We start from the raw sequence: 72,089 nt of genomic DNA on the forward strand, positions 1-72,089 counted from the left end.
CGCCGAAACTCACCCGAAACTAAAATAAACTACTCCGGCAAATCACATGTAACAACCCGACTGGTCGTTTTGAGTACTTGTACTTTTTTCGGTAGTTTGAGGGCACGCGTATCCCCACATGATGTATTATGTGATGAACCGATAGGTCATCTTATGTTTTAGAATCTAATTTTGTTTTTTGAAGCCTCAAATACCTCATTTTAGCCCTTCTCGATTTGCGTGCATAATCCGAGTATTTTTCTGGAAAGCTTTTATGTTAAACATTTAAAATAATGTAAAATCTTTGCCTTAAAACCCATTTGAGTTGACTTTGGTCAACGTTTTGAGAAAACAGAATCAGATCCATATTTTGACGATCCCGATGGGTCCGTATCGTGATTTGGGACTTGAGTTTATGCCCGAAATTAAATTCGGAAGTCCCTAGCTCGAGTTATCGCATTTTGTTAAAATTTGAAAGTTTAAAGGCTTAATGAATCTAAAAGTTTGATCGATGTTTGAAATTGTTGATACTGAATCCGTATTTTAGTTTTGGAACCCGGTATAGGTTCATTTCTATATTTATGACTTTTCTGTCAAATTTGATGAGAAACATAGTTGGTTTGACGTGATCCAGACGTCCGATTGTTGAAATAGAAGTTTTAAAGTTTTCTTGAAAATTTATTTTGATTTGGTGCTCAATTCGTAGTTTTAGGTGTTATCTTGGCGATTTGGTCGGGCGAGCAAGTTCGTATAATATTTTTAGACTTGTGTGCATATTCGGTTTAGAGCCACGAGGGCACGGGTGAGTTTCAGATTGGATCCGGAATGATTTTTTCATGATTTTGAGTGCTGGTATTGGTGTCATCGCATTTGCGATGTTTTTGTCGCAAATGCGACTATCGAAATTGCGAAGCAGCCTCACATTTGCGAACCTGGGCTACTGGGGACTGGATCGCATTTGCGATGAAGTTGTCGCTTTTGCGAAGCCTGAAGAGTTTTGCATTTGCGATGAAGGCCTGGTCTGTCAGGGGTCACATTTGCGATGTTTTATCTGCATTTGCGGAGGTAGCATCTGCGAACCCCCTGTCACAAATACGACATCTGCAGCCTGCTAAATGATGAGAATTTCGAGTCTTAGCTTTATTTTATCATATTTTGAACCCTAGCTTCGACGGGAGGCAATTTTGTAAAGGGATTTTCATACCAAATTATTGGATAAGTAACTCTAATCATTCTCAACTACATTTAATAATTTTACATAAGATTTAACATCAAATTCATGAGAATCTATGGAAAAATTTAGGGATTTTGTCAAAACTTTGAAAAATAAAAATTTGGGATTTGAGAGTCGAATAGGATTCGGATTTGGAAACAAAATATGTATTTGGACTCGTGAGGCTATGGGTAGTCAAGACCTACCCTTGGACCCAGGTTTTGACCGGGCGGGCCCGAGGGTTGACTTTTGTTGACTTTTTAGAAATTGTATAAAAATCACAGCTTTATTAATTGAAATTGTTTTCCCTTGCATTGTGTAATATATTTAAGTCGTCTTTGGCTAGATTGAGCTGAGCGGAGGTGAATTTGTAAAGGAAAAAGCTAAATTGAGTATTGAGTTAGCCGAATTGAGGTAAGTGTCTTGCCTAACTTTGTTGAGGGAATTGTTTCTACTATTTGACATTATTTGCTACATGCAGGGTGATACATATATGAGGTGACGAGCATATATGCATGTGCCATGGTTAACCATACTCGGGGGGTAAATTATGTTATAAATTGTATCTTGTAGAATCATGTGACCTTCTTGCCTCATGCCTTACTTGACTCCTAGATACTAAGAACATAGTATTAAATGTTAGAAACTAAGACTTAGCTTATTATAACTTGATAAAAGTTGATGGAATTCTGAGAATACATTGATGCGTTTAATTCGGTCATCAATATGCATAATCATTAATACATTACTACGGCCGATATCCTTGAGATACTAGATTCTATACTTATGTAGCAGATCAATTGTAAGATTTGTTGGAATACTTGAATAATAAGGTTCTTGTGGGGTCACTGAACTATTGTTGGCTTGGAAAGTTGTGATTGATATTCATTTGGAATATTCGTTTAAACACTCTCCTTGATGTTATTTATGCTTCCTACCTTGTTTGTCATTGATATACATATGCTTAGTAAGGAAGAGTGTAAAGCACGAAGGGTGATGCCGTGCCTTTGTTTATACATTATCATGCTAGGGAGAGTGTAAAGCAAGAAGGGTGATGCCGTGCCATATTATTGAGAGTAAAAGCACGAAGGGTGATGCTGCGCCATATTATTGAGAGTAAAAGCACGAAGGGTGATGCTGTGCCATATTATTGAGAGTAAAAGTACGAAGGGTGATGCCGTGCCATATTATTGAGAGTAAAAGCACTAAGGGTGATGCCGTGCCATGTTATATGAGTGTAAAGCATGAAGGGTGATGCCCAACAATCGGATTTGAGTTACACGAAGGGTGATGCTAGGCAATTGAAGTTACATTCCTTTTCCTGATTGTTGTCATCACCTCTATACCTTCCGCCTAGTCTGTTACTGATGCCCTTATGTACATTCTCGTTCATTTTTGCTATTTGCGTATTTCCTACTTTGCCATTACTGTTATTGGCGTTTTTGCCGTCCGGATGGTACTGTTGTATGCATTTTTGGTGAGGATGAGATAAATGCACGAAGGGTGTTGCCGTGCAATTGACTTAATATCAGAATATATTCCTCACGTTATGAAAGTTATGGGGTGACTATTGTGGTTTATTGGTTTCGCTCTAAGGAAAAGATTGGTTGAGATATTGGAAACTATTGAATTATGATCTCTTCTAGTATTCTATTATTGTTTTGTACATTCGTTTCTTGTACTCTATCCTGTTATACTATAGTATAGTTCTATTGCTAGATTTTGGTACAGATTTTTATTAGTGAGCATCTTTTTACTAAAAAGCCTCGTTACTACTTCGACGAGGTTAGACAAAATACTTACTGGGTACATGAGGTCGGTTGCACTCATACTACACATCTGCACCCTGCATGCAGACTTTTGGAGCGGAGCTGTTGGTGATGTCGGGAGCTAACCTTGAAGATGTTCGTGCATTCCGGATATGGCTGCCACTTGTCGTTGGTGGCTTTAGATTTTGTTAATCTATTTATGTAGCTTTCAAACACATCGCGTAATTATTTGTATCTGCTTTGTAAATTTTAAAGTCTTAGAAGCTCATGATTTGTATTACTAGTTCTTGGGTTAATTTGTAAATGTCCAGATAAATCTTCAATATTTTCCTATAATTTCATTTGGATTGTATTGTCTGTTAGTTGGCTTACCTAGCGAGACGAGTTAGTGTAACGACCTGGCCGGTCGTTTTTACTATTGCAATCCCTTTTCCCCATTTACTACTCAAATTGTGAATTACAGTTGTTATTTAGCTTGCCGTGGTAATTGATTTGGGTCCGGTGAGGTTTTGAAATGATTTGGAGCACTTAGTTCCAATATTTAAAATTTAAGTTGAAAAGGTTGACCGTATGTTGCCTTATGTGTAACGACCCCGACGATTTTTGAGTTAATTTTGGATTTTATTGGAAAATTAGTATTTTCTTATGGAATTAATTATAATAATTGGTATTGACTGAATCGAATTAATTGTGGCTAGATACGAGGCTTTCGGAGACAAATTCTCGTGGCAAGGGCATAACGAAATAAAGAATTACACGGTTCGAGGTAAGTAATAGTTCTAAATTTGGTCCTGAGGGTATGAAACCCCGGATTATGTGTTATATGATTGGTTTTGAGGTGACACACATGCTAGGTGACAGGCGTGTGGGCGTGTACCGTAGGAATTGTGACTTGGTCAAATTCCATGGGACTATATAGTTGAAAAATCTGTTGATATCCGTACATCCTCTACGTGTTAGAGAAAATTGAGCTGAGACTCGTATTAGAAATCATGCTTAGGCATATGTTGTTATTGTTGGTACCCACTGGGGTCATTTTTGTGGTTGAATAATATGGTCAAATTGTAATTTTTCACTCAGTCATGTTTATTCATTTTATATCATACCTTAGTCTCTCTTATTTATTATTGATGCGTCGTATCACTTTTTTTGGGCTTCTTATTATGATTTTTGAGAGCCCGAGAGACTGGAGAGGTTGATGACTGAGTGAGGCCGAGGGCATAATTCTGAGGATATTTATGGATCGGACTGCACGTCGCAACATGTTAACTCATTTATGCCATGATTGGCTTGATATAGCGCTTGGGCTGAAGGAGCCCCTCCAGAGTCTATACACACCCCCAATGAGCGCAGGTACCTACTGAGTGCGAGTGCCGAGTGCGAGTGTCGAGCACAAGTGCCGAGTGATGAGTGACTGTGAGGAAAGAGTGACTGTGAGGAAAGAGTGATTGAGAGGAAAGAGTGACTGTGAGGTTGGAGTGAATGAGAGGACTTAGTGACTGGTACTCTGAGAGGATGCATTGATTTCATTATTTGCTGCATTTCAGCTGCCATATATCGTTATTTTTGGAAATTTCGGAAAAACATTATTGTATGTTTCAGTCAAATTTGATATGAAATTACTACGGATTTCTAAATGTTGAACTTGAGAGCATGCCTACCCTTTTATGTGGAAAAGTATTGTATTTGGACTTAGCTGTGAAGCTCGTCACTACCTTCAGTTCTTATTTATTATTGTTACTTACTGAGTTGGTTGTACTCATACTACGCCCTGCACTTCGTGTGCAGATCCAGGTGATCCCGGATACACTGGTGTTGATTCTTTTGCACAGTCGATTTTTCGGAGATTCAAAGGTAGATGCCATGTTTCGCAGACCTTGTCTCTCCTTCCTTATTCTTTTGTTATTGTATTTGATCTCAGATTATTATTAAAGACCAGATTTTTCCTAGACTTATAATGTATAGATGCTCATGTACTCAGTGACACCAAGTTTTTGGAGTGTTGTATCGGAATTTGCTAGATATTTGGTATTGTATTAAACATTATGTTTTCAAACTTAAAGGAAATCATAGGTTATTGATGTTGTCGGCTTGCCTAGTACTGAGATAGGCGCCATTATGACATGTTAGGATTTTGGGTCGTGATAAGTTGGTATCAGAGCCTAGGTTACATAGGTCTCACGAGTCATGAGCAGGTTTAGTAGAGTCTTGCAGATCGGTACAGAGACGTCTGTACTTATCTACGAGAGGCTGCCGAACCTTTTGGAAAATTTCACTTTCTTGTAATCCATCGTGCGAACTTGTTGATTCCGAAAAACAAATATTCTATTATTCTATTTTCTCACAGATGGTGAGAACATGTACTACCGGATCAGACGGTTAGCCACCAGTGCCTCCAATTAGGGTTGCGAGAGGCCGGGGCTGTGGTAGAGGACGTGGCCGAGGTAGAGGTCGAGGTGTCGCTCGTACAAAAGTTGGAGAAGCACTTGTAGCACCACTAGTTGCTCCAGCTTAGGAGCAAATTCCAAAAATAGTTGAGCCGGCGGGACCCACTCAGGCACCAACTGTGCCCATTGAGATTCCAGGCCTACGGGAGGCTTTGACTCAGATATTGACAGTTTGCACTGGCCTTGCTCAGGTGGTTTCGGCTCAGGCGGTACCAGCCACTTCTCAGGCCGGGAGAGGTACTCATACCCCTGTTGCCCGCGCTCCAGAGCAGGTAGTGCATGGACTTCAGATACCAGGGGCACTACCAGCCCAGCCGGTTGCAGCTGCTCAGGCCCCGGTAGTCCCTGTTATGACAGATGATGAGCAGAGGAGACTTGAGAGGTTTAGGAGGCTTCGACCTTCATCATTTAGCGGTGCTGAGTCAGAGGGTGCTAAGGGTTTTCTGGATAAGTGCCAGCGGATACTTCGGACATCGGGTATTTTGGAGACCAGCGGGGTCTCGTTCACTACTTTTCAGTTTTCTGGAGCTGCCTTCAGATGGTGGGAGACTTATGAGAGGCGCATGCCAGTTGGTGCAGTACCACTTACATGGCAGGAATTCTCCGTTCTCTTTTTGGAGAATTTCGTGCCGCAGTCTCGTAGAGAGGAGCTGCGCAGACAGTTTGAGCAGTTACGTCAGGATGGCATATCTGTGATGCAGTACGAGATGAGATTTTCTGAGTTGTCACGCAGTTTAGTTGGTTCCCACTGATAGGGAGAGGATTAGGAGGTTCATTGATGGCCTCACATATCAACTACGGTTACTTATGACTCGGGATAGAGTATCGGGTGCTACTTTTGATGAGGTAGTTGACATTGCCCGGCAGATAGAGGTGGTCCGTAGTCAGGAACGTGGAGAGAGGGATGCCAAGAGGCCTCGTGGTCCAGGTGATTTCAGCGATGTTCCTTTAGGGGGACAATTTTACCGCTGTAGGGGTCGTCCTTATAGACACGCTCAAACGGGTCATCCAGTTCACCGTGGTGTATCATCCAGCCATGGTTCATACATTTCTCATCAGGTTCAGCCATCCCTTGGCGCCCTTCCAGCCCAGAGTTCATCCCATGCCCCTTCAGGTTAGGGTTCATTTGCACCGGGTGCTTCTAGCAGTTATTCTAGTTCTCAGGGCCCGATTCAGTTAGCACCACCACCAGTACCGGGGAGATGCTTTGAGTGCGGGGAATTTGGGCATATGTGGAGACAATGTACTCATCGCTCGAGAGTTCCAGTGCATCAGAGAAGTCAGACTATGACTTCAGCACCAGTTACTTCACCACCCGCCCAGCCAGCTTGGGGTGGGGGTCAGGTAGCTAGGGTTCGCCCAAGAGGGGGAGGCCGATCGGGGGGCGGTCAGGCCCGATTCTATGCTTTTCCTTCCAAACCAGATGCTATTGCTTCAGATGCAGTGATCACAGGTATTGTCTCAATGTGCCATAGTGAGGCTTCTATATTATTTGACTCTGGTTCTACTTATTCATATGTGTCATCGTACTTTACTCATTATCTGGATATGTCCCGTGAGCCCTTAGTTTCTCCTGTTCGTGTATCTACGCAGGTAGGCGATACTATTATTGTGGACCATGTGTATCAGTCATGTGTGGTCTCCGTGTCATGCTATTCTAGAGACTCGAGTTGATCTTCTATTGCTCAATATGGTTGAGTTCGATGTAATTCTGGGTATGGATTGGTTGTCTCCATGTCATGCTATTCTGGACTGTCACACAAAAACCGTGACGTTGACCATGCCAGGGTTGCCAGGGGTTGAGTGGAGAGGTTCTCTAGATTATGTTCCTAGCAAGGTAATTTCTTATTTGAAAGTCCAACATATGGTTGGGAAGGGGTGTTTGTCATATTTGGCTTTTGTGAGAGATGTTGATGTAGATACTCCTACTATTGATTCAGTACCGATAGTGAGAGACTTTCCTGATGTATTTCCTACAGACCTGCCGGGTATGCCCCCCGATAGGGATATTGATTTCGGTATTGACTTAGTGCAGGGAACTCAGCCCGTTTCTATTCCTCCGTATCGTATGGCACCAACTGAGTTAAAATAATTGAAAGAGCAAGTTCAGGAACTTCTTGATAAGGGATTTATTAGGCCTAGTGTGTCGCCTTGGGGTACACCAGTTCTGCTTGTGAAAAAGAAAGATGGTACTATGCGGATGTGTATCGATTACAGGCAGTTGAACAAAGTTACAATCAAGAATAAGTATCCTTTGCCGCATATTGATGATTTATTTGACCAACTTCAGGGAGCGAGGGTATTCTCCAAAATTGATTTGAGATCTGGGTACCACCAGTTGAAAATTCGAGATTTAGATATTCTAAAGACGACATTCAGGACTCGTTATGGTCACTATGAATTCCTTGTGATGTCGTTTGGGCTAACAAATGCCCCAACAATATTCGTGCACTTGATGAACATTGTATTCCAATCATATCTTAACTCATTTGTCGTAGTATTTATTGATGATATCCTGGTGTACTCACGTAGCCAGGAGGAGCATGCACTACACTTGAGTATTGTACTACAGAGGTTGAGAGAGGAGAAACGTTATGCCAAATTCTCTAAGTGTGAGTTCTGGCTTAGTTCGGTAGCATTCTTGGGACATATAGTGTCCAGTGAAGGGATTAAGGTGGATCTAAAGAAAACAGAGGCAGTTAAGAGTTGGCCCAGGCCATCTTCAGTTACTGAGATTCGGAGTTTTCTTGGCTTGGCTGGTTATTATCGTCTCTTCGTGGAGAGTTTCTCGTCTATTGCATCGCCTATGACTAAATTGACCTAGAAAGGTGCTCCGTTTAGGTGGTCGGATGAATGTGAAGAGAGCTTTCAGAAGCTCAAGACAGATTTGACTACAGCTCCAGTATTGTTGTTGCCTACAGGTTCAGGGTCTTATACTGTGTATTGTGACGCGTCGCATATTGGTCTCGGTGCAGTACTGATGCAAGATGGTAGGGTGATTGCCTATGCGTCCAGACAGTTAAAGGTAAATGAGAAGAATTATCCAGTCCATGACCTTGAGTTAGCAACTATTGTTCATGCCTTGAAAATTTGGCGGCATTACTTGTACGGTGTCCATTGTGAGGTTTATACCGATCACCGGAGTCTACAACATCTGTTTAAACAGAAGGATCTTAATTTGTGACAGTGAAGGTGGTTGGAGTTACTTAAGGATTATGATATCACCATTATTTATCATCCCGGAAAGGGTAATGTGGTGGCTGATGCCTTGAGTCGTAAGGCAGAGAGTTTGGGCAGCTTAGCATACTTACCGATAACAGAGAGGCCTTTAGCCTTGGATTTTCAGGCCTTGGCCAACCAGTTTGTTAGATTGGATATTTCCGAGCCGAATCAAGTTTTGGTTTGTGTGGTTTCTCGGTCTTCTTTATATGATCGCATCAGAGAGCACCAATATGATGATCCCCATCTGCTTGTCCTTAAGGACACGGTTTAGCACGGTGATGCCAAGGAAGTCACTATTGCAGATGACAAAGTATTATGGATGCAGGGTAGGCTATGTGTGCCTAATGTAGATGGTTTGCGTGAACTGATTCTCCAGAAAGCTCACAGTTCACGGTACTCCATTCATCCAGGTGCCGCGAAGATGTATCATGATTTGAGGTAGCATTATTGGTGGAGGCGAATGAAGAAATATATAGTTGGGTTTGTAGCTTGGTGTTTAAATTGTCAACATGTAAAGTACAAGCATCAGAGACCGGGAGGATTACTTCAGAGACTTGAAATTCCGGAGTGGAAATGGGAACGCATTACCATGGACTTCGTAGTTGGGCTTTCACGAACATTGAGGAAGTTTGATGTGGTTTGGGTGATTGTGGATTGGTTGACCAAATCCGCGCATTTTATTCCAGTTGGTACTAATTATTGTTCAGAGCGGTTCGCTGAGATTTATATCCGCGAGATTATTCGCCTACACGGTGTGCCAGTGTCCATCATTTCAGATCGGGGCACGCAGTTTACATCACAATTTTGAAGAGCAGTGCAGCGAGAATTGGGCACACAGGTTTAGTTGAGTATAACATTTCACCCTCAGACAGACGGACAATCCGAGCGCATTATTCAGATATTGGAGGATATGCTACGCGCTTGTGTCATTGATTTTGGAGGTTCTTGGGATGAATTTCTGCCACTTGCGGAGTTTGCTTACAATAACAGCTACCAGTCGAGTATACAGATGGCTCCGTATGAGGCATTATATGGGATACGGTGTCGATCTCCGGTTGGTTGGTTTGAGCTAGGTGAGGCTAGGCTATTGGGTACTAACTTGGTTCAGGATGCTTTGGAGAAGGTTAAAGTGATTCAAGAGCGGCTTCACACGGCGCAATCTAGACAGAAGAGTTATACCGACAGGAAGGTCCGTGACATTGCTTACATGGTTGGGGAGAAGGTTCTGCTCAAAATTTCACCAATGAAAGGTGTGTTGAGGTTCGGAAAGAAGGGCAAGTTGAGCCCTCGGTATATTGGGCCTTGTTCATCCAGTGTTCCATGTATTCATGCTCCGAAAGTATGTCGGAGATCCATCTCATATTTTGAATTTCAGTACAGTGCAGCTGGACGGTAATTTGACTTATGATGTGGAGCCGTTGGCCATTTTAGACCGACAAGTTCGAAAGTTGAGATCAAAGAACATAACTTCGGTGAAGGTGCAGTGGAGAGGCCAGCCAGTCGGAGAAACTACTTGGGAGATTGAGCAGGAGATGCGAAGCAAATATCCACATCTATTTGAGACTCCAGGTATGATTCTAAGCCCGTTCGAGGACGAACATTTGTTTAAGAGGGGGAGTATGTAACGACCCGACCGGTCGTTTTGACTATTGCAATCCCGTTTCCCCATTTACTAATCAAATTGTGAATTACTGTTGTTATTTGGCTTGCCGTGGTAATTGGTTTGGGTCCGGTGAGATTTTGAAGTGATTTGGAGCACTTAGTTCCAATATTTAAAATTTAAGTTGAAAAAGTTGACCGGATGTTGACTTATGTGAAACGACTTAAACTTTTTTCGGTAGTTTGAGGGCACGCGTATCCCCACATGATGTATTATGTGATGAACCGATAGGTCATCTTATGTTTTAGGATCTAATTTTATTTTTTGAAGCCTCAAATATCTCATTTTAGCCCTCCTTGATTTGCGTGCACAATTCGGGTATTTTTTCGAAAAGTTTTTATGTTAAAAACTAAAAATAATATGAAATCTTTGTCTTAAAACTCATTTGAGTTGACTTTGGTCAATGTTTTGAGAAAACAGAATCGGATCCGTATTTTGACGATCCCGATAGGTTCGTATCGTGATTTGGAACTTGGGTTTATGCCCGGAATTGAATTCGGAAGTCCCTAGCTCGAGTTATCACATTTTGTTAAAATTTGAAAGTTTAAAGGCTTAATGAATCTAAAAGTTTGATCGATGTTTGAAATTGTTGATACCGGGTCCATATTTTGGTTCCGGAACCCGGTATAGGTTCATTTCTATATTTATGACTTGTATGTCAAATTTAGTGAAAAACATAGTTGGTTTGACGTGATCCAGACGTCCGGTTGTTGAAATAGAAGTTTTAAAGTTTTCTTGAAAATTTATTTTTGATTTGGTGCTCAATTCATAGTTTTAGGTGTTATCTTGGCGATTGGATCCGGAATGAGTTTTTCATTATTTTGGGCGCTGGTACTGGTGTCATCGCATTTGCGATGTTTTTGTCGCAAATGCTACTATCGCAATTGCGAAGCAGCCTCATATTTGCGAACCTGGGCTGCTGGGGACTGGATCGCATTTGCGATGAAGTTGTCTCTTTTGCGAAGCCTGAAGAGTTTCGCATTTGCGAACTCCGTATCACATTTGCGATGAAGGCCTAGTCTATCAGGGGTCGCATTTGCGATGTTTTATCCGCATTTGCGGAGGTCGCATTTGCGAACCCCTTATCGCAAATGCGACATCTGGAGCCTTCTAAATGTTGAGAATTCCGAGACTTAGCTTCATTTTGTCATATTTTGAACTCTAGCTTCGATGGGAGGCAATTTTGTGAAGGGATTTTCATACCAAATCATTGGGTAAGTAACTCTAATCAATTCTCAACTACACTTCATAATTTTACATAAGATTTAACATCAATTTCATGAGAATCTAGGAATAAATTTGGGGATTTTGTCAAAACTTTGAAAAAAAAAATTTGGGATTTGAGAGTCGAATAGGAATCCGATTTGGAAACAAAATACGTATTTGGACTCGTGAGGCTATGGGTAGTCAAGACCTACCCTTGGACCCGGGTTTTGCCCGGGCGGGCCCAGGGGTTGACTTTTGTTGACTTTGTAGAAATTGTATAAAAATCACCGCTTTATTAATTGAAATTGTTTTCCCTTGCATTGTATAATGTATTTAAGTCGTCTTTGGCTAGATTGAGCCGAGCGAAGGTGAATTTGTAAAGGAAAAAGCTAAATTGAGTATTGAGTTAGCCGAATTGAGATAAGTGTCTTGCCTAATTTTGTTGAGGGAAGTTTTCCTACTATTAGACATTGTTTGCTACAGGCGGGGGTGATACATATATGAGGTGACGAGCATATATGCATGTGCCAGGGTTAAACCATGCTCGGGAGAAAATTATGTTATAAATTGTGTCTTGTAGAATCACGTGACCTTCTTGCCTCATGCCTTACTTGACTCCTAGATACTAAGAACATAGTATTAAATGTTAGAAACTAAGACTTAGCTTATTATAACTTGATAAAAGTTGATGGAATTCTGAGAATACATTGGTGTGTTTAATTCGGTCATCAATATGCATAATCATTAATACATTGCTACAACCGAAATCCTTGAGATACTAGATTCTATACTTGTGTTGTAGATCATTTGTGAGATTTGTTGGAATACTGAATAATAAGGTTCTTGCGGGTTTATTGAACTATTGTTGGCTTGGAAAGTTGTGATTGGGATTCATTTGGAATATTCGTTTAAATACTTTCCTTGATGTTATTTATGCTTCCTACCTTGTTTGTCATTGATATACATATGCTTGGTAAAGAAGAGTGTAAAGCACGAAGGGTGATGCCGTGCCTTTGTTTATACATTATCATGTGAGGGAGAATGTAAATCACGAAGGGTGATGCCGTGCCATATTATTGAGAGTAAAAGCACGAAGGGTGATGTCGTGCCATATTATTGAGAGTAAAAGCACTAAGGGTGATGTCGTGCCATGTTATATGAGTGTAAAGCACGAAGGGTGATGTCATGCCGTTTCATTTATATTATCATGTTTTAAATTATCATGAGTTCATGGCACGATGGGTGTTTCCGTGCAGGTGAGGACGAGGGACATGCATTATGTTGTGATATCTTTCCTTCGTGTATACGTTCATGCCGCACATTGAGCTGTTAATGTTGTATTTATGATTCCTATGTGACTTGTCGTTAATGCCCTATTCTTGTTCTTTATCTTATTTGTTATTGCGTCACTCATGCCTTCTACTTGCTAAACTTGCAAATACCATGCCTACTTCCTGTTGTCATAATTATATATTTGTTGTATCTATTTTGGTTGCACTTAGTACATGCCTTCTACCGTGTTAATCATTCATGCTTCTACTTGTTAACGCATAAAGATCATGTGTTCTCCTCTTATTCGTTATATTTGTATTTATGCCTCCACCATGCTAGTTAGTTGAAGTTACATTCCTTTTCCTGATTGTTGTCATCACCTCTATACCTTCCGCCTAGTCTGTTACTGATGCCCTTATGTACATTCTCGTTTATTTTTGCTATTTGCGTATTTCCTACTTTGCCATTACTGTTATCGGCATTTCTGCCGTCCGATTGGTACTGTTGTATGCATTTTTGGTAAGGATGAGATAAACGCACGAAGGGTGTTGCCGTGCAATTGACTTAATATCAGAGTATATTCCTCACGTTATGAAAGTTATGGGGTGACTATTGTGGTTTATTGGTTTCGCTCTAAGGAAAAGATTGGTTGAGATATTGGAAACTATTGAATTGTGATCTCTTCTAGTATTCTGTTATTGTTTTGTACATTCGTTTCGTGTACTCTATCCCATTATACTGTAATATAGTTCTATTGCTAGATTTTGGTACATATTTTTATTAGTGAGCATCGTTTTACTAAAAAGCCTCATCACTACTTCGACGAGGTTAGACAAAATACTTACTGGGTACATGGGGTCGGTTGTACTCATGCTACACTTCTACACTTTGCGTGCAGACTTTTGGAGCGGAACTGCTGGTGATATCGGGAGCTGACCCTGAAGATGTTCGTGCATTCCGGATATGGCTGCCACTTGTCCTTGGTGGCTTTAGATTTTGTTAATCTATTTATGTAGCTTTCAAACAGATCGCGTAATTATTTGTCTTAGCTTTGTAAATTCTAAGTCTTAGAAGCTCATGATTTGTACCACCAGCTCTTGGGTTAATTTGTAAATGTCCAGATAATTCTTCACTATTTTCCTATAATTTGATTTGGATTGTACTGTCTGTTAGTTGGCTTACCTAGCGAGTCGAGTTTGGTGCCATCACGACTATTAATTTTTGGGTCGTGACATCACATAACCACAATATAATATAAAGGAGGAAATAAATAGGGAAACAAGCTAAAATACTCAAAACGATCGGCGGGTCATTACAAAAGAAAAACATAAAAACACTCAAATTGCTGCTTGCGTTGAGATTTTTTAACAAGTGCCGAAATAACTAGCAAGATGGCAATTTTATTTGGGTATTTTACCTTCCTATACTGCATATGAAACTTTATTACCCCCCTTAATTAAGTTTTAACATAATTATATGGGCATATACAATTTATTAATTATATACAATTAGTATTAATGAGTATCCCTTTATATTAGAAATTGAATAGGAAATATTTATTTCCCATCCTTGTTCTCTCTCTCTCTCTCTCTCTCTCTCTCTCTCTCTCTCTCTCTCTCTCTCTCTCTCTCTCTCTCTCTCTCTCTCTCTCGTGCTCTCTCTCTTCGTCTCTTTCTCTCTCTCTCTATCTCTCTATCTCTCTGTCTCTCTATATCTCTCTATCTCTCATTCTCTGTTCTTTCCCCAATTTTCTTCTCTGATGTTCTCTACTTTTTATCTTTTCATGTTGTATATATTTTTAATGGAATTTATCAATAGATTTTAATCGTTTTACTATAGAGTTTTAACTTAGCAATTTCCTTTCATGTTGCACAATTGGTGTTCAAATTAAAATTGTTAATCAATAAATTTTGAAAGTGTTTGACTCTCCATCGTTGACAACCACTAAAAAGCTTTGAAGCTTTGAATTCGAATTTGGGTTTTTAAAAACCATTATTTGTTTAGATTGGGTATTGTTGCAAACAATTAGGAATATTGTTTGGAGTTTATATCTCAATTTTGAGGGTGTTTGGTGAAGAATAGACTTGATTTTGGCTGAATTTCATATTGAAACTCGAAGAAGAAGAAGAATACATGACATACAATATACTTACGAAATTGTAGTAAAGTTGTATTATAATTGTATGTAAATTGTATTCTGTTGTAGTTATATATATATTTTTATTTGAATATTGTATGAAAGTTGAAAAATAGTTGTATATATATATATATATTTATTTGAATGTTGTATGAAAGTTGAAAAATAGTTGTATAATGTATAAATCGTTGTATAAAATTTGTATTTAAGTTATCTAAACTATCTTTTTACATAACGTTGTTGATATGTATCAAAATTATATTAAGAGAGAAAGTTTTGATTGAAATTTTAGAGAGGAAGAAACACACATCATATACAAAACATATACAAAATACATACAAAAGACATATTGTATAAAATTTATATGAAAATTATAATTAAGTTGTATGATATTGTAATTATATTTAACTGGATAGAAATGATGTATCAAAGTTATAAATAAGTTATATACTATAAAATTAGTTGTATAAAATTTACTTTTAGAATGTATGTTGTTGCAGATATTCAAATTTGCATTAAATTTGTACGAAATCAATAACCTCTCCATGATGTGATGGAATCGGAAACATGTACTTCGAAGATAATGTTAGTGTAATTGTGAACCCCAAGGGCGATATGAAAGGATCTGCAATTATAGGGCCAATTGGGAAAGAGTGCTGATTTGTGGCCTAGGACTGCAGGTGTTGTTAATGCTATCGTGTAGGAGAGCCTTTGAGTAGTTTGAGATTCTTGTTTAATGGTTGATTTACGTTTTTGGATATCAGATTGCCGTCTTATTAAGATTTACCGAGTATTACCTTTGAAAGAAAAAAAAATAGCTAGAGATAGAAATGGAAGAGCACTCAGTTTGTTGGATAAGCAGGGTTCTATATTCATTTATTTTTATTTTTTATTTTTGGAAAAAGAAACCAGTCATAGATAGGGGATGGGAAGAAATATAATCACACCATTTAATTTTCATAGGAACACGTGGCATCATTCAAGTTGTGTATTGAAACCTTGAAACCTACTGGAGCATTAGGTAATGGAGGTAATCTCAACCCAAAAACTAGAGAGGAGCCGTGTCCTTCTTATTGAAAGAGGAGGGGAGAGAAAATAGGAAAACGATATAACTAAATCCCCTAGTTTAAGGCACTAATAATGGATTGTATATAATTTATAAGTAATCCTTGTTTAGGACGGGTAATATACAAAATTAGGACAATTTTGGTAAATAAGTTTCAAATATTGTATAGGAAGGAAAATATTTTCAAACGAAGATTAATAGGTAAAAATCATTACACTTCTAACTTTGCTTCAAAAATCAAATTTTCCCCACAACTTTGAAAAATAGATATTCTTTCTCTCAACATTGTTCAAAATTGAGGGAAACTTTTGATTTCTAAAGAAAAAATAGGGTATAAATGATTTTCAACTGAGATTAATACTCTCATCATTTCTTTTTAATTGATTTTTTTAGCTTTTTACACACATATCAAGAAAGTTACTTTAAACATTAACTAAAAAGATTGTTGACTGTACTAACCATTATCTATTCTTAAATTTATCCATGGAAAATTGTAAAGAATATAAAGTTCTTTAGATCATTTATTAGCAATGGTAACTTAAAAAAGAAATTAACTCCTTCTTGATTTTTGAAAAATTCAATTGGTGCCAAGGAAGATGGGATTTTCTAAAAAATTCATTGACATGATAGGGAGATTGATGATAATCAATTGGTATTCGGTGTCGTTGAATGGGCAAGCTCAAAAGTTTTTTCACTCTACTAGAGGGGTAAAACAAGGAGATCTCCTATCTCTAATCTTGTTCATCCTTTCTACGGAGGTATTGTTGTCACGACCCAACTCCCACCGGAGCTGTGACGACACATAGCACTACTTGCTAGGCAAGCCAAAAGTTTCACAATAACAAAAAATTCAATAAAACAGAATTTAGTAAACTCAACAACGTCGATATCATGAAATAACTGCTAACAACAATAATACTTCTATAACCATACCAATGATCTGGTGTCAACGAGTACATGAGCATTACTGAATATAAAAAATACAGGGCCAAATCCTCAATACAACTGTCTGAACAGTAGAACCGTAATAACATAAATAAATGAAAGAAAACTGCAAGGTCTGCGAACAACATAACAGTTAACTCGTAGTCTCCCAAAAGCTGGTATCAACAAAACTCTAGCAATTACCACGTCCAGAAGTACCTGAATCTGCACACGTACTGCATAATGTAGTATGAGTACAACCAACCTCATGTACTTAATAAGTAACAAACCTAACCTGAGCAATGACGAACTCAAAAGAAATAGTCGGAGACTAATATCAATAACCAATAATATCTCAAGATATAAAGGAAACAATATAAGTAAATAACTCAATGATATCATGTTCAGCTCATTTACATTACAGGAATTTAGACATGATTTCCAAGTATGACAGATAAAGCCCAACACAGAGTGAACATCTCATTTAACAGCTAGCATTAGGAAAGTACATCTCTATGCCTATATGTCAGATCAATATCATCACAGTGAAACCATCAAGAATAACTACTCTCAACACACTCACGGTGCCTGGCACAATGTCCCTTACCATCATACATACAATACTCAGCATTGTACGGGTGCCTGACATATATGCCCTCACCAAAGCATGTGCATATATATATATATCACCGTGCTTGCGCTCACTGCTGGTATGTCAAACTCCAGATGGGCGGATCCTGTCCAAACGCTAATCAAAAGCTAATATTGCCTGTTGCGGCGTACAACCCGATCCAAATATCAATCAATAGCCAATAAGGCCTTTTGTGGTGTGAAACCCGATCCAAATATTATTCACAACGCGGCTCTACGACCCACATCAGTCAATAACCTCTCAAGTCTCAAGGGCTCACAACCTCATAGAACTCAGTCCAAACTGTGTCACATATAGAAAACAATAGCATGTGATGAATTAAATACGTAGTACACAGGGACTGAGATATGATGTGTAAATGAGGAATCATGACTGAATATATAACTACAGTTAAGGAAAACAACTCAAAATAGTAGGAATAACCCATTATGTCTCAACCAAGTAAGCACATAGTCTAAACATGATTTCTAACATGAATCATAACTCAAGTAATCAAACGAGTAGGAAAAATACGAATATAAAAAAGCAAGACAGCAAAACAAGTCCGACAATAGTCTAAAGTCACTCGGATCATGAATACTCTGGTGCACGTACTCACGTCTGTCACCTAGCATGTGCGTCACCTCAACTCATCTCATATAACATAGTTCCCGAGGTTAATTACCCTTAAATCTAAGTTTAGATATATTAATTACCTCAAAACGTGGAGATCAATACTCCAAAAAGCCCTTCCCACGTGAATCGACCTCTGAGCAACTCGAATGTAACCAGAACAACTTAGTATCATCAATAGAAGCCATCAGAAGCAATTCTAAATTATTACCTATGGTGTCTTCCATTGTGAGCTCGGTCTTCCATTTCTTTGTGTTCTGCAGTTCTTGTGTTGATTTACTTGCCGTACTTTCGTGTTATTATTGTTGTTGTTAATGTACTCAGTTTTTTTGAGCCGAGGGCTATACGTGGTTGTGATATTGAAATTTATTTGAGGAAAAGTGGTGGCATATGGGCATATGTGGTGAAAGACCTTATATTGTGTTGTTATGTTCTTTGGTACACGTGGTATTGCTGAAAGGATTGTCGGGGCGTTCGCACGTGAGTTGTCCGTGCTATTTTTATTATTGATATTTTCACATGCGGTGTGACAAGGCGGGCTATATATATGGGTTTGCAAATATGGCGAGATAAGGTGGGCATTTATTTTACTATTGCGCACGTGGCGAGATAAGGTGGGCTATGTCGAGGATGATTTGTGATGACTTGTGATGGCCTGGGAGCATTGTTATTGATGGTATTTGTGTAGTGGTGTGCCTATCTGGTGTGAGTTAAGCATTTTACGTCTTGTTGTGTTGTTTCCTATATGCCATTTGCTGTCTCTACTCTTACATGTTGACTCGAGTTGTGATAGAACACCTACACAAGCATACAAGTAATTAATCACTCATATCGGTTTTAAAAGATGAACCCTGATGTCTATTGATCATTTACATATATTCTCGTATACTTGCCTTCTGTGTGAAAGTTATTCTTATGGCACATGAGTTGTCCGCGCAATCAAGGTCATTATTATTGTTAACACATGAGTTGTCCATACAGGTTTGAGATATTATCACTCCCTTGGAACGTGAGGCGTCCATGCAATTATGAAATGTAATGTGGGCACAAGATGTAAGTGATTATAATTCATGAGTTGGGACCCGTAAAATGTGACTATCAGGTGAAGTACCCCGGGAAAGTCTTTGAACAAATCTTGTGTGAAAGTGGTTGCTCTTATTGAGTGTTACTTGTTTTTCCTTACTTGGTATCATCGGACTTAAACTGTATTCAGCTTACTCCACGACGTTATTACCTATTGCGTCTCGTTGCTAATTGCTGCTTTTAGTTTCCTATTACCAGCATTGTTTCATTATTGTTATCATGCTTAACTTTATATTGATACTGTTCCATGTTAGTTTCACATTAATATTTGTACAGGTTATTAAGTCTAGTAGGTGTCTTGACTGTCCCTCGTCACTACTCCACCGAGGTTAGTGATACTTACTGGGTACTGTCGTGGTGTACTCATGCTACGCTTTCTGCATATTTTTGTGCAGATCCAGGTACTTCAAAGTTTGTTGATCATTAGCTAGATGATCGGACATTGCTGTGGAGACTCAGGGTATACCTGCTGTCGCATTCGCATGCCTCAGTCACCTTCTAAAATTTTACTTTGTATTGTTTATTTCTTTTCTGGAACAATTGTACTTAGAGATTTTTTAGTAAATTCAGTAGAGCTTATGACTTGTACTAACGGTTTTGGGATTGTTTGCTTGTATAGAAATTTCTATTTCGTATTTAATAGTTCTTTGTTAAATTTTGCCATTAATTCAGTATGTGTTAGGCTTACCTAGTCCTTAAGACTAGGTGCCATCACAACATCTTATGGAGGAAAATCGGGGTCGTGACACCTTTCTCTAGGGATAATTAATTCATTATTATTTTCTCTACCTCCAATGCACTAAATAATAAGAAGATTTTGATATACAATTATATTGATACTACCTAACACTAGAAGTTAAATACTAGTTAGATATTAGTCTAAATTGTTTATAAGGATTAGAATTCTAATCACTAACCACGACTCCTAACATTCAAGGGATGTGATGGGATGGATGAGATATCTCTAGCCAGAGCTTAGAGATCTTGAGTTTGAACCTTGGAATGGAAAATGAATGTGAAATAGTCGAGCCAGTAAATTTCGTATCAGATGGTTAAATAAAAATAGAGACTAATTGTTATTGTGGTAGAAAAAATCCTTTAAAAGAGGTGTAATGGTGTATCCTTTTATAACCAAAATCTGTACTTAGTGTAACTATTCACCTTTTAACAACAATTAATAATTATTAGAGATCAAGGGGAAGAGGAAGAAGAGAGCGGTTCGTGGTTAACATAAGATCAAGTGGAGAGCCTTGACTAAGGATAAAGCTCAGGAGTAGTGGGGAGGTAAGTAGTAAATGGATCACGACAACAAGCTACATTTAGGAAGCGGCTATAGACCTTTTCTTTGGCACCCACACTACAAGCTGTACCCCTATTTTGTTCTTAATTTGAGCTTGTTGAACTTTTACCTCCTAAGGCACTTAGTTGCTGAGGTGAGAGATTGGGGAGTGGCTTTCGAGTGGAACCATGGAAGGGCTCTTAAGGTGCATTGAAATTGTGAAAGAAAAAAAATTGTCACTAGCCAATAAACCTTAATGTATGGAGTGTGTGGAGAAAAGAAAAGAAAAAAAAAAGTAGTTCAACTAATGTAGAAAGACACACGCCTCCTAACCCTTCGAATTCGCACTAATGGGAATATATAGGTGCTTATTTGAAAAGAGGGCTATGTTATATATGGTGTATGACAAGTGAATTGGTTAAAAAGAATATGTGCTCGATTTGCGAGTGTAGTGTATTAAAGTGCTTAGGAGGGTTAATCACTAGTCCTAAATGTATCCTACCCGTCCCTTATCCTACATTACAACCTTAAAGTCCCAATTTATCCTAGATTTGGCTAGCTTAGATTAGTAGAGATATATACTACAAGCAAACTTATGGTACGATCGCGGGATGCACATGAATTCTTTGTGAGAGTGAGTGGATTTTGTTCAATTATGTGGTATCCTCAATTTACGTTCAACGACATATTTGAGCGTTTGGGATAATTTTGTATTCACTCTTTTGCTTGTGGTGAGGGCACTTGGTCTCATGACGGATTAGTAATATTGTACACTTCTTTTGTTGGGTGAGTGCGTGAGTTGATGATGCTTAGTGGCAACGAGTCGTCTCTTGAGGTAGGGTGGTTGTAGAGAGATTGCTTGAGTTGGTTGAATAGCATTGTATATACTTGGGCTAGTTTAAAAACGGGAAAATATGAAATTCGTGTGTTCATGCTTAATTGCCGGTATCGACCATAGTCAAAAGATAGAGTGTTTGATTGAATTAATTGTGAATTGCTCTTTCATAGTGATAGGTACGTTTTGGGGTGTTAATGTGGTTCCATTGCTCGAGGACGAGCAAGAGTCTAAGTACGGGGTGTTGATATTCGGCTTAATGTATGCATATTTTGATGTATATTGCCTCGCATTATGATCATGTCTCGTAGATTTCGGATGTATAATATGATGATTTATGCTAGTTTGTGGTATTTCTATGTATAGGAATCATTCGGATGCGATTTGGGATGAAAGTGCGCGAATTGGAGCGAAAATGGGAAGAAAAGGCAAAAGTGCACATTTGAGGGCCACAAGCAGCGTGGGGCGCTACCTGTGGCGCACCAAACAGAAAGTTGGAAAGTTGAGCGCCAGGGCCAGCACCCCACGGTGCCCTTTGTTTTCAAAAAGCATTGTATCTATCTCAAATTTCTCCGTTTATTTTGGTCAAAGTACCCAAAATCGGTCGACCAGATCCGACACGGATCCCACACCCATACCCACACCTACGTCATGTTGACACGGACACGGTACTGAAAGTGAAGAGTCCGAGCAACTTAGACCGCCGTTACCAAAGACAACAAAGAAATGGGAGAAATGTCAATTATGAAGAAGAGAAGTGGATAAACTAGAAAAAGAAGTAATGTGGAAGAAATAGACAGGTGGGGTGGTTTGAGGACCCCATTGCACGCACTTACCAAACTAGGGGACGAGCAAAATTATTATAATTATAATTTAAAAAACAGACAGTCTCTTAGTATTATTTGAATTTTGAGTAGGATGATGGTCATTTCACCTATCAATGCTGGTGGACCCTACCCTTTGGTCACTAGATTCTGTGAGTCGGTTACAGATAATAACATAATTATCTATTTTAAAGGAAAATAATTTTTATTTCTTTCTAAATTAATACTGCTGAAAATTATGAAGAAAAAAATAGATAAGATGAAGGATTATTTGTCGCCATTTCTCCTTTTGGTTCAAGAGTAGTCGCTAATAGTTTCCAAAATCTCCTACGTATATGTATGTTACGCGTAAAGAAGAACGAGAAAGAATTGGAACTAACTTTCAATTCTTAAATAAAAAATAACACCAAACAAAAAGAAATGCTGGCACATTTTTTTCCAAAAGAAAATCTTCCATTAGCTTAGCTCCCTTGTTTGGCTAATAAATTGAAGTTCTTAATATGCTTGCGGAACTGGCCCAAATGGAAAGAAGGCATAATGAGTCGGTGCAAAATGGGCAAAGGAATGATGACAAAAAGTGACCTCTTTTCATTTTATTTTCGTGGTGCCATGAGAACGCACCCCATGAATTTTCTGAAAATTTAGAGATAATTTGGGTTCTCAAAGTTACAACTCTAGCTCCTTAATTACCCCCTTCTCACCTACAAGAAGTACACGTGTACTTACTTTATGCAAACGATTCCTTTGTAATTTATTTATTATTAATAGATAAAATTCTTGAGCACATCCACAAATGTGAATTGACAAGTGGCTTTATACGCGAGATGTACTACATTTCATTTATCACAGTACTTTTATATTTTATTGGCTTAATAGCTCAAACATACGTGGCCTAAAACTAAAGTTTAATGTGATGCTTAACTTTTTAATTTAAAGTTATGATATATATTTTTATTTAAAATCTATTTTTTAGCTTTTTGTGATGCAAAATTGTTAATAATTTTTTAAATATCGATTTTCTCTAATAATTCCTTTTCAATTGATAATATAGCCAACCCATTTAATCCTTCACGAAAATCATCAGATGCCATCAAAAGGCACCTTTGGCCGAAAGTCAGCAGACCAAGGGACAAGCAGCCGAAAGTGGAAGAGCATCTTTGACATTCTGGGCCATGGTTGATAGTAGGATCCCTCTAGGCTGCCTTTCTAGCTTTGTCACGCTAGAATGCACCAGGCTACTTGCCAGCCCTACCAACTACTCCCCTTGTACAACCCTTTTGATTTCTATAAATAGTCATTAGGCTCATTCTTAGTAAGCAACTCATAATTGATAAAGACAACAGAAAAGGGAACTTGCCTTCCACATCTTGGTCTCTTTCTTTCAGTGCTTTCTTGCTTGTTTCGTGTGTTTGTCGTTGCTTCAGCACGATTGTGCTATTCATTCTTTTAGGACTAAAGCCTTAAGAGCGATTTTGCTCATAGGGTTGTCCCAATAATATTTTGTGACGACTCGTCCGGTCGTTTTGCTTTATAGAGTTCCTTTATTTGACTTTCCGTATGTTATTTTAATATTTTATGACTATCGGGGATGGTTGATTTGGTTTTGGAAGGGTTCGTATTGAATTTCAAATGCTTAGTTCCATAATAGCGGCGTAAGGTGGCCAAGTTTGACTTGAGTCGACACTTTAAGTAAACGACATCGCTCAAAATGGGAACATGTCCTATTTCGACTAGGACTCAGTTATTTCGACCCCAAGACGCCCCCAACTCATATAAAAGCCAACCTAAACCTATTTTAAAGGGGAGGACGTGACTTTGGGAGAGAAATAAAAGTATGAAATACTCGGGAGCACGGATTTGATCAATTCTTCCACTCTTCTTCTAGTATTCATTGATTTTGTGTTTGAAAATATTATTCTTGATGATTGTATGAACATGAGTGGCTAAGAACCCTATTATTCTGGTGTCATGGGTGCTACATGAATATTGACATTTGAAGTTTAAATTGACGAGTTTGAATTTATCATATTGGGTTGCTTATTTAATTCTGTCCTTAATTATTTTGCTGAGTAGTTAACGATGATATACTATCTACGAATCTAAAGTTGAACTCGAAAGTGAAAAATCTAGATTGCATATAGAATTAAATAGAGCAAGTTCTTGAACCCGGGCATCGGGGAACGAATTCATAATTAGGATAGAAATATACCTAATTGCCTTGCTTGGTTGAAATACATGAAGTGTAAATTCATTCTTGTTAATCTTAATTCCATAGACATATAAGCATTAAGTTAGCCTGAATAGGCAAATAGGAACTCGACAGATTCTTATGAGTAATATTAAGCATGTCAATCAACAATCCAGATAAATCAATTAGTCATTTAACCCAAGAACGCAACAAGATTGTTAGCTAGCCTATGACCCTGAAATACTCTCTCCTACTAAATTTTTATTTGAAATTGCTTAAGTGTTGTGGTTGATTTTCTAGTTATTTCATTGCTTGATAGTCTCTTAGGTAGTAAATTAGCCACTTACACATTTTCTGAGAAATCTTTTGAATCGATAAGTTATTTGAGTTTGAATCAGTCAAAAGTTAATCATAAGTCTCCGTGGGAACGATACTCTACTCACTACTCTATTACTTAATGACCACATATACTTGCGTGAGTGTGTTTGGTCACAACAATTCCGTTATACAAGAACAAGAGTGATGTCCAAAATTGCAACAACTATAGGGGCATCAAGCTGCTAAGCCATCCATGAAAGTTTGGGAGAGGGTGGTGAAAGCGAGGATGAGGAGAAATGCATCTATTTTCGAGAACCACTTTGAATACATGTTAGGGCGTTCAACTATGGAAGTCATTCACAGTGTAAGGAGATTGGTAGAGTGGTATAGAGAGAATAAGTGAGACTTGCATAAGGTGTTCATTGACCATGAAAAAACATGCGATAAATCCCGAGGGAGGTTCTTTGGAGGTGTTTGGAGGCTAGTGGGGTTCATATATCATACATTAGGATGACTAAGGACATGTATGATGGATCTAAGACCAGGGTTAGGACGGTGGGAGGAGACTCAGAGCATTTTCCAGTTGTTATGGGGTTGCATCAAGGATGAACCTATTTGTTTTGCCTTGGTGATGGATGTTTTGACACATCACATTCAAGCGGAAGTGTCGTGGTGCATGTAATTTTCTGATGATATAGTACTGATTGGCGAGAAGCGAAGTGGTGTTAACGCGAGATTGGAGGTTCGAAGACAGACCCTAGATTCAAAGGTTCCAAGTTGAGCAGGACCTAAATAGAATGCTTAGATTATAAGTTCAATGACGTGGCTCGTGAAGTGGATGTGGACATGAGGCTTGACTCACAAGTCATCCTTAGGAGAGCGAGTTTCAAGTACCTTGGGTCAATAATCCAAGATAATTGGGAGATTGGCGATGATATCAATCATTGTCTTGGAGCGGGATGGACAACATGGAGGCTCGCATCCGGTGTTTTGTGTGACAAGAATGTATCGCCAAGCCTTGAAGGTAAGTTCTACAGAGTGGTGGTGAGACCGACTATGTTATATGGGGTAGAGTGTTGGACAGTCAAAATGTCATGACCCAAAATTTGACATGTCGTGATGGCGCCAATCATAGTACTAGGCAAGCCGACATCTCACACACACTAACATTTTTAAAACTCAAATATGCGGAAGTAAGTTTAGATAATTAAGAATTTCGCAAATGCTGGACATGAACCTCAAAATCAAAACAAGAATCTTCCCAAAAGATCTGGGTGTCACGGAATACACGAGCATCTATATATATAACAACATAGTCTGGTACACTGTCTGGAAAGTAAGACAAAATACATAAAACTGAAATATAGAGAAAGGAGGATCAAGGTCTGCGGATGCCAAGCAGCTACCTCGATGATCTCATAACAGGTAGACTCCACGATCAACAACCGTCATGCCCGGAAATGCCTGAATCTGCACACGAGGTGCAAGGTGTAGTATGAGTACAACCAACTCAATGAGTATCGCAAATAAATAGGGCAAGGTAAGAGAAGCTTCATTTATTGAAGTCACTAGTTAAATCAGTACAATTTTATCCTTTGGATTAACATAATATGAGATTTAAAGCTAGCTCGTAAGGCTTCATGATACAATATCCGTGTGTGTATGTGAACTGATTCTCAAATACCTTGCTCAATAGTATTATGGAATGTAGGGGAAAGAAAACAAGTAAATCAGATAAATGATCAAGAAATTAGAAATTTCACACACTGCACTGACAACTCACGTGCTAACAATACAGACAACTCACGTGTGACATGGACAACTCACGTATCAATATTGTCAATATATGGATCCACACTGACAACTCACGTGCTGCACGGAAGACTCACATGCTAATAATATCAATATGTGGATCCGCATGGACAACTCACGTGCCAATAACATAATCCGCCTGGCATAGCCGCAAGCCCCGGCCCAAAATATCATACAGAAGCAATGAAGCAAGTGTACAAGTATATCATGAATGAAATACGATTCTCCTAAATATCCATGTACTGGTATAAATAACATGCTAAAGTGTAGGCATGTGCAAGTGTGCTATCGTAGCTCAATCCGAAAATTTCATCAATGGAAAGCATTTTTATCAAGTTCGTTTAGGGATTAAACTTCTAAGTAGATTCATCATGGCTTAATTAGATCATATAAACTGTTACCACATGTTAGATATCGAAGCTCGAAGCTTAACAGTCATTTCTGGGATTAAAAGAGACCGAGCACAACCCAAACATGAATACACAACCCCGGTGCCCACACACGGGATCACCCCCACACATGTGCACACCCAAAAGCACGTGACTATCACAACAATTCAGGAAACTAGTGCCTCAACCGAGTTTAAATACTATACTTACCTCAAACAACTCGAATCGCTTCACTAGCAAGACCTTGCCTCACGAATCGGCCTCTGAACGTCTCGAATCTAGCCATAAATAACTCGATACAATCAACACGAGCTAAAGGAAACAATTCAACAAGAAAATACTAAGTTATAAATCAAAATTCAAAACTTAACTTAATAGCCGGCCCTTGGGCCCACATCCCGAATTCCTATAAAAGTCATAAAATCCGAAAGCCTATTCATCCACGAGTCTAACCATACAAAATTTACCAAAATACGACACCAAATCGTCACTCAAATTCCCAAATTAAACTTTCCAAATCCCTAGCCTTAAATTTCCAATTTAAACCTCAAAACCACACAATTTAGGTGGAAAAATCAATGGGGAAACATAATTATTGAACAAATTTAACCACAAGTGACTTACCTCAAGAAACCCCTCGAACATCCTCCCAAAAATTGCCTTAGACCGAGTTGGAATGATCAAAAATGAAGAAAAATCGCGAACCCTTGAATTTAAGGTTCTGTCCATCCTTTTCGCTCATGTTGAAACTTAACTGCATCTGAGGTTCCACTTTTGTAGAAAATTCCTCTGCTTTTGCAGAAAATTCCTCCGCTTTTGCGAACCAGCCCCACTGCTCCCTTCGCTTCTGCGGTCCTTCCTCCGCATCTGCGCAATCGCAGGTGTGGAATTTCCATTGCACCTGTGCAAGCTCCCCCACCGGCCAGTTCCGTTTCTGCGCTTATGACGCCGCATCTGCGACCAGGCAGATGCGAAAATTGCCTCGCACCTGCGACCACTGCACACCTCCATCCTAGGTCTCTTCTGCGCTCCCCAGCTCGCACCTATGAGCCCGCACCTACGACTAAAGTTTCGTAGGTGCGAGTGCACCAGAAGGCTTCAACTACAACAACCTTCCAAACTCCAAATTCGATCCGTTAATCACCCGAACTCCACCCGAGGCCCTTGGGACCTCAACCAATTATACCAACAAGTCCTAAAACACGATACGAACTTAGATGAGCCCTCAAATCACATCAAACAATATCAAAAAATGCGAATTGCACCCCAATTCAAGCCTATTGAAACCAAGGAAATTCCAAGTTTTACAAACGACGCCGAAACCTACCAAATCTCGTCCGATTAACCTCACATTTTGCACACAAGTCCCAAATGAAACCACGGACCTACTCCAACTCCTGGAACTCCAATCCGAGCCCGAAAACTACAAAGTCCACCCTCAATCAAACCTCCAAATTTCCAACCTTCGCCATTTCAAGCCTAATTCAACTATAGACCTCCAAATCACAATCCAGACACACTCCTAAGTCCAAAATCACCCAACGGAGCTAACAGAACCATAAAAACTCCATTCCGGAGTCTTTTACACATAAGTCAACATTCGGTCAACCATTTCAACTTAATCTTTTAACCTTGAGACTAAGTGTCTCAACTTATTCCGAAATCTCTCCTGACCCGAACCGGCTACCCCGACAAGTCATATAACAACTATAAAGAATAAAGTGAGCAGTAAATTGGGGAACGGGTCTACAACTCTCAAAACAACCGTCCGGGTCGTTACATCCTCCCCCTCTTAAACAAACGTTCATCCTCGAACGGGTCTAGAAACGTACCTGGAGTCTCAAATAGGCATGGATATCTGCTCCGCATCTCCCGCTCGGTCTCCCAAGTAGCCTCCTCAACTGGCTGACCTTTCCACTGCAACTTCACTGAAGCTATGTCCTTGGACCTCAACTTTTAAACTTGCCGACCTAAAATAGCCACCGACTCCACATCATAAGTCAAATCACCATCCAACTGAACCATGCTGAAATCCAAAATATGAGACGTATCGCCGACATACGTATGAAGCATAGAAACATGAAATACTAGATGCACACTCGACAGACTAGGTGGTAAGGCAAGCTTGTAAGCCACCTCTCCAATCCTTTGAAGCACCTCAAACGGCCCAATATACCGAGGGCTTAACTTGCCCTTTTTTCCAAATCTCATAACACCCTTCATGGGTGAAACCTTGAGCAGTAACTTCTCCCCAACCATAAAAGAAACATCACTAATGTTCCTATTGGCGTAACTCTTCTGTCTAGACTGTGCCGTGCGAAGCCGATCCTCAATCAATTTAACCTTGTCTAAAGCATCCTGAACCAAGTCAGTACCCAATAGCCTAGCCTCGCCGGGCTTAAACCAACCCACCGGAGATCAACACCGTCTTCCATATAAATCCTCATACGGAGCCATCTGAATGCTCGATTGGTAGCTGTTGTTGTAGGCAAACTCTGCGAGTGGAAGCAACTGATCCCAAGAACCCCCAAAATCAATGATACAAGTGCATAGCATATCCTCAAATATCTAATTAGTGCGTTCTAACTGCCTGTTCGTCTGAGGGTGAAATGTTGTACTCAACTCAACTTGGGTACCCAACTCTCGTTATACTGCCCTCCAAATCTGCAATGTAAATTGTGTGCCCCGATTTGAAATGATGGACACTGGCACCCCGTGAAGGCGAACAATCTCGCGGATGTAAATCTCAGCCAACCACTCGGAAGAATAAGTAGTCCTAACCGGAATGAAATGAGCGGACTTGGTGAGCTAATCCACAATCACCCAAATAGCATCGAACTTCCTTGAAGTCCGTCGGAGCCCAACTACAAAATCCATGGTGATATGCTCCCATTTACACTCCGGAATCTCAAGCCTTTGAAGCAATATGCCCAATATCTGATGCTCATACTTCACCTGCTGACAGTTAAGGCACCGAGCTACAAACTCCACTATGTCCTTCTTCATTCTCCTCCACCAATAATGCTGCCTCAAGTACCGGTACATCTTCGCGACACTTGGATAAATGGAATACCGTGAACTGTGGGCCTCCTCAAGAATTAACTCATGTAGCCCATCTACATTAGGCACACAAATCTGACCCTGCATACTCAACACCCCATCATCCCCAATAGTGACATCTCTGGCTTCACCGTGCTGAACTGTGTCCTTAAGGACAAGAAATGGGGATCATCATACTGGCGCTCTCTGATGCGATCATATAAGGAAGACCGAGAAACCACACAAGCTAGAACCCGACTTGGCTCCGAAATATCTAATCTCACGAACTGGTTGGCCAAGTCTTGAACATCAACTTCAAGAAGTCTCTCACCAATAGGAATGAATTCAAGGCTACCCATACTCACCACCTTTCTACTCAAGGCATCGGCCACTATATTGGCGTTCCTAGGATGATACTAAATGGTAATATTATAGTCCTTTAGCAGCTCCAACCATCTCCGCTACCTCAAAATTAGATCCTTTTGTTTGAACAAGTGTTGGAGGCTCCGATGATCTGTAAATACCTCACAAGAGACGCCATATAGATAGTGCCTCCAAATCTTAAATGTATGAACGATGGCAGCCAACTCCAAATCATGAACAGGGTAGTTCTTCTCATGGGGCTTCTACGGACGCGAAGCATAAGCGATCACTCTACCCTCCTGCATCAAGAAACACCCAATACCAATCCGAGAAGCATCAGAATACACTGTATAAGAACCAGAAGCTAAAGGAAAAACTAGAACTAGAATTGAGGTCAAGGCAGTTTTGAGCTTCTGAAAGCTCTCTTCACACTTATCCGACCACCTGAAAGTAGTACCCTTTTGGGTCAATTTGGTCAAAGACGATACAATAGACGAGAAACCCTCCACAAAACAATGATAATAACCGGGCAAGCCAAGAAAGCTCCGAATCTCAGTAGCTGAGGATGGTCTGGGTCAACTCTGAACCGCTTCAATCTTCTTCGGATCCACCTAAATCCCTTTACTGGAAACCACGTACCCCAAGAATGCCACTGAACTAAGACAAAACTCGTACTTGGAGAACTTGGCATAAAGCTTCTCCTCCCTCAACCGTTGCAACACAATCCTCAAATGATGGGCATACTCTTCCTGGCTACGAGAGTACACCAGGATATCATCAATGAATACTATGACAAACAAGTCGAGATAAGGCTGAAATACATTGTTCATCAGATGCATGAATGATGTTGGGGCATTGGTCAGACCAAAAGACATCACAAGGAACTCATAATGACCATAACGGGTCTTGAATGTTGTCTTTAGAATATCTGAGTCCTGAATCTTCAACTGGTGATACGCAGACCTCAAATCAATCTTAGAGAACACTCTCGCTCCCTGAAGCTGGTCAAATAGATCATCAATGCGTGGCAAAGGATACATGTTCTTGATTGTAACTTTATTCAACTGCCTATAGTCGATGCACATCCGTATAGTACCATCCTTCTTCTTCACAAACAGAACTGGTGCACCCCAAGGCGACACGCTAGGCCTATTAAACCCCTTATTAAGAAGTTCCTAAAGCTACTATTTCAATTCCTTCAACTCAGCTGGTGCCATACGATACGAAGGAATAGAAATGAGCTGAGTGCCCGGTACCAAGTCAATACCAAAGTCAATATCCTTGTCGGGCAGCATGCCCGACAGGTCTGCAGGAAACACATTCGAAAAATCTCGCACTACCGAAATAGAGTTAATAGTAAAAGAATCAACACCAACATCCCTCACAAAGGCCAAATATGACAAATATCCCTTCCCAACCATCCGTTGGGCCTTCAAATAAGAAATCACTCTGGTGCGAACATAATCTGGAGAGCCTCTCCACTCGACCCTTGGAAAACTCGGCACTGCCAATATCACGGTCTTAGCATGACAGTCCAGCATAGCATGACATGGAGACAACCAATCCATACCCAAGATCACGTCAAAATCAACCACACTAAGCAATACAAGATCCACTCTAATCTCCAATCCCCCAATAGTCACTACACACAACCGATATACACGGTCCACAATAATAGTATCGCCCACCGGCGTAGATACATGAACAGGCGAAACTAAGGATTCACGAGGTATATCCAAATAATGAGTAAAATAGGAGAACACATAGGAATAAGTAGAACCAGGTTCAAATAATGTGGAAGCATATTTGTGGCACACTAAGACAATACCTGTGATCACTACATCTGAAGCAACGACATCTGTCCTGGCAGGAATATCATAGAATCGGGCCTGACCGCCACCTGGTCGACCTCCTCCTTTTGGGCGACCTCTAACTGCATGGGCCCCACTCCGAGCTGGTTGGGTGGGTGGTGGAAATTTTGGTGCTGGTACCATCGATCGAGTCCTCTGCTGTGGAGCCCCACTCAACAATCTAGGGCAATCTCGCTTGATATGTCCCATGTCTCTGCACTCGAAATAACCCCTCCTCTAACGAAACTACTGCTCCTGATAACCCGAGGAACTACCTAAAGAAACTTGAACAGACGAGGCATGGTGAGAACTCTGTGTTGGTAGTGCACTGAATGAAGACTGGCCTGAGCGAGCACTGTAAGAACCACGGCTAACTGATGCACCAAGATGAGTTGGACGAGTCGTCTGAGCGGGCCTATAAGGACGACCCCTGCTGTGGTAAGACTGTCCCCCAGAATGAACACCACGAGGACCACCCGAACCTTGAGGCCTCTTGGCCTCCCTCTCCTCACGCTTCTGACTACGGACCATCTCTATCTGCTGAGCAATATCAACCATCTCGTCAAAAGTACCACCGGATACCCACTCCCGAGTTATAAGCAACTGCAACTGATATATAAGGCCATCAATGAACCTCCTAATCCTCTCCCTATCCGTGAGAACCAACCAAACTGCGTGACGGGCCAAGTCGGAAAACCTCATCTCGTATTGGGTCACAGATATGCCATCCTAACGTAGCAGCTCAAACTGTCTGCGCAGCTCCTCCCTACGAGACTATGGTACGAACTTCTCCAAAAAGAGGACAGAGAACTCATTCCATGTAAGTAGTGCTGCACCAACCGACTTGCGCCTCTCATAAGCCTCCCACCATTTGAAGGCAACCCCAGTGAACTGAAAAGTAGTAAATAAGACCCCACTGGTCTCCAGAACACCTGTCGTGCGAAGAATCTGCCGGCACCTGTCCAAAACGTCCTGGGTATCCTCATACTCATCCCCACTAAATGATGGAGGTTGGAGTCTACCAAATCTCTCTAGTCTCCTCTGCTCATCATCAGCCATAACGGGACCCACCTGGGCCTGAGAAGCTGCAACCGGCTAGACTGGTAGTACCCCCGGTGTCTGAAGTCCCTGCATCACCGAATCTGGTGTACGGGCAGCGGGAGTCTGATTACCTCCCCCAGCCTGAGAAGTGGCTGCCGCAGCCGGAACAGAACCCGCCTGAGCATGGTTGGTGCACACAGTCAAAATTTGAGCCAAGGCCCCCTAAGGCCTAGAATCACAACGGGCACAACTGGTGCTTGAGCTGGCTCAACTATATCTAGTACCTACCCTTGAGGTGGATCAAATGGTGGATTTGCAGGTGCCGCTCTAGCTGTTGTACGAGCTGTACCTCTGCCCCTGCTGCGGCCCCTACCGAGACCTCAACATCTCATGGCCCTAGCTGGTGGTACTGGTGGTTGTCCGTCCTAACCGGTAGCACGTGTCCTCACTATCTGTGAGAGATCAGAATAACACTCGACTTGTCGAAGATAAGTACAAACGTCTCCGTACCAATCCACAAGACTCTACTAATCCTACTCATGACTCGTGAGACCTATGTAACCTAGGCTCTGATACCAACTTGTCACGACCCAAAACTCGACATGTCATGATGGCGCCTATCATAGTACTAGGCAAGCCGACATCTAACATATACTAACATTTTTAAAACTCAAATATGCGGAAGTAAGTTTAGATAATTAAGAATTTCGCAAATGCTGGACATGGACCTAAAAATCAAAAGAAGAATCCTCCTAAAAGATTTGGGTGTCACGGAGTACATGAGCATCTATATATATAACAACATAGTCTGGTACGCTATCTGGAAAGTAAGACAAAATACATAAAACAGAAAGATAGAGAAAGGAGGATCAAGGTCTGCGGACGCAAAGCAACTACCTCGATGATCTTCGAATAGGTAGACTCCACGATCAACAACCGTCGTGATCGGAAATGCCTGAATCTGCACACGAGGTACAAGGTATAGTGTGAGTACAACCAACTCAATAAGTATTGTAAATAAATAGGGAAAGGTAAGAGAAGCTTAATTTGTTGAAGTCACTAGTTAAATCAGTACAATTCTATCCTTTTGATTAACATAATATGAGATTTAAAGCTAGGCCGTAAGGCTTCGTGATACAATATTCGTGTGTGCATGCACACTGATTCTCAAATACCCTGCTCAACAGTATTATGGCATGTAGGTGAAAGAAAACAAATAAATCAGATAAATGATCAAGAAACTATAAATTTCACATACTGCACGGATAACTCACGTGCTAAGAATAGAATCTACAGGGACAACTCACGTGCGACACAGACAACTCACGTGTCAATAATGTCAATATATGGATCCACACAGACAACCCACATGTTGCACGGACAACTCACGTGCTAATAATATCAATATGTGGATCCGCACGGATAACTCACGTGCCAATAACATAATCCGCCCGGCATAGCCGCAAGCCCTAACCCAAAATATCATACAGAAGCAATGAAACAAGTGTACAAGTATATCATGAATGAAATAAGATTCTCTTATCCCTGGACTGGTATAAATAACATGCTAAAGTGTAGGTATGTGCAAAGTGTGCTATTGTAGCTCAATCCGGAAATTTCATCAATGGAAAGCAGTTTTATCAAGTTCGTTTAGGGATTAAACTTCTAAGTAGACTCATCATGGTTTAATTAGATCATATAAACTATTACCACATGTTAGATATCGAAGCTCGAAGCTTAACGATCATTTCTAGGCTTATAGGAGCCCAAGCACAACCCAAACATGAATACACAACCCTGATTCATGCACACGGGATCACCCCCACACATGTGCACACCCAAAAGCACGTGGCTATCACAACAATTCAGGCAACTAGTGCCTCAACCGAGTTTAAATACGATACTTACCTCAAGCAACTCGAATCACTCCGCTAGAAAGCACATGCCTCGCGAATCGGCCTTCGAACGTCTCGAATCTAGACATAAACAACTCGATACAATCAACATGAGCTAAAGGAAACAATACAACCAGAAAATACTAAGTTATAAATCAAAATTCAAAACTCGACTTAAAAGCCGGCCCCGGGACCACGTCTAGAAATCCGATAAAAGTCATAAAATTCGGAAGCCCATTCAACCACGAGTCTAACCATTCAAAATTTACCAAAATTTGACACCAAATCATCACTTAAATCCCCAAATTAAACTCTCCAAATTCCTAGCCTCAAATTCCCAATTTACACCTCAAAACCACACAATCTAGGTGGAAAAATCAATGGGGAAACATAATTATTGAACAAATTTAACCGCAAGTGACTTACCTCAAGAAACCCCTCGAAAATCCTCTAAAAAATCACCTTAGACCGAGTTGGAATGTTCAAAACTGAAAAAAAATCGCGAACCCTTGAATTTAAGGTTCTGTCCATCCCTTTCGCTCCTGCGGAAACTTAACCGCATCTGCGGTTCTGCTTTTGTAGAAAAATCCTCTGCTTCTGCAGACCTGCCCCACTGCTCCCTTCTCTTCTATGGTCCTTCCTCTACATCTGCGCAATCGTAGGTACGGAACTTCCCTCGCACCTGCGCAAGCTCCCCCACTGGCCAGTTCCACTTCTGCGCTCATGACGCTGCATCTACGATCACGTAGGTGCGGAAATTGCCTCGCACCTGCGACCACTGCACACCTCCATCCTAGGTCGCTTCTGCACTCCCCATCTTTCACCTGCGAGACCGCACCTACGACCAAAGTTCCGCAGGTGCGAGTGCACCAGAAGGCTTCAGCTACAACAACCTTCCAAACTCCAAATTCGATCCGTTAATCACCTGAACTCCACCCGAGGCCCCCCGGACCTCAACCAATTATACCAACAGGTCCTAAAATACGATACGAACTTAGTCGAGCCATCAAATCACATCAAGCAACCACAAAAATGCGAATCGCACCTTAATTCAAGCCTATTGAAATCACAGAATTTCCAACTTCTACAAACGACGTCGAAATCTACCAAATCACGTCCGATTGACCTCAAACTTTGCACAAAAGTCCCAAATGACACCACGGACCTACTCCAACTCACAAACCTCCAATCCGAGCTCGGTAACCACAAAGTCCACCCTCGATCAAACCTCCAAATTTCCAACATTCGCCATTTCAAGCCTAATTCAACTATAGACCTCTAAATCACAATTCGGACACGTTTCTAAGTCTAAAATCACCCAACGGATCTAACAGAACTATCAAAACTCCATTCTAGAGTCGTTTACACATAATTCAATATCTGGTCAACTATTTCAACTTAAGCTTACAACCTTGAGGCTAAGTGTCTCAACTTATTTCGAAACCTCTCCGGACCCGAACCAGCTACCCCGGCAAGTCATATAACAACCGTAAAGCATAAAGTGAGCAGTAAATGGGGGAACAGGGATACAACTCTCAAAACGACCGGCCGGGTCGTTACACAAAAAATCCCATGTCCAAAAGATAAAAGTGGTAGAAATGAGAATGTTGAGTTGGATGTGTGGGCATAGCAGGAGAAATAAGGTCAGAAATAAAGTTATTAGGGACAAGGTAAGAGTGGCCCACGTGGTGGATAAGATGCGGGAAGCGAGGTTAAGATGGTTTGGGCATGTGAGGAGGAGGGACAAAGCTTCCCCAGTGAGGAGATGTGAGAAGTTAAACCCTGAATAGTATGGGGAGAGGTAGAGGTAGATCTAAAAAGGTATTGGAAGGAGATGATTAGGCAGGAGATGCAGCACCATCAGCTTACTGAGGACATGACCCTGGATAGGAGAATGTGGAAGTCGAGAATTAGGGTAGAAGGATAGTAGGTATATTTCTTTCACAGACTGGTAGTATTGATATTGCTCTTGTATTTCGTTATGCTTAGTTTTCTTTCTGTTTCTCACTCTTATTCCTATTCTTGTTTCTTTCGCTTTGATTGTTTACTATTATGTTGCTGTTTACTTTTTGTTGTTATTGCTATTTCTTCTCTGTCGTCTTTCCTTAAGCCGAGGATCAATCGAAAACAACATCTCTACCCTTACAAGGTAGGGGTAAGCTCCGCGTACACTCTACTCTTCCCAGATTCTACTTGTGGGATTACACATGGTTTGTGGTGGTGTTGTTTTTATTTTTTAATTACTTCATTCACCACATTTGATATGAAACCTAATTGGCTAGTTCAAGAATAGAAAAATATATTTTTGAAACTTATAGTTTTAAAAAATCTCATAACATTTATGTAGCTATAAAATCATGTATTGTTAAATATAAAAATATGCCATTTTAGAATATACTAAGAGACTTGACATTGATGTAGCTATAGAGTCATATTATTATAATATGGAGTTTAAAGTTAAACTTTGGTACATATAAAAATGTTTTATTCATTTTGGAATAGAATAATAAGGCAGAGAGTCATATAAAGTAAAATAAGAAAAACAAATACTATATTAATAGTTTATCTAAAATTTATTAGAGTCTAAATCTAAACTCAAATGGGTTCTAAAATACCATGTGAGGCCTTTAATTAAAAGGGACTTCTGAGTACTAATATAATAAATAAACAAATAAAGAGATAGAGAGAGACTCAAGTTTTAATTAGTAATAATATATTTCTTCTTCTTGGGGTTTAGCATAGGTGATTTAAATCACTTTTTGATAAGCTCCGAGAGATATTTAAATATTAACTTATTAATTTGATGATAATTAAAAATTTATCGAGTGATTTTATGGATATTTAAACATTAACTTATGATTTCACGATAATTGAACATCAATAGAATGATGATTATACGAATAGTTAAATATTAATTTATATATTTAATGATATTCAATCATAAACAACTCATGCGATGTTTGAAACATTATGAGAGATGCGTATATATTAACTTATTAATTTAATGATAATTGAACATTTGCCAAGAGATTTTACAAATAGTTAAACATTAACTTATCTGTTTAATGATAGTCGAATCGAGTAAATCTACTAATAGTTAAATATTAACCTATTGATTAAATGATAATTGCATGTCAATTGTGTGATTGTACGAATGGTTAATCATCATACTTGTTTAAAGTATTGTCGCACCTAAGTTCTAAAAAGTATATTTGTTGTGCCGTTGTGTTTTTTTCCATCTTCAAACATCATGTTGATTTAATCATATGTTATGATCCAAATCCCACTATGTTCCTGAAACACCGTCGTCTGGGCGAACCACAAAATCAACATAATTAAACTCTATCATACTTGACAAGAATTATAAATAGAGTTTAATAACAAGAGTAGATAGATAATCATGAATCTGATATAATGCGATGACAGAATCTCCAAAGAACTGGTAATACGATGTCGTGAGCTATTAGAAAATATAATACAATGTTGCCTCATAATACATTACTGTCCAAAAAATAATACATAGTAATAACGGATGATAGAACGTGACTCCAAGGAACTCCGAATCAATCAAGTAGCTCACCCTTGAGTTTCCAATGAAAGCTCCTAAGCTCCGGATCAGTATCTGCACAAATACGTGCAAAAGTAAAATATGCATATGATAATCAACGTATACTCAGTAAGTATTAAATTTAAACTCAATGAAGTAGTGACGGGATTTTTGATAAAAGATACTCACTTTTCATAATCAATGCAGTTCATAAGCATACACAATAACAAAGAAATCACAAAAAACCACGACTAAAATATGCACAACCAGAGCATGATATCTGTTACGCGGCGCCTTCCTGAGATGTCTTGGAAGGGCGACATAAGACTAAGTAACCGATATTTGTGCGGTTACTATCCGCCAACTAAGGTCCCTTCCATACGTTAGACGAGACAGTCAGTGCCTAAGGAAAAACCGATGTCAAGAGCAATTGAGAGAAAAAAAGAGAGAATGAGAATGAAAGAACATTTGATTTCATTAATGAAAACTATTACAGGAAAGTAACACGGTGTCGAGGGGGAGAGACACCAATACAGAGAATTATTTTCTTACTCGAAAGTTTGACTACTTGATCCCCCGTAAATATACTTAAAAAAACCAAAGTTACAGGATTTGACATAAATAAGTTAGAGAATCATAATGAAAATACAGGAAGTAAAACTACTCTATATTAACAATAAAAAAGACTTAGATTCCTACAAGGTAAAATCAAGTCCATTGGCGGCGACCTTATCTTTAGCATTAGGGTCTACGCGTGCGGCTGGCCGCAGGGGATGGGTCGATTGCGCTAAAAACGGGCGCGCGCTGGGCGCAACCTGCCGAGGGAGCTGGCGAGGGATATTGATGGGGCGACATTGGTACAAGCACGCTTGTCACTTGGCGTGACCAAGACCATGGGGCTGTCCATGACACTAGGCATTGGGAGGCTTGCTAGGATGCCATGGGGCGCGTCCAAGAGGTCATAGGGCATGGCTGGAAAGCCGCCTATGACATTCTCCCCCACTTGAGTTGGTGACGTCCTTAGCGCCTTACTTGCAAGATAATCATCGATCGGGCTCTTGTAGGTTTTGAGGTTTTTCCCCTCTCCCATATATTCTCCTCTATATCATAGCCCTACCATTTCACCAAGAACTCTTGGTGATCTTTTCCTGAAGAGTGAATCACTCGATCATCAAGAATAACTTTTGTATGCCTTTTTCGATTGAATTGTTGCCTTGAATACTAGGTATTATGAGTTGGCTCCGTGAAGGATCCTCCATGTCTTCCCGAAAAAGTTTTAGAAGGCTGACATGGAAGACTGAATAATCTTCCACCAGGCTAGGGTATCCACCCGGTATGCAACTTTATGAATGCGTTTCTCAATGGACAAGGGTCCAATGTACTTTTGCAATAGGCGAGGATCATGGAACCCTGCAAATAGGTATCGATTTGGGATTTTCACCATCACTTTGTCCCCCACTTGGCATTCAACAAAGCAACGATTTGGATCAGTATTCTTTTTTATCCTATTTTGGGATTTCATAAGATAGCTCTGCATTATCTCCAAATATTTCTTCCATTCTTTCGAGAAGCTAGCAGCTCTAGGAGATTTTGACATGTTTGGGGAATTCACAGTGTGTGGGAGTAGCGTTGATGTCCGATAACAGTTTCAAAAGTGCTTCTATTTGTACTAGAGCTCTTTTGTGAATTGAAATACAATTGAGCATCATCTAGAAGCTTCATACAATTCTTCTACGATCCGGTAACAAAATGGCAAAGGTATTCCTCCAGCATGCCATTGAACCGCTCCATATGGCCATCAGATTGTGGTTGGAAACTTGAACTGTGGCTCAACTTAGATCTGAGGCACTTAAAGAGCTCAGTCCAAAAGTTTCTAGTAAAGCGATAGTCACAATCACTAACGATATCTTTAGGCAGGCCCCAATATGTGACAACATGAGTGAAGAAGAGTTGAGTTATATCTTCTGTTGATATATATTTCGGGGTTGCTATAAATGTAGCGTATTTGAAAAATGGATCTACCACAATCAAGATAGTTGTAAGATCTCTGACCTTGGGTAATCCAGTGACACGATTTCCTAAGGTCTCTTTGGAATAGGAAAGCGGACAGACTTGTGTTTCTGGCATACTAGGCAAGTCTTCACATATTGAGAAACATCATCTTTCATTTGAGGCAAATAATCATGGCGCAACAATGCCATGGTGCATTCTTCTCCTCACTAGTCGTCCCACAAAGTATCATGGCATTCCATCAGAAGAGTCTTTCGCAGATCTCCTCCTTTAGGAACATAAAGTCGGTTCCCTTTCACCTTCAGGAACCCATCTTCCATGTAGAACTGGCGAGTCTTGCCATGTCATGACAGGTTGACCAAATACTGTGCAAAAAGAACCTTGGTGAGTAGATCTTGTATCTAGTCTTTTATAGTGGTGGCCACTTCATTCCCCCTTAGGGTGGTATATAGGCACACTAATGCTGGGTCAGCCCTCCGACTATGCACATCAACAACTTGGTAGGTCTTCCTACTCTGGTATTCTAGGTTGAAGTGAAATTCCGCTAGGAGTTCCTACCACCTAGCCTGTCGGCCATTCAACTTTGGCTGGGTCATGAAATGACTAACATCCGTGTTGTCTATCTTGACACCCAATAATTCTTTTTCGTGGGCGAAGTAGCACCATTCTACATCCTTCAACTTCTGGCTCTCGTACGCAATTGGATGCCCCTATTGTAGCAAGACTCCACCTAGAGAAAGGTCAGAGGGATCCATTTGTACTTCAAACATTGGCCAAATCAGGAAGAGCCAAAATAGGGCTACTAGACATAGCCGCTTTCAATGTGTTGAAGGCCTTCGCTCGCCTGGGACCCCAATACCAAGGTGTGACTTTCTTTAGGAGTTCTATCAATGGCACTGCAATGAGAGAGTAATTTTTCATAAACCACTGATAAAATTTGCATAGGCCTAGGAGCACTCTCATGGCGTAGGATAATGCAGGGCTTGGCCTCGCTTGCTCCCATCTTTATGGTTGTGCATGAGATAATGCAGGGCTTGGCCCCGCTTGCTCCCATCATCAGTAGCATGTCTGCATATGGTGCATGAATAGTGTTGGTTTGCCACATGAATTCCAATCCAACAATCAATTTGAAGTCATATATGATCACCACACGTAAGTTGAATTTTCCTACATAAGGACCCAGATTCACTGGCACTCCTTTGGCTATTCCACCCATTGGCTGAGGCGGTGAGTTGATAGCCTTGACATGACCTCTACCCTTTCCTACGACTAGACCAAGGTGCTCTACCTGAGTTGAGGCTAGGTAATTATGAGTAGTGCCCGTGTCTATCATCGCCTGGGGCTTGCCATTAACTTTCATTTCGACAAACATTAGGGTCTTCTCTTGGTTAAGAAGAGGCTCCTCATCTACCTTTATTTTTATTTTCTTGGTGGTTGGTCATGGTCCTTCTTCTTACATATGCCGGCACTTATTCCCACAAAGGCCTCAGAAATAGAACAAACAAATGTATTGAAGTCACCTATTAGTTCTATCTGGTCATCATCGTCATCATCGTCATCCGTCCCATCATCAAAAGTTTGATGGACATTCATTTGTTCACATAGGCATTCATTGTTCCAATGTGGCCCGCCGCAATGATGACATTCTGAAGGGGGCTTCCTCCTTCAATCATTGTTGTGAGACGCAACACTATTTCTACCTAAGGAAGGAGTCTTAGATTTGGTTATACTCTGATCTCCTGCACTTCTTCTAGGGCCACCATTGCTAGGTTGTCCCCTTTGTATCCTCCTCGGACAAGTGGTTGAATCCTATCCTTTCGGGCTTCCACTTGTTAGTCCCCATTGTATTTCGCTGCTTGGATTGCCTTGGGTAAAGTATCTACCCTTTGTTCTTGCTTATCGATATAGGCATAAGGTTTTAAACCTTCCAAGAATGTGAAGAGTTTTTCTTTGTCCCCCACATCTCGTATGTTCAGCATAAGTGCGGAGAATTCATACACGTAATCTCGGACTGACGTGGTCTAGCGGAGCTCCCAGAGCTTTCTCCACGCATTGTACTTAACAATTTCAGGGAAGAATTATAAGTGTATGGCTTCCTTTAGGTCTCCCTATATCCCAAGAGTATCTTCACCAGCCCTGATGGCTTCGTATTTCACCTGTCACCAGATTTTAGCGTCACCCTGAAGATACATGGCAGCAATTGCTACCTTTTTCACTTCTTCTAACTCCCCCACGGCATCGAAGTACTGTTCGATGTCAAATATGAGGTTCTCTACTTCTTTGGCATTCTGAGCCTCATTATAGGGCTTCGGTTCAGGGATTTTGAGCTTTTGTGGCACAGGGATAAGGTTCACAGCACCCTCGATGTTGTTTCCACCTCCTCAGAGTAGGCTTTGTAATGCAGCACTGACAACATTGAGCTGACCCGTCAAGTTGTCTATGGTTTACTGCATGGAAATCACCATGTCTGCCTCTTACGCCCTATAGGCTAAATCCTCGGTACGCTCCTGTTGGAGCCCCTCGAATTTACTGAGAATTTTGGCTGCCTCTGTGGCTGTCGTTTGGCGGTCTCCTTCAAAGTTATGGTAGATGTTTGCAATGTCTCCTTCAGCCTGCCGCATCCTGCGAGCCAGGTTGTCCAACCTTTGCACTAGTTTTGTTCTTAGATCAGGCACTAAACTCGCGATGGGTGGTAATACATTAACCGTCTCTTTAAGGGCCGCAATGCGGTCCCTATGATTCACAATGGTCAGAAATTATGGCAATGACAATATGTTCCCTCGTCCGATGTCGAGCCTAGGATCTGATACCAACTGTTACGTAGTGCCTTCTGATATTTCTTGGAAGAGCGGCGTGAGTCTAAGAAACCGATTTTCGTGCGGTTACTATCCACCAACTGAGGTCCCCTCCGTACGCTGGACAAGATTGTCAGTGTCGTATGGGAAAATCGATGTCAAGAGTAATTGAGAGAACATATAAGAGAATGAGAATGGAAGAAAGCTTGATTACATTAATGTAAGCTATTACATAAAGGCAGTACGGTTTTGAGGAGGAGAGACATCAATACAGAGAATTGTTTGCTTGCTTGAAAGTTTGACTACTTGATCCCTCCTAAAAATGCTTTTAAAAAAATTAAAGTTACAGGACTTGGCATAAATAAGCTAGAGAATCATAATGAAAATACATAAAGTAAAACTACTCTATATTTATACCAAAAAGGACTTAGATTCCTACAAGGTAAAAGCAGGTCTATTGGCGGCAACCTTGTCTTTAGCATCAGGGTCAGCGCGTGCGGCGCTGGTCGCAGGGCATGGATCGATTCCGCTGACAAGCTGGGGGGCAGCCTGTCGTGGGGCGTTGTTGGCATTTGCCTACAGCTGGGTGCTGGCGAGAGCTGTTGATGGGGCGACATAGACACAGACGCGCTTGTCACTTGGCGTGGCCAAGACCACGGAGTCGTCCATGGCGCTAGGCGTTGGGCGGTTTGTCAGGACACTATGTGGCGCTCCTAAGGGGTCATGGGGCATGGCTTCTAATTCGATGTCATGAGCCATTAGAAAACACAATACGATGATGCCTCATAATACATTACTACTGTTAATAAGAGAGAATCGAGAGGAGCTTCCGGTCAAAATGAAATGACAGAAAAACCATAGTATTTTAGTTTATTCTTTTAGTTGTCCTAATACAAATTAAGGTATATCCGGTTATATTTTGGATCAGAAGGGGTACTTTGGAAATTACAGTGCTTCGTGCTTCTGTAGCTGAAAAAGGACAGTTGTTCACTTAAAAGTTTACCCTGATATGGTCCGTTATTACTTGAGTTGCCATTATATATTTTGGTAATTAAGGCAACTTTGCAGGCCCTTAAAAGTGTACAAAATGTCATCCATCACTCTTTGCTTTGCATGTGATGTTAAGTCAAAAAATACCACGTGGACTGCCAACATGTGCACATGTTTTTCCTTTTGGCGAGATTGCAACACAGTTATATTTCAACCTCATTTTAATTGGAAACACAAAATAATGGAGTAATAATAATAGAGAATATACTAAAATTTGTAAAATAGCATAGTACTGCAGTATTAGGAAAAAGAAAAAAAGAAAACCCAATGACGATATTTCACGTGAAAAAGGAAAATGAAAATTGAATATTAGTAGTAAATTTATGTTTTTTGTATATATCATAAGAAAAGAGTAATTTGATTAGAAAATAACATGGGTTCAAATTAGAACTCACGATATTACTATTCAAACTTTAATAACTTTACTGTATTCATGATTATTTTGAAGGTCAAGTAAACATTTTAAGGTGCAATTGTTCAAATAATTGTCTCTAATTGAAGAACTTAATAAGAAAAGTTTCTAAAAAGAAAGAGTAGAGTTGGTATTCTTTTAGAAATATTTGTTTCTATATTTTCAGGTCCACTTTTAATGTAACACATGATTTTCCTTATGCTAGAAGAGGACATCTCATCTTATTTAAAACTATTAGCAAATGAATTATCAACGAAAAAGGTGCAAACTCTTTAGTTATTCACAAGTTGACGAGGTTTAAAGAAATTAGGGTCTTTTTTTTCTCTTACATTTAACTCACTAAAAAATTATCAACATGTGTTGCCTATGAATATTATTGTGTTACCAACAAGCCTACTTATTATTTTACTAAAAAACAAATTATTATAAATTTTAAATTAGAATGTGAGGAAAAAACAATACACAAAAAAACAAAAAAAGGAGTAAGCTATTGAAATATTGGAAATCTTTTTATATCTTTTTCGCTGATGTTTAATTCCAACAAAATAAGTTTAAAATCAGATGGTTAACTCGAAAAAATAATATTTTTATTAAATAAAGATGCGTATAAATTTTCTCTCTTTAAATATATTATTTAAATTAATATAAATAATTTTTACGAAATAACTAGAGAAATAAAATTAAGAAAATTATTTTTGTAATTAAGTATTGGAGCATGGGCCATCCCTCCTCTAGTTACTGTATAAATAATAATACATAGTAATAACGGCTGATAGAAGATGATTCCAAGGAACTGTAAACCAATCTAAGTATCTCATCACTGAGTCTCCAATGAAAGCTCCTAAGCTCCCTCTAGTACCAGGATCAATATGTACACAGAAACGTGCAAAAGTAAAATATGCATATGATAATATCTACGTGTACTCACTAAGTATTAAATTTAAACTCAATGAAGTAGTGGCAAAGTTTTTGATAAAAAATACTTATTTCTCATTACGAGTGCAGTTCATAAGCATACGTAATAATAGAGAAATCACAAGAAATCGTGAATAAAATATGCACAACCAAAGCATGATATCACATGCTTTCTCAGATATCCTGATCAATGCATATTCTAATGTGTAAAACAATATATAAGGAATATTCATCAAGTAGCATTCATAAGAAACACATCAACAAAAGTCTATAATATCCATGTATGATAAAGGCTCAAACTTTATAACAAACCGAAACTCTCCGAATGTTCAACAAACTTGCACACTACCTGTGAGATTCTGATGTTCAGTGACTCTAGATGGATGGAGCTATATCCACACGTAATTACATAGTCAATTTAACATGCCATAATCATAAGAAAATTGCATTGACCAATCTCAACGTATCATAATCGCATATGCAGATGAAGTTGCATATGTAGAATGCATGACTATCAACAAAGTATGTAATCCGAGATTACATATATACGACATTGAAAAGATGCTAAAGGAGTTATGCAACAAGAAGAGATCATATAATGCATATATGGCATGAAGTGCCTAAACTATCCCAACAAGGAAGGCACATAGTATCTGCATCAACGCTCTTCACATCTCATATATGTTACCCCCAAACACGTAGCACGTAGAAAACAAGTCTATTTTAGGAAAAAATTTCAAGTCAAGATTAACCCAGATACTTACCTCTATCTGAATAAGCTTCAATCTTCAAATACCTTTTTACCTTGCTCTTAAGCTTTCAAACATCCACAATCTAGTCAAAAAGTACTTAACAAGGACAAATATAGTCATAGGATTAAATTCCATAAGAAGAGATTCGATCTTGAACAGGTTAACAAAAATCAACAAAAGCCAACCTTGGGCTCACACGGCCAAACCCTGAAAAAAGCCAAATTTCGGTAATCCACCGCAGTTCAACTATATAATTAGATTCTTAATTTGAGTCCAAATCGGCGTTCAAATCCTAAAAAGTACTTTTCTTTCAAGTCAAAATACCTACTTTCTACCTTCAAATTCAACGATTTAAGTGCTAAACTTTGTGGGTATTCATTATATATAATTATTATCAAGTTAAGAATACTTACCCACAAGAATCAGGTGAAAATATCTTCAAAAATTTCCCTAGATCCAAAAATGGTGAGATGAACATAAATCCTGAATCTGGACATTAAATACCCATGAAGCCCCTTTCCTTCATAACGGTTGCAACAGGAGTGTCATGACCCAATATCCCACTTAGTCTTGATGGAACCTAACCCCAACATGTTAGATAAGCCAAACAATGAATAATACAACTCAAATGAAAGATCATTATCAACAACAAATATGAAGATGAATATCCATACAAATACCCCAAGGATTGATAGTACAAGTTATAAGCCACTAAGATTTAGATTTACAAAGTTGGATCGAAGAATAAATACAATATATGTTTGAATATACATAAATAGAAGTACAAATCCTAAACTACCAAGAACAAGTGGTAGCTTATATCTGGAATGTAGGTACATCTTCAATGCTTACCTTCGTCATCAACAACAGCTCAGCTCCAAGATTTGCACGCAAGGTGCGTGTCACGACCCAAAATCCCAACCATGGGGTCGAGATCGTGCCTAACATCCGCTTGCTAGGCAAGCCAACATTATAGCAATAACTAAAGTATTTTAACAACTAAAATTCATTAATAATAATAAAAGGGTGAAATAGCATAAATGTATAATAGTTGTACAACCATCGTTGTCTAAGACTATCCCCAGAATCTGGTGTTACAAGTACACGAGCCACTAATAATACTAAATACAAGTCTAGAATTGAAAATACAATATTGTCTGGTACAACTTATGTAATCTGCCCAGACTTACCCTTCGCGATTGCGAAGCACAAAGATGACCACTGCCCAAAATACACTGCGCGTTTACGGCACACACCTCACGAATGCGATGACCAAAGATACCAAGCCTTTGCGAACGTCGCCTAGACCTTGCGAATTCGGAGGTAATTCCACCAGCTCCCAGCTCTCCAACGCGAACGCGACACATCCTCACAAATGTGGTGAGCAATCCACTCAGCCATTGCAAACATGACCACCTTGTCGGGAACAAGAGGAGGAAAAGTACCTAGACCCAACAAACACCCATCGCGAACACAAAGAACTAAACTCCTCTAGTGCACTCTCTTATTCGCGAATGCAATGGTACCCCTGCAAACGTGCTTCACAGCCGACACCACCAAAAACCAGCAATGCAAACATGTGAGAAATGGTCTGGAACACATCCGAAATATACCCGAGCCTCCCCCTCCCCCGGATCCCATCCAAGCATACCAGCAAGTCCCGATACCTAATGAAAACTTATCCTAGAGCTCAAAACACCATGAATATCATCAAAACCAAGAATCAACGACCAGCATCATTATCTAAAGTTCATAAACTTCAAACTTCAAACTAAGCATTTGATTCAAGCCTAACCAATCTAGAATGAACCTAAACTTATCACACAAGTCCCAAATGAAAAAATGAGCCTATTCTAACTTCCAAAAAAATAATCCAAACCCGATATCATCAAAGTCAATTCCCAATCAAATCTATGAACTTCTTAAACCTTCAAATTTCTAACTTTTGCCAAATAGAGCCAAATCAGCCTAGGAACCTTCAAATCTAAAATCGGACATACGCCTAAGTTCAAAATCACCATACCAACCTATTAGAACCATTAAAATACGAATCTATGACCGTTTATACAAAAGTAAAACCTTGGTCAATCTTTAATTTTAAAGCTCCAAAAATAAAAATTTCTCTTCCAAATCAATCCAGAACCTCTCGAACATCGAATCCAATCATACACGCAAGTAATAATACATCATATGAAGCTACGCAAAGTTCCAAATCATTGAACGAAATGCTAATGCTCAAAATAACCGCTCGGGTCGTTACATTCTCCCCCACTTAAACATACGTTCGTCCTCGAACGTGCAAAGAGTCGTTCCAAAGTCACCAAGTCATTGCATAAACTCAGCGCACACACATCCATGGGTGATCCCATGCACCACAATCCATATAAGGCCATTAACACAACCCCCATTGAAGATTCGTTCTTCAGCCTTAATCCATAAACCTTATAACCAAATTCCAACATCCGAAATTCCCTGTGAGATCTAATTCTCGCCTATACACACCGTACAAGTCTCAACAAGTTGCATCAACCCATAACCATATTCCCAAGATTTAACCACTCGATGTACCCCATAACTCATGTACTCATAGTGATATCTTTAGACTATAACAACTGCTCATTACCAAATTTGGTGCCAATCATATCATATAAAACCTTGTTCCAAACTTCGTAACACATCTAATGATGAAAGAAACGTGTAGAAGCTCATAACCATTCTCCAGGTCAATAAGTCATGGAGCTCCTCACCCGACAAGAACTATTGCCAAATCCTGAGCTGACTGATGACATTTTTCTTCCAACATACCTTATCCCAATCCGATTGTGCGATTTTCAAGTCCAATAATCTGATCTCACCCAGTACAAGCCGCTACCAACATGCCACACCCAATGCCACCTAGAGTCATATATAATGCAATCCATACCCAATAAGCAGCAACTCAAATATAATTGAAGATAGAAAGAGAACCAAATGAGGAAACTGTCCAACAAGTCCAATGGGTACAACCCCTAATGGCACCATACAATGAATCCATCCCATAAGGGAGAAGCAAAACACACAAAATAATCACAAAGAATCTCATTCTAACATAACCCCGCTGCGGCACATAGCCCAGTCCAAACATACTGATCCATATGGAATACCCATCGAGCCATAATGTTCACAATCAACAACCACATGTGTATCAACAGCAAACACGCAAAATGCATGATCATAACCATAGAGAAACGAATAGCATAATATACCGCCGATAGGAAAAGCATAACTAAGGTGCAATAAGCAACTCAACATCCCAAGAGCCATATTGCTCCAAATATTTCCACCAGGCCTAAACAGAATCACATCATACGTGTGAATAGCCAAGCAGCCTCACAACCCATCGTAGCACAAAAGAGCAACACATGAAACAAATCAGGGCACAAATAACCTTCGTTCCGCCCGATGACACACCCACAGAAATGGTCCTCAAGAGTGAGCAAACCCAAGCCGAAGTAGGATATACATTCTCGTTAGGCCTACCAATGGGCCCCAAATTAATTTCGATCATCCTAAATTAGGTAAATAACCTTCCAAAAGTCCATAGTAACCTCTCCATTCAACTGTCTAACTCTTAATATATCTTCACAGTCCCTACCCAAGGAATAGTCTGCCTCTAAGAACATCCAATCTCTAAACCTCAAGAATACAGATTTCTCCATATCTTATCCCCACTCCACCACACAAACGAGCGACACATCACCTATAAGCAACCATCTTGCAAAAAAAAATCATAAAAACCTTTTACACCACGTAGCAAAACCTGACCCTCAATAGCCAAAGACCAAGCGATTACCATATTTCTAGTCAAATATCTGCAAGTCAAAACACAATGAGCCTCTTAAAACGCACACCCTTCTCAGGCGATACCAAATAGTACCAACATTCTCTTAAACATCTGAAATCGTCCATGCTGTTTAGAACTCATGACCTTGCCTTCGAAACTAAACTGCAACCTTGCACTTGCAACTCTCAATTCCACACAGTGCACTGCATCTATCATGCTATCATATGAAACACTAGAATTGCATTATCAGCTCTAAAACAGAAGTAGGATAGACATCGCATCAACCATAAACCTTCCACTTAGATCAATCTCGGAGAACAAAATCACTACACATAACGAACTCCCCATGCCTATTGAGTACATCATCAATCGCAAGTCTTGGCCAAACTATCGCAAACTCTTCGAAACCCATATACACATAATCAAATCATTAGAACCGATTCCCTCTAACTCAACCAAGTCACGCAGACTACCAAACCTAAAATTATTGATGTAAAATACCAGTAAAGCTCTATCATACAAAAGGAACTGATCATTTCTTCTACTATAATAATCCAAAAACTACTAATTATCTTACCCAACTTCTTCATATTACTCTTGACTTTCCCTCAAGGTAACACTTCTCATTCTCAGTATTCTATGAACCTCAATCAGAACTCACCCCAAGTAACTTCAATATGAAAGACTCATAACCACTTTGTTCCCTCTCATGTACCCAATAACACCTCAAACCGAGATAGCCGCTCTGAAGAGACCTTCTATGAATTCGGAGTTGTTTCTTTCATCTCGTTAATACTGCAATGTATAATCAATAATGATATAAACATACTGCAAGTCCCGGCACCATCAAATACTAATCTTATATCTTAGCCATACACAAATTCAAAGATCCTTAAACACCACATGTAAATCTTGAACTCATTAGAACCTTCTCGATAGACATATACTCCAGTCTAACCTCCGATGCACGGCGAACACGCACCGAACAACCTATGTGCCACCAGCATTTGGATATCCAAAATTAAGTAACCAAGCAATTCTATTTTCTTGCACACTACATCCACTATGAATATCAAACTTGAATCATTCCAAGATTTCCATATATCCACAAAGTATAGTACATTATGTATCCATCCAATCCTTGCTAAAATCATCCTAGAAGTCATCTTTTTCAAGTCATAGCTAATCTGCAAGCATCCTTTAGTCTAGAAATAGATGTAACACATTATCGATAGCGGAATCCCCCACTTGGCTCGAAGGCATAGATTATATTGTCTATAGCCCACAGTTCCCTTCTTTTATAGTTGCCCCGATCTCGCATTTTTATTCAGTTAAATGCTTCATAAACTCATCTAACACTAGTCATAAACACTCCAAATCATTTTCAAAGTACACCCTCATCCTCATGAAAGTCAAGCCAACTTCATCAAGTGCTCCAAAAGATTAGTACATTCATTCTACTAAATAGAAGCCTCATACGAAGCAAACAATCTCAGGCCATTTCACGGGAGATAACTCACCAACTAGCCACTGATCGACATCTTCCCATGACCCTACTATTGCCATATCAACTAGGAAACCATTTATTTCTCCCGAGTCTACACTCGTTAACAAGATATATGAATCCACTTTATTCCCCATATGAACAACTGAAAGATCAACCGACACATCCACATTCCGAAATTGTACAACACATTGAGAAGATGATCAAGTTTCCATAGCTCTTCGCATCCCATCCGCAACACTATAAGCTATCGATGCACCACTAATATCGAGTGCTTAACATCACATATGAGTAAATGGAAGGAAATCATAGGTATAAACTTCAAGCTTGTAGGTAAGCCATCATACCGATCTGCAAGACTCTATTAGACACTTGCTCATGACTCGTAGAACCTATGAGCCTAGAGCTCTCACGACCCAAAATCCCACCAAGTTATGATGACACCTAACCGAACTTGCTAGGTAAGCCAAACAGTATAAAACACTACTATAATGAGAAATCATCAATATTATTAATAAAACTACAAAAGATTCAATACAACTATCTCAAGGATTGGTGGTACAAGTCATGAACTACTCAGATTAGATTTACAAGTTGATACGAAGAATAAATATAACATTTGTTTGAATTTTACATAAACATAAATAAAGTCCTAAACTACCACAAACAAAAGGTAGCTGGAATCGAGAATGTTGGAGCATCTCCAATACAAGGCTTCGTTTTCCCGAGCTACGCAACTCCAGAATTTGCACGCAAGGTGCAGAAGTATAGTATGAGTATAGCCGACCTCATGCACTCAGTAAGTATCTTGGCTAATATTTATTGACGACCAATTTTGACCCTCCCCTTTTAAATTAAATTTATACACTTATTGGTCAACAATAAATGTAGTAGAGTATTTTTAGAATTAATATTATCTATTTTCTCAAAATATAAATAATGCAATAGGTAACAATAAGCATAATCATAGTTAACAAAATTAATTCTATAATTAATAATAATTTAGTCCTAAATATTTATAATTATATTACTTCTATTACTTTAATTAATTAACAATTAGCTTTCAAAATTTTATAAATGAATATTATAATTATTTTGATAATCTAGAACTAATTGCAGTATCTAATTAATAAAACATTTGTTAGTTATATTTTATTATATTTTATTGGGACTAAATAAGTTTAAATTAATTTCAATTTAAAAGGCGTTAAAACTTAAAATAGGCTACAATTGCAATTGGTTAATTTTAACTCAAATGGCAATGCCTTAAATTAATTTCCAGCCTACTACACAAAGAATCTGACCCAAAGCATTGGCCCAACACCCATAACCCAGTTCAGCAGCCCTATTCCCTATTCTACTTGGTGATCTATGACATTCGCCCTCAACCAATCACAACATAACATGTCACACCCTCCCAAACACTCACAGAAAAAATATAACTCATCTGGACCATTGATCCAAATCATCAACGGCCCACAGTTAATCCTAATTTCCCCTTTTATTTTTAAATCCCAGCATTTTATCTCAACCATTGGATCCAAGTAATCCAATGGCTCCCATTTTATCCGCGTTAAATATTTTTCCCTTTTTTTATCTCCAAAAATTATCAATGGCTCCCATTCAATCGTGCATTTTAACTAAGAGACGAACCCCAAAACCCTAATCATTTCGGCCAAAGACTGGCTGCCCTTCTTTCCCTTTCCCCTCTCTTTTCTCTCATCTTCTCAGACCCATCAATCTCTGAAACCTTGCACGAAATTGTGCAAGTTCACTCAAAATCGACTGAAACTTCATCCTCTCTCTCTCTTTCCACCGCGAATCCCGCCGGTTGTTCTCTTTTCCATCATCCAAATTAAAATCTCAGATCCCAAAACCCTAGACCTAAACGTTAAAGAGTGAGAATATCATCATTTCATCTTCTGCTCGTTCAATTGGTCGCATGCAGCTGTCCATTAATAAGAATATCGACCATATCTTAATAATCGATGGTCCAAAAGTCAAACGCGATGACCTTTGAACATTGTCTTTGGCCGATGGTCCTTTGGCTTGCAACTGTCGATTTTCTTCATCATTTCGAAAGGTAAAACTTCACAACTGATTTCCCCTCTGTTTTCCCTCATCCTTTCCCTCTTATTATCATCAGTGTTCAATCGTCATCTTTCACTAAGTTCCTTCAAATTAAAACGAACCCTAAAGGCTCGGATGCCAACTATAAATAGGAGCTTTAATGCTCTCACCTAACAGACGAACTACCTTAGGGAACCTAGTAAATGTTATCAGTTTTAATACTCTAAAAGCTCTTCAACGATTTCCGTTCTTTCATTTTTGCTCGAGTTTAATTATTTCAAATTGAGTGCGAGCTCTGGTCCTTAAACGGCTAGCAATTACTACTTGGTTTGCTACTCCGAAAAAGGTCAGTAGACCACTGACTCCCTTCTCTAATTATTTAATAATCCCATGTATTTTTCATGTTGTTTGTTCGTTTAATGTTTCTTTTATAATCACTTGCCTATTGTTCTTCATTATACTCATCAGTTGACATTGTGTTCTGTCACTTGTGTTATTTTCCCCTTAATCAATTGATATTTCCAACTAACAATTGTATTCATCCCTGTGTTGATTGTCTAAATTAATCTCTTATAGTGATCATTGAGCTTTGTTTCTCATATTTATATTACCATGAGTTTAACCAATTAGAATTATTTTATGCTATTGTGATCCCTATGGACAATCCTGTTTGATTCCTTATACTGATTGAGTTAAACTCTTGTGTTAGCAGCTATTTAAGCTACACTACTGCTCTGAGTGATACTTATTGATCTCCATGCTTGTAGCACCATGTTGATTAAAGATGATTGAATGATGCTCATAAACTTTCATACTATCCTGTTAGCCAACTCATCGATTCCCATGCCTATACCATCATGTTGCCCTTACCATGTTGTTTCTGTGATTAGCTAATTGATTGATCCTCACTAAATTGCATGCATATACCATCATTGTGTGATTCTCATTGATAGTCATATTCACATTATCATGTTATGTAAAAGTAAGGTGATCCATATATTAGTTTATCATAGTAGCTTGAACAAATAAATATTAGCTTGCAAGTCACATGTCCATTCTGCCTAGATTAACTGTAAATAAGCATTTTTGTCATTTCATGCCTATGTGGTACTGCAAAACTGTCCATAGGATCTTTATATAATGTAGGAAGAAATTGTTGGTCTTTGTAGCTTGAATGAGTATCATTCACCCCAGTGTGCATTATCATGTAGATGTCATGTCTATAGGATCTACATAGTGATATTGGAAATAAACCACCCCATTAATGTTTATACTGTTAGCATAAATCTTTAGGTCAGTTCTAGGTTGAGATGCTTAGACTTGATTGGTTACCATGTAGTAAGACCTATAACTATGTGTTTGTTTGTTGTTGGAAGACTGTCTTGAGACTACTCTAGTGTTCTATAGTTAGCTTTAACATTCTAAACATGCTTAAAAGGAACTATGTTTGATTGGATCCTTATGAAGCACTAGATCTTTAATAAAATCAATAAGTGAGTGCATTATGTTTTGCTAACTACTGATGCCTTAACACTTGTAGTGGCAGTCTTGAAACAGGAGCATATAGTCAGTTATTTGTGCTTTGTGTCTAATGACCCAACTGGTCATTTTAAGTATTTGCATTCTGTTCAATTGTTTGAAGTCTTGAGTAGCTCCATGTGATGTATTATGACTTGTGTGAATCGTCGATTTTGGTTTTCAGTGATTCAGGATTGATTTGGAAAAATGATTCTCATTTTAGAAGCTTTAAGTTTGAAAAGTTGATCAAGTGTGACTTTTATGTATTTTGCCTCATATCAGAGTTTTGATGGTTTTGTTAGGTTCGGGCTGTGATTTTGGACTTGGCGTATGCCTGGATTTGCATTTCGATATTTCAAGAAGGTTTCGGTACTATTTGGCGGAAGTTGGCAATTTGAAGGTTTGGGATGTTAATAAGTTTGATGGGGGAGTTGACCTTGATGATATCGGGTTCGGATTGTGATTCCGGGAATCGAAATAGCTTCGTTATGTCATTTGGGACTTGTGCATAAAATTTGAAGTCATTCTAAGTTGAGTTTGTTGAGGTTCGGCATGAGTTTTGGAAGTTAAAAGTTCTTCAAGTTTGATTTGAGGTGAGATTCATCGTTTTGATGTTATTATGTGTAATTTGAGACCTGGAGTAGGTCCATGTTATATTTTAGGACTTGTTGGTATGTTCGGACGGGGTCCCGAGGGGTTCGAGTGGGTTTCGGAGGTGGTTTGGATAATTTCGGATCATATTTGTTGATGCTGGTTTTGGCTGGGTTTTGATGTGACCGCACCTATGGAGATTTGGGCGCAGGTGCGGAGCCACAAATGCGGTCACTTGGTCGCAGAAGCAATATGGGGCTGAGCTAGGGAACTTCGCATATGCAAAAAATAAGGTGCATCTGCGGTTGCATAGAAGCGATTGATGTTACGCAGAAGCGAGATGAAGCGCAGAAGCGAGGTATAGACGTGCACATGCGATGGCATAGAAACGGACATCTTTCCACAGGTGCGATAAGTCGGCTAGTAAGTGGAGTCTTCAAAAGTGGAGTGTAGTCACAAAAGCGACACCGCAGAAGCGGCCGATATTTCGCAAATGCGAAAATGCTGGGAAGATTGTATTTATATTCGAGGTTTGGTTCATTTTATTACATTTTGGGGTTTAGAGCACGATTTTGGGCGATTTTGGAGAGGATTTTCACCACATGGATTGGGGTAAGTATTTTTGACTCCATGATTCTAGCTTCGATTTTGGCATTTGGAATATGAACTTTAAAGAGAAATTTGGGGTGAGGGGGGTCTAAACTTTTCTAAAGTAAATTTTTGACTTTTCAACATCGATTCGGAGTCGGATTTAAGTGAAAGTAGTATGGTTGGACTCATAATTGAATGGGTTGTCTGAATTTGTAAGTTTTATCGGGTTTCGAGGTGCGAGCTCGGGTTTGACCTTTTGGTTGACTTTGAGTAATTGACTTTAAGATTCGACCTTTATCGTTTAGGTTTGTTGCCTATGGCATTATTTGATGATTTTGAGTTGCTTTTGGCTAGTTTTGAGTCGTTCGGAGGTTGATTTGCACGGATGGCATTTCTAGAGTGTTGTTTGGCGTGCTTGGTATTGGATTTATCTTGTTCGAGGTAAGTAACATTTCTAAATATAGAATTAAGGGTACTTATCCCTGGGAACCATGTTGTTTGTGATGTGTTAGGGTGACGCACATGCTAGGTGACGGGCGTGTGGGCGTGCATCGGGGAAATCATGATCCAGGTTGACTTTTGGATTATGCTGCTATCATGTCTTGTTTTATACGTGTTTTTCCTACTTGTTAGATTAACTGAGCTAGGATTCATGCTAGACATCATATTTAGGCTATGTGGCTACTTGATTGAGACTTTATGAGACTATTCTATTGTTGTGGGTTATCTGATTTAACTGTAATTATACATTCAGTCATGATTCATCGTTTGCTTATCATATATTAGTCTATGTTCATCATTCATCGTTACATCACATGTTATCAATGTTATACCATATGTGGAGTTGTTGGCTTAGTGGTATGAGATTGTGAGCCCTTGAGACTTGAGAGATTAATGAATGAGGTGGGCCTTAGAGCCATGTTGGGAGTGTTATTGTGGATCGGGCTTTAGGCCTTATTGGCTTATTTATTATTGTGGATTGAGCTGCACGCCACAATAGGCCTTATAGGCTTTTGATTAGCGCTTAGGAAGGAGTTGCCCTTCCGAAATCTGACATACCAGTAGTGAGCGCAGGCATAGTGATATATACACGTGCTTTGGTGAGAGGCTTATGAGCCATACACCTGTATAGTGTTGAGTGATTGTGTTTGTGTGTGTGATAAAGTGGGCATTTGGAACAGACAGCTAGAATATGTTGAGGGTGAGAGTACCTATCATTGTGAAATCATTCATTTGACATGCATACTTGGCATGTAGGCATAGATATGCATTTTTCCCATGCTAGACGGTACTATGATATTTATGATTTGACATGTAGGCATAGAGATGTATATTCCTCATGCTAGACGGTATATGATACTTGATGACTTAACATGTATATTGACAAATAGGCATAGAGATATATCTTCCTCATGCTAATTGGTAAACAAAAAATTTTATCTAGTGTTGTGAATTGGGAATACAGTTCTTAGATAAACTCATATTTAGGTTATTTTCAGTTGTAATATCTGGACTTGACTGTTATACTTGGAAAGCATGTCTACTTTTTTGTAATTGTGAACGAGCTGAGCATGATATCTTTTGAGTTATTACTTTTACTGCCTCATTATATTACTATGAGTGGATATTGGCTATTGTTGTTGGACATTGTCCTTCTTCCGAGCTCGTCACTGCTTTCAACCTAAGGTTGGGTTTGTAACTTATTGAGTACATGAGGTCGGTTGCACTCATACTACACTTCTGCACATTGCGTGCAGATTTTGGAGCTGACATAACTGTGTATGGCAGGAGCTAGCATTAAAGATGTGCATGCATTCCGGTTATAGATGTCTCTTGTTCTTAATAACTCTAGATTTTTAAATATGTTTGTATATATTTCTAACAAATGATGTATTTATTTTGCACCCGCTTTGTAAATTCTAAGTCTTAGAAGCTCATGACTTGTACTACCAATCCTTGGGATTTTGTATAGAAGGTTCAAATATTTTATTTGTTGACTCTTCTTATCCTAATGGAGTTGTGTTGACTATCATTTAGATTACCCAGTGGGTTGGATTAGGTGCCATCACGACTAGCTAGAGTTTGGATCGTGACAAGTTGGTATCAGTGCTCTAGGTTTATAGGTTCTACGAGTCATGAGCAAGTGTCTAGTAGAGTCCTGTGGATCGATATGATAATGTCCATATCTATATTTGAGAGGCTACAGGACATCTAGGATAAACTTCCCATATTTCTTTCATTAGCGTGCGGCATTGATTCAGCTCAGAACGTTTGAATTCCTTCCACTCACTCGTACGTGATGTTGAGAATTCGGTATCAGTTGTGCCTTGACAACTTGTGATGTCATGGATGAGGTGTGAGATGTGTTCTCTATGTTGTGAAGGTGGTCCAGTCTGGAGGACTTGAGGCCAAGTTTGGACCGCAGCTTGGGCTTGGTAGTTTTAGTTGTGTAAGCATGTGCTTTTGGACTTATAAGCTCGGTAGTGTTCCTAGGAGTGGGACTTATGGATTGGTGAGTGGTTAGATGGCTATATGATGAGTATAATGTGACTACGGGATGTGTTCAAATGACTTGGATGTGACGAGAAGAGTTTGTTTGAGATGTAGAAAGGACTATTAAGTGCTTGATTTATGTCTTGATATATTGTATAGTCCTGAGTTATGAGTGTGTTAGGGATCGTTTAGTTGTACGTTTGTGGAATGAAGTGTGTTCTTATGTCTTTTTGACGAGTTCAAACTCGAGAGGATTTAGCGATTGCATAGTGGTTGTGGCCATGAATGAGCATAGAGAGAGATGCCAGTTTGGGGATAATCAGGTGGGTTATCTCATGTGGGATATTCTGAGGTTGTGTGATTCTTATGTTGATTATGTAGAGAGTTTATTTCTACTGGTGGGTTACATGTGTTGCAATTTGAGTTTGGATCGCTTGAGGAAGTTGGCTTGGTCGTCACGAGGATGAATGTGAGTTTATCAGATGATTGGAAGTATGTTATGATTAGTGCTACATGAGTTCAAGAAGGATTTAGTTGAATTTCAGTGGAGGATTATGGCAGTAATAGAGTATGGGTATTGTGAGTTATCAGATGTTTTGTTTAATGGCTTTGAGCCAAGTGGGGGAGTCTGTTATCGGCGATTTGATTGCATGGTTATGTGTCGTATTGGTTTAGGCCTGATGCATGTTTTAGGATCAGACATGAGTTGAAGAAGTTGGTTTTAAGGATGACTTAAGCAAGGAAAATTCTAGATGCATGATGTATGACACCTTATGGATATATGGAAGTCTTGGAATGGTTTAGGTTTGTTGTTCGTGATGGATGTAATGTACTAAGAAAAGGGCTTAGAGGTGTGAATTACTTCTTTGGGTGTTGGTGTGCTAATGGAGCACAGGTTGTTCGGCACGTTTGGGCGATGCATTTGAGATTTGAATGGGGTGGATAACTCTCGAGAAGGTTCTAAATATTTCAAGATTCATATGTGGCATTTGAGAATTTTTTGGATTTGTATATGGCTAAGATTTGAGATTTGCATTGGATGGTGTCAGTTCTCGCGGTATTTCTGTATCATTATGGTATCTATATTTCAGTATCAGATAGATTAAGGAAATGACTTTAGATTCACATAAGGTCTCTTTAGACTAGGTAACTCGGATGCGGTATTTTGGGTGCTTATGAGGGAATACAATAGTTTATGGGCTTCAGGATGATGTGATTTCATGCTAGGATCACTTGTGGTGGGCTTTGCCAGTATATCATAGTATACTGGCAAGGAAAAGTGTTAACTTAAAGGTAATTCGGAATGGACTCGAAGAAATATATCAGCTTGGTAGTGGTTTAGATCGCATGGTAATGGGAATGATCGGTTCTTTTGGGTTCTTATGATCTGGTGAGGCTTTACCGCTATTTTGTGGCAATATTCTTGAGTGTTGGCGACCTGCGCGACTTGGTCGAGTTAGATGGATTCAGTTCTGATGGCTTAGTCTTGTGCTAATGGGTTTCGAAGAATTCTTGATGATTTCTACCACGGTTTGAGATGGATATTTTCTATCGGCATGGGGAGTATGTTGCGTATTGTGATTTTCTCCTGGATGAGATCAAGGGGAAAGTTTCTGGCTGATTGAGTATGTATCCCAATTATGAATCAAATTTGATAATGGGGTTCTCATGTTTTTGTATGATGGCATGTTAGATACGGTGCGTCATGTGGTATTGAGATTTACATATACAAATTTACAGTTTAGTTTTGGGAGGGAGATCATGAGTTCTAGATAGCATGGGCAGTTTCATATGTTTAGGATAATGATGGCACTAACTGGTGTAACCTAAGTGGAGTGCGCATTCAGAGGGTGCCTTGTGTTTTGACTTGCGGATGCTTCATTGGTATTGTGGTACTCGTCTGGTTCATCGACTGCTGATGTTCAGATTTTGCTTTGTGGCAAGGAAGATTTATGAAAGTATTTCTCTTGGAATGATTGTGTATGAAGGATTTGTTAGATTGGTCGAGTTGGGATCGGATCTGGTGATTCTGGTACTCTAGGGATTTGGAGATGGGGAGTTCTTAGAAGCAGATTATTCCTTGGTTGCGGACTGTGAAGGTAAGGCCAAAGTTAGATGACTAATAGTATGTGTTATGGTTAGGTCATTGTAGACTTTTGGAGGGTTATTTATCTATCTATGGATGACCGAAGTTGATTTGGGGGCCCACTGGTAGGCCCAATGAGGATGTGTATTCTACACCGGGTCGGATTTATTGACTCAGCATTGTTAGTATTGAGGGTTGTGTCATTCGATTAGAGTTGAGCTTGTTCGTGTTCTAATATGCTCTATATATTACTATTCTATGCTACGATGCGTTGTGATCTATTGGTTATATGCACACATGATGCGGTTTTGTTTGGTCCTTGTAGCGGAATTCAAGCGAGATGGCTCTTGGGGTGTTGAATGGTTGATTGCACCTTGGTTATGGTCTTTTCCGATTGTGGTATATTGTGTTATTCGCTTCTCCATAGTTATGCTCATGCACTTGGTGTATTTGATGTCAAATTGCGTGTGGTTGTTGATTTTGTGCATTGTGGCTTGAGGTATTTCATATTGATCGGTGTTTGGATGGGGTCACGCATTGTAGCGGAGTTATGTTGGGATAGGATCCTTTGTGATAGATTCATGTGTCTTTGTTCTACTATGTGTGACGGGTTCATAGCATTGTGTTTGTGGTGGTACTTATTGATCTTGCGGAACGGTTCTGTCATTTGAGTCATTTTCCATATTTTAGTACATTGGAATTGTTGTTTATTGGTGCACGAATTTTTCATGTTTGGGTACATTAGAATTGTTGCTTATTGGTGCACGGATTGCACGGTTTATGGCTTTAGATTGTATTGGGGCGGCATGATAGTAGAATAGTTGTGTTTGATGATATGAGGTCACTGGACCTAGAATGGGTGATATCAGATTTGATTACGGTATGTTTGGAAGAATAATATCAGAAGTCGGCTTAGAATTTGGCTATGGTTCTTGTCATACAAGAGAGAGCCCCATTACTTGTTGCTATGATGAGTGATTATGAGTTTCTACGAATTTCATTCACCATTGGCAGGGTACGAAGGTTTGGAACAAGGTTTTAGTTTTAATGAGGTTTGTTAATGGTGCCAGATTTGTTTTGGGGAAGCTATTGTGGTCAGAAGTTATTGCTGTGAGTATCTGAGTTATGTGGTATATCATGTAATTACATCTTGGGTTATGGTTATGGCTTGGTACATCTTTTTTAGTCTCATACAGTGTATGGATGTGAGAATTGGGTCTTATAATGAATTCCGGATGTTGGAAATTAGGTTCCAAGGTTTATAGACTAAGGTTGAAGGAACAATCTTCGGTTATGTTGAGTTGACGGACTTATATGGATTGGGGTTATGTAGGATCACCCCCGGGTGTAAGCGTGGTAAGGTTACACAGTGATTTGATGGCTTTAGAATGACTCTTGGAACGTTCGAGGACGAACGTATGTTTAATTGGGGAGAATGTAACGACCCAATTGGTCGTTTTGAGCATTTGCATTCCGTTCAGTTATTTGAAGTCTTAAGTAGCTCCATGTGATGTATTATGACTTCTGTGAATCGTCGGTTTTGGTTTTCAAGTGATTCAGGATTGATTTGAAAGAATGATTCTCATTTTAGAAGCTTTAAGTTTGAAAAGTTAACCAAGTGTGACTTTTGAGTACTTTGCCTCGGATCGGGGTTTTGATGGTTCCGTTAGCTTCGTACGGTGATTTTGGACTTGGGCGTATGCCCGGATTTGCATTTTGATATTTCAAGAAGGTTTCGGTACTATTTGGCAGAAGTTAGAAATTTGAAGGTTTGGGATGTTCATAAGTTTGACGGGGAGTTGACCTTGATTATATCAGGTTCGGATTGTGGTTTTGGGAATCGGAATAGCTTCATTATGTCATTTTGGACTTGTGCGCAACATTTGAAGTCATTCCGAGTTGATTTGGTGAGGTTTGGCACGAGTTTTGAAAGTTGAAAGTTCAAAAGTTCAAAAGTTTGATTTGAGGTGTGATTCGTCGTTTCGATGTTAGTATGTGTAATTTGAGGCATCGAGTAGGTCTGTGCTACATTTTGGGACTTGTTGGTATGTCCGGATGGGGTCCCGAGGGGCTAGAGTGAGTTTCGAAAGTGGTTCGGATCATTTGGGATCATTTGTGATCGCACCTATAGAGATTTGGGCGCAGGTGCGAAGCCGCAAATGCAGTCATGTGGTCGCAGAAGCGATATGGGTCTGAGCTTGGGAACTTTGCAGATGCGGAAAAGAGGGTTCATCTGCGGTTGCGCAGAAGCAATTGATGTCACGCAGAAGCTAGGTAAAGCGCAAAAGCAGGGTATGGATGCGCACATGTGATGGCGCAAAAGCGGACATCTTTCCGCTGGTGGGCTATGTCGGCTAGTAAGTGGAGTCCACAAAAGTGGGATTTGGTCGCAAAAGCGATGCCGCAAAAGCGGCCGTTATTTCGCAGATGCGAAAATGCTGGGCATATTGTATTTATATTCGAGGGTTGGTTCATTTTATCACATTTTGGGATTTAGAGCTCGGTTTTGGGCGATTTTGGAGAGGATTTTTGCCACATAGATTGGGGTAAGTATTTTTGACTCGGTGTTGATTATTTTCCATGAATTTATCTTCGATTTTGGCATTTGGATTATTAATTTTAAAGAGAAAGTGGGGTTTTTTGGTCTAGACTTTCCTGAGTAAATTTTTGAGTTTTGAACATTGATTCGGAGTTAGATTTGAGTGAAAGTGGTATGGTTGGACTCGTAATTGAATGAGTTGTCGGAATTTGTGAGTTTTATCGGGTTCCAAGGTGCGCGTCCGGGTTTGACTTTTTGGTTGACTTTGAGTAATTGAGTAAAGATTCAACCTTTATCATTTGAGTTTGTTTCTCATGGCATTATTTGATGATTTTGAGTTTCTTTTGGCGAGTTTCGAGTTGTTCGGTGGTTGATTTGCGCGGGATAGCGTTTCTAGGGTGTTGTTTGGCTTGCTCGGTGTTGGATTTGACTTGTTCGAGGTAAGTAAAAATTTTTAAACTCAGAATTGATGGTACTTATCCCTGGGAACCACGTTATTTATGATGTGTTGGGGTGACACACATGCTAGGTGACAGGTGTGTGGGCGTGCATCGGGGAAATCGTGATTCGGGTTGACTTTTGGACTATGTTGCTATCATGTCTTGTTTTATCCGTATTTTTCCTACTTGTTAGATTAACTGAGCTAGGATTCATGCTAAACATCATATTTAGGCTATGTGGCTACTTGATTGAGACTTGATGACATTATTCTGTTGTTGTGGGTTATCTGATTTAACAATAATTATACACTCGGTCATGATTCATCGTTTGCTGATCATATCTCAGTTTATGTTCATCATTCATCGTTACATCACATGTTATCATTATTATACCATATGTGGAGTTGTTGGGCTGAGTTGTATGAGATTGTAAGCCCTTGAGACTTAAGAAGTTGATGACTGCGGTGGGCCTTAGAGCCGTGTTGGAAGTATTATTGTGGATCGAGTTGCACGCCGCAACAGACATTATTGACTTATTTATTATTGTGGATGGGACTGTATGCTGCAGCAGGCCTTATAGGCTTTTGATTAGTGCTTGGGCAGGATCCCCCCCGGAGTCTGACATACCAACACTGAGTGCAGGCACAGTGATATATATATATATATACACGTGCTTTGGTGAGGGGCTTATGAGCCATGCACTTGTACAGTCCTGAGTGATTTTGTGTGTGTGTGATAAAGTGGGTATTTGGAACAGACAGTTGGAGTATGTTGAGGGTTAAAGTACTTGGTGATATCATTATGAAATCATTCATTTGACATGCATACTTGGTATATATGCATAGAGATGCATTTTTCTCATGCTAGACGGTACTGTGACATTTATGATTTGACATGTACATTTGACATGTAGGCATATAGATGTATAGTCCCCATGCTAGACGGTACATGATAATTGATGACTTGACATGTAGGAATCGATATGTATCTTCCTCATGCTAATTGGTAAACGGGAATTCTTATCTGGTAGTGTGAATTAGGAATATAGTTCTTAGATGTAAGGCCCCAAAAAAGTTCACCTAAAACCTAGGGTTTCGTGATGCCAAGATAGACTTATGTGTTGATAATTATAGAGATTCTTCGCGACAAGCTTGCTCGCCGCGGTACGGACATCTTTGATTAAACAACACGTTGGGGAGTTGAAGAAAATTTTTGCAGAGTTGGGCATTTCTGCGGTCCGTTCTGCGGTTGCAGAACTGATCTGCGAACCGCAGAGTGAAGCAGGGAACTGTGCAAATTTGGGATGATATTTTGCGGTCAATTATGCGGCCGCATAATCATTTCGTGGGCTGCACAATCCATCATAGATCCAACATAAACATTTCTGGAGGGGAGTTCTGCGGCGCATTATGCAACCGCAGACCGGTCGCAGAGTGAAGCAGAAATGCCTTGTTCTAGAGGGCCATTATGCGGTCCATTTTGTGGACCGCAGGAGTGTTATGCGGTCGCACACATGCGACCGCAGATCTGCATCGGTGCTTCATTTTTCTAATTTTTTTTTGACCCGACCCTATTTCGATATATTGAAGTAAAGGGCCACTTTTGAAGCAAAAATCTGATATTTCTAGAGAGAGGGATTGCCATAGAGTGAGAGGGGAAGTTCCTAAGCTTATCATTCATCAATTCTTGCTCAAAGTTGAAGAATTCACAATAAAAACTCACTAGGGCTTCATTCTAGAGGTAAGATTCTACTCCCTGGCCCTCAATTCCAGGATTTAATTGGAAATAGGTAATGAGAAAAGTAATTCTTGGGTGTGAGAGTTGTTCTTTATGCATGCATATACCATCAAGGATAGTGGGAAGATTGTTGAGCTCATTTGGGTAAACTTTGGGTAGTGGGATGAAGGAATCCACCATAGGAGGACCTTGAAACCTTAATGCACACCTAGTGTTTGACAAAATGCTCAAGTGAGCTGAATAGAAATGCCTAAGACTCTTATTTTCTTACATGTGTACTTAAAGTCTTGAATAGAAATGCCTTATTGTGGATAACCCTTGGTGGTGCGTGAAAGCAAAAGAAGTGAGCATGAGATATAAAGCACGGCCAACGTGTCGAGAATGATATTACAATAAAGGCCGCTAGTGCCAATGAAATGAAGAGAAGTGTAAAAGACATTGAAATGAGCTACAAATTCCTTAAATAATAAATGCCTTGGGAGTATCGTTTAGTCACCGAGGAAGGGTATATTGGAATGACCTAACCCCGAAACTACACGTGCCAGTGTAGGAGTGAGTAAGGGGTAAAATCCCCATGTGAGGTGGTGAGAGTTTTCCCCGAATCTGGGATGAGACTGATATGTTGAGATAATTCCCCTTAAATGGGATGAGATGATTACTAGCGGAATGTGAGGTGACATCAACCCACACGGCATTGTGGTGAGACGGCTTAGTCGATCGGGCTGAGATCGGATGCCATGTCGCGCACATGGTGGTATTATTAGTGGACGTCTCGGATGAGACGGCTTAGCCGATCGGGCTAAGATCGGACTCCTTGCTAAAAGCACGGTGGTGTATCGGTACTAAAGATCTCCCAACTTAAAATATTGAAACTTGTTTGAAATTTATTTTTTCTCCTAACTTGGTACTTTAATATTGATGAGGCCCTCATTGATTTCATATTTCCTTGTCATTGTACTGTTACTCGTTCTATTGAGGGGGTGTTTAGTTTTCATACTAGTACTATTCCATATGTACTAACGTCCTTTTTACCGTGGGCGCTGCATCTTTAATGGATGTAGGTGGTTCCTCAATGTGCGGCATTGAGCAGTGATAGCAGTACACCCTGTGCTCACCTAACTTGGTGAGCCCCACTTCATTTCGGGGTCTTGTATCTTTTGTCCTTTGTACATAGCATTTTGAGGTATAGTCAGGGCCTTGTTATTGGCATTGTCATAACACTCTTTGGTTTCTGTTAGAGGCTCCGTAGACATATTGTGAGCTGTATATTGGTGTTGGAAAATAAAACTAAAAAAATGTTGTATTTGTATCACATGTTCCGCTTCAAACTATGAATGTGTAATGTATTTTGAGACTTATAAATGAAGTAACCAATGGTAATGAAATAGTGTTGTTCATGTGACCTTCTTACTGTCTGATTAATAATATGTACCCTCTCTTTATTCTTGTGTGAGTCAGGTATACGACATTGTGCAGGCTTGCTCGATCGGGGTATCTCGGTTGAGCGTCGGTCACGCTCCCCGAGGTCGGGGCATGACAAGCTTGGTATCATAGCCTAAGGTTTTAAAGTGTCCTAGGATGTTTCGGAGTCATGCCTAGTAGAGTCCTTCTTATCGGTGTGCTGTTGACCACATCTATAAGAAGGAGGCTACTTGGGCATTTAGGAATAATACTTTTCTTTGATATTCTAGATCATGCGGTAGAGCTGATTGTAAGACTGTTCCTCCTCTAACTCGTGCATTGCTCTAATTTTCAGTACAAGGCGCCTAGGAAGAAAGCAAGAACTGGCCAAGGAGCTAATTCCACCCAGGAGTGGCAGTGGATTCTTTACTTGATGATGCGAGCGAGCACTCTAGGGGTGACAATATTCCCCTGACTACTACACTGCCTGATTCTACTACTCCTAGTCAGACTGCACCTGTCCCTACACCTACTGAGGGTGCAATGATCCCTCCAACTAATATTACATTTCCACCTCCAGCCCCAGCTTCCGGTCCCAGTGTATATGATGGGGATCTTAAGGGAGTTATACAGATGTTGACTCAGATAGTGGCTTTCCATGCCCATAGATCAAATGTTGCACCCCCTTCTTCTAGTCAGCCAGGGGATTCTGCTAGTTCCAGGGTGAACAGGTTTCTCTAGTTGGATCCTCCAGTGTTCATATGTACTGATCCTGAGGAGGACCCCCTGGACTTTATTGACGAGATGCATAAGACCCTCCGAGTTATGCGTTCTACTGAGACGGAGGGAGCAGAGTTGGCCTCCTACCGCTTGAAAGGGGTGGCCTATTCTTGGTTTGAGATATGGGAGGACTCCCGTGAGGAGGGGAGCCCTCCGACGAGGTGGAGTGAGTTTGCCGATGCTTTCATTGATAATTTCTTGCCTGTCGAGACTAAGGCATCCCGTGTTACCGAGTATGAAAGACTGAAACAAGGTAGCATGAGTGTGTAGGAGTATCATATGAGATTCACGCACCTGTCCAAATATGCCATCTATATGTTGCCTACTATGGAGGCTAGAGTGCGTTGATTTGTGCAGGGCCTTAGCCCCTTGTTTATTAATGAGGCCGCTACAGATGCCTTGAATTCTGATATGGACTATGGTAATATGGTGGCATTTTCTCAAGCCACAGATACCCGTAATTTGAAGAATAAAATAGAGCGAGAGAGTAGCACTAAGGCCCGGTCAGTGGGCAACTTTTGTGGTTCTCCCTGTGGTGGTGGTGGTGGTGGTGATATGACAGCATTCAGGGGAGGTTCATCAGGGCCATCCTAGTACTTTGCTCAGTCTTTAGTCAGTGCACAACCATCAGGGCCCAGTCAGCAGTAGTGGAACCATTTCAGGCCCATCCAGGGCAACATGGGATCCTACTAGCAGGGTCAGCCTGGGGGGCGATTCCAGCAGCAGCAGATGCCCCTATGCCCTAGGTGTAGGAAGATGAACTTTGGGGCCTGCTTTATGGACCAGATCATATGCTACGGGTGTGGTATGAGGGGTTATATTCAGAGGGATTGTCGTTCTTCCCACCAGAGCAGGGGTAGAGGAGCAGCACAACCCGTTAGTTCTGTAGCACCTCCTCTAACTCGAAGCATCCAGCACCCGTAGAGCGTGGTGTAGCTAGGGGTGGTGCGCGGAGTTCGGGAGGAACCAACCGTTTATATGTTTTAAGTGGTCGCCAGAGTTCAGAGGCTTCTTCAGATGTTGTCACTGTCAAATCTCATGATGTATATGCCATTATTGATCCCGGTTCCACATTGTCGTATGTCACTCCATATGTTGCTATGGAGTTTGGGATAGAACCGGAACAGCTTCATGAGCCATTCTCTATATCTACTCTGGTTAGTGAGTCTATTATGGCCACACGGGTTTATAGGTATTGTGTCGTCATGGTGCGTTCTCATTGAAATGGGGATGGTTGATTTTGATGTAATAATGGGGATGGACTAGCTCTATTCATGTTTTGCCAAGCTTGATTGTCGAACTAGAACTGTTAGGTTTGAATTTCTAAATGAGCCAGTTATTGAATAGAAGGGGGATGATGTGGTGCCGAAGGGTAGGTTTATTTCTTACCTTAAGGCCACGAAGATGATCAACAAGGGGTGTATTAACCATTTGGTCCGGGTTATGGACATCAATGTTGAGGCACCTACACTTGAGTCTGTGTCGGTTGTGAGTGAATTTCCGGAGGTCTTTCCGGATGAGCTCCCTGGGATTCCACCAGATAGGGAGATAGATTTTGGGATTGATGTGATGTCGGGCGCGCAAGCTATATCTATTCCACCTTGCAGAATGGCACCGACAGAATTGAATGAGCTAAAGGAACATTTGAAAGATTTGTTAGAGAAAGGTTTCGCTCGGCCGAGTGTGTTGCCTTGGGGAGCACCAGTCCTCTTTGTAAGAAAGAAGGATGGGTCACTGAGAATGTATATTACTATCAGCAGCTCAACAAGGTCACGATCAAGAAAAAGTACCCGCTACCAAAGACAGATGACTTGTTTGATCAATTGCAAGGAGCTAGGTATGTCTCCAAGATTGATTTAAGATCCGGGTATCACCAATTGAAGATCAGGGAGCAGGATATTCTGAAAACAGCTTTCAGGACTGGTATGGGCACTTTGAATTTCTGGTAATGTCTTTTGGTCTAAAAAATGCCCCTGCAGCTTTCATGGATCTTATGAATCGAGTCTTCAAGCCTTTTCTTGACTCATTTTTGATAGTGTTTATTGAAGATATCCTTGTATATTCGTGAAGTCGAGAGGACCATTCCGGTCATCTCAGGGTAGTTCTACAGATTCTATATTAGCACAAGTTGTATGCGATGTTTTCGAAATGTGAATTTTGGCTTGAATCTGTGACGTTCTTGGGTCATGCCGTCTCCGAAGAAGGAATTAAGGTTGATCCTCAGAAGATTGCAGCTGTGAAGAATCGGCCTAGACCTACTACCCCAACAGAGATTCGCAGTTTCTTGGGCTTAACAGGATATTACATGAAGTTTGTGGAGGGGTTTTCTACTCTTGCCTCTCCGTTGACTAAATTGACGCAGAAGGCAGTTAAGTTCCAACTAGGATTCTCACTTACATAACCTGTGCAACTCAATAATAGGCATAATACAGAGAAAATATTCCAGAAATACAATTATAGAATAAAGAATAACGAATAATAGCAGTAAAGGTGCATAACTAGGATAGAGTAATAAACAAACTCTACTAACATTTTCAACAAAATACAACTTTCACCAACCCCGCTCACAAAGAGGTATATACCATATAATGTGTATGCTCTCAGCCCATGCATGAGTGTAAGCATGTGCCCAACATGACCCGATCCCATATCAATTCCCAAATAACACGTTCAAGAGAAGCTTTCAAGAATCAAATATATCAATGCATGATGACAACTTCCTTATCATGTCAATCTAATATGCTACCGACAACTCAACAAAGTATGAGATATCAACTCTACGCAAGTTAAATCCATCTTGACAACCAAATCATCAAATAATAACAGAGACATAGATTAGCATATTAGATGCAACACAAAAATTATGTAAAAATGTATGACAAACATAAAGAATTTACATGCACATTCAAGAATGTCACCCTCGTACCACCACATTAACATCATCAATAAATCATCCCCAAACCATCACATAACATCATCAACAATGCCACCCTTATTTAGTCGCATGCGCAATATCAACGAATGCCAACCTTATTTCGCCACATGCACATATCACCACCCTTATTTTGCAACATGAAAAAGTCAAAAAATGTGCCACCCTTATTTCTCCACATGCGCAATAATAATTACAATCGCATGGCAAAGACCCCGTTCCAACACCTAATCACAATCGTGCGACAAAGAATTTGTGACACAATATCATCACAATTGAACGACAAAGACCTCGTGACACAATATCAATCCGCTCAACATGTTCACATGTGCCATAATTATCACAAAATAATATGCCAAATTTCCATCAAAGATATAAACTCGTAAATTAACAACAAGATGCCAAGGACATGACAATAATAATATGCGGATGTTTGTTTATAATATAAAGCATGACTACGGCTAAATCAATTATAGAAACCAGGTTCAAGTAGTCATACAAAGGATCAGATATGTGTCACAGAGTTCACACGTCCCAGTCAAAGCACAACACAAGCACAAGTATAGATGTGTGTTCATAACATACATGTATCTACCTCGGAGTCAAGTTTAGCATAAATCTCTAGATTAGTTCATCATGTTTAAACAAAGGCACCAATAACCTAAACATTAGCTCTCGCATGGTTTATTATGCTCATTAGTCAATTAATTGAATAATACATAGAATCAAGTAGAACACACAACCAAACAAGTCATAGAGTAATCTAGAATCTACGCCAAGCATGAATACATGTGCGACATGTATATATACTCGTCACCTCATAATACATCACCCCCGCATGTAGCAAACAATATCAATTATTAGGAAAATTTCCTCAACCAAATCTAGGCAAGACACTTACCTCAAACAAGCTAAATCAATACTCTAAAAATGCCTTCCCATGAGAATCAACATTTGAACAGCTCAAATTTAGCAAAAAAAAATTCAATAACATCAAATAGTGCCATAAGAATCAAACCCGGGGGATA

At 39.8% G+C, this 72,089-nt stretch overlaps 2 protein-coding genes across 2 annotated transcripts; both read right to left on the reverse strand.

Moving 5' to 3' along the window:
- Positions 1-31,473: 31,473 nt before the first annotated feature.
- LOC138902906 (uncharacterized) lies at positions 31,474-32,349 on the reverse strand. Its single transcript, XM_070190806.1, has one exon. It carries the CDS (start codon positions 32,347-32,349, stop codon positions 31,474-31,476), a length of 876 nt encoding a protein of 291 aa, XP_070046907.1.
- A 36-nt stretch (positions 32,350-32,385) lies between these two features.
- LOC138902907 (uncharacterized) lies at positions 32,386-32,841 on the reverse strand. Its single transcript, XM_070190807.1, has one exon. The coding sequence runs from the start codon at positions 32,839-32,841 to the stop codon at positions 32,386-32,388; it is 456 nt and encodes a 151-aa protein (XP_070046908.1).
- Positions 32,842-72,089: the final 39,248 nt, after the last annotated feature.

This window comes from Nicotiana tomentosiformis, chromosome 12, assembly GCF_000390325.3.
Source record: "Nicotiana tomentosiformis chromosome 12, ASM39032v3, whole genome shotgun sequence".
NCBI classification, from domain to species: Eukaryota; Viridiplantae; Streptophyta; class Magnoliopsida; order Solanales; family Solanaceae; genus Nicotiana; species Nicotiana tomentosiformis.

Coding starts and splice junctions, on each gene's coding strand:
- LOC138902906 (XM_070190806.1), bottom strand. CDS start 32,349: ATGGGACATATCAAGCGAGATTGCCCTAGATTGTTGAGTGGGGCTCCA.
- LOC138902907 (XM_070190807.1), bottom strand. CDS start 32,841: ATGAGGTTTTCCGACTTGGCCCGTCACGCAGTTTGGTTGGTTCTCACG.